Here is a 70,563-nt window from a genome sequence, read left to right on the forward strand (position 1 = left end):
TGTCAGCTTTTTCAACTATTGTTTAAACACCAATTTGTGAGTTTGAAATTTACAAATTGTCACTTGCTTTTGGGTTGATTTTTCTATTCAGTAAAAGGAACCAGTCATTCTATAGACCCAGATATTGTATGATATCACCTTGACCTTGTAGAGTGCACCATTCAGGCAATATAAATTTGGAATTCTCATAAAGTGTCCACATCAACATTACTCATTGTTAAGCAAAGTGATCATTCACTCTGGTTTCCCCCAATGACATTGCTTGTCAAAAGCAGACTGGGAAGGTCACAAATGGTGATCAGGTGACCCCAGAACCCTACAGCTGTTGAGTATACATATCAGCTATAAAGCACCTGAAGTTTGATCATGTGGGGGACATCTCAATGGTTATAAGTGTGAGGATCAGTCTTAAATCACTTTTTTCAGTACCATTATAACTTCAACAACTTGGTTGCTACCCAAATGGCTGTAGGTTGAGGACTACCTATACTTTGTAAATTTCAGAATCAACATATCTATCCCATCACATTTATTTATTAGACAATTATTATAGTTAATAATTGTCTTATTAGACAATTTGATATAGTTTTTCATATTTGCTACTGTAGAATGAATTAACTGGGAATGATAAAACCTTAGTTAAACTGGATAGAAACCATTTATTTATTCTGTTAGAATGATTGTTCTGGAATAGAATCAGCATGCTAGTGACAATTCCTTAAAAATCACCAAAAGACACCCAAATAGCATCCTAGAGCCGATGTGGCACAGTGGTTAGTGTTCAGTACTGCAGGCTACTTCAGCTAACTGCTAGCTGCAGTTCAGCCGTTCAAATCTCACTGGCTCAAGGTTGACTGAGCCTTCCATCCTTCTGGGGTGGGTAAATTGAGGACCAAGATTATTGGGGACAATAGGCTGACTCTGTAAACTGCTTAGAGAGGGCTATGAAAGCACTATGAAGTGGTATATAAGTCTAAGTGCTATTGCTATCATACAGCAGTTAAGTAGAATTTGGGACACAAAAGACACTTAGAGAACCATCCAGAATAAAACATAGAGAGCTTTGGTGTGGTTATCCATCCCACACTCTGAACATGGAACTGCAAGTAGAAGTAAAACTGGGATACAGTGAGTCAACCTTCATGGCTGGTTCAAACTAATATGTATACCATGTATCAACCTATCCTGATACTGCAGAAAGTTGAGGGAAGAAGGAATTTCACTTTACATGCACAAGGCCAATTAAAAAGAACACTGTGTGACAACTTTACACTTCTTAAAAGAAACAACTGTGCTTGTGATAATGTCTTTATCATCATGTCTAGTTTGGTCTTTAAGATGCCTTGAATTTGGGTTCATCTTTACACGTTTATACTATACCTTAGGTGGAACATGGCGGCTCAGTGGCTAAGACACTGAGCTTGTTGATCAGAATGGTGGACAGTTCGGCGATTCGGATCCCTAGCACTGCATAACGGGGTTGGTTCCCATTATTTGTCCCAGCTTCTGCCAACCTAGCAGTTTGAAAGCATGTAAAAATGCAAGTAGAAAAATAGTTACCTTCCCTTTGGTTAGAAGGTGAAAGCATTCCATGTGCCTTCGGTATTTAGTCATGCTGGCCACATGACCATGGAGACGTCTTTGGACACTGCTGGCTGTTCAGCTCTGAAACGGAAATGAGCACCGCCCCCTAGAGTTGGGAATGACTAGCACATATATGTGAGGGTAACCTTTACTTTTCACTATTCCTTGCTAAGCTTATGTTTCAATATTTTGTATTATTTAATTACATACATTTGAAAATATATGGGAATGTTTTTATGAAATTAAGATTAAGATTCAAAATTCATCCATATCTATATCCTTGTTTAAGCCATGAAACTACTTCTGTGTCAGGGACGTGTAGTCAGGGGAGGCAGGGGAGGCAGAGCCTCACCACTGTCATCATGAAAAGAAAAGAAAATGTAAAAGGAAAAAGGCAAGAGCTGAGGTCAGGCTGAGCTGGTTGCTGCCAGACACCGTGGATTTTTTAAGTAGATTTTATTAATATTTGTAGGCCGCCCTTTTCCCTGAGGGGACTCAGGGCGGCTCACATAAAATCGGGGAAGGGGAATACAGACATTAAGATAAGACATATAATAAATAGTAAACAACATACATTCATCATTCGGGAGGGGAACTATCCTTGTCCCCAGGCCTGACGGGCGAGCCAGTTCTTCAAGGCTGTGCGGAAGGCCTGGACGGTGGCGAGGGTGCGAATCTCTACGGGGAGCTCGTTCCAAAGGGTCGGGGCTACTACTGAGAAGGCCCTCCTCCTTGTAGTTGCCAGCCGACACTGGCTGGCCGATGGTATACGGAGGAGGCCTAATCTATGTGATCTTATTGGTCGCAGGGATGTAATTGGCAGAAGGCGGTCTCTCAAGTATCCAGATCCACTGCCATGTAGGGCTTTATGGGTGACTAATAGCACCTTGAAGCGCATCCGGAGATCGACAGGTAGCCAGCGCAGCTCGCGGAGGATAGGTGTTATGCGGGTGAACCGAGGTGCACCCACAATCACTCGCGCGGCCGCATTCTGTACTAGCTGAAGTCGCCGGATGCTCTTCAAGGGCAGCCCCATGTAGAGCACGTTGCAGTATTCCAGCCTAGAGGTCACAAGGGCCTGGGTGACTGTTGTGAGAGCCTCCCGATTCAGGTAGGGTCGCAACTGGCGCACCAGGCGAACCTGGGCGAATGCCCCCCTGGTCACAGCCATTAAATGGTGGTCAAACGATAGCTGTGAGTCCAGGAGGACTCCCAAGTTGCGAACCCTCTCTGAGGGGTGTAGAATTTGACCCCCCAGCCTGAGTGATGGAATATTGGTCGAATCTCTGGGAGGGAAACACAACAGCCACTCGGTCTTTTCTGGGTTGAGCACGAGCTTGTTAACCCTCATCCAGTCCATAACAGCTTCGAGGCCGCGGTTCATCACGTCTGCCGCTTCATTGAGTTGGCACGGGGCGGACAGATACAGTTGAGTATCGTCCGCATATTGATGGTATCTAATCCCGTGCCTGCGAATGATCTCACCCAGCGGTTTCATGTAGATGTTGAATAGTAGGGGGGATAAGACCGAGCCCTGAGGCACCCCATAAGTTAGGGGCCTAGGGGACGATCTCTGCCCCCCCACTAACACCGACTGCGACCTGTCCGAGAGGTAGGAGGAGAACCACCGCAACACGGCGCCTCCCACTCCCACCTCCCGCAGTCGTCGCAGAAGGATACCATGGTCGATGGTATCGAAAGCCGCTGAGAGGTCGAGGAGAACCAGGATGGAGGAATGTCCTCCATCTCTGGCCCTCCAGAGATCATCGGTCAATGCGACCAAAGCGGTTTCTGTGCTGTAACCGGGTCTGAAGCCTGACTGGAAGGGGTCTAGATAGTTTGCTTCCTCCAAGGACCGCTGGAGCTGGAAGGCCACCACCTTCTCAACAACCTTCCCCAGAAAGGGGAGGTTGGAGACTGGACGATAATTATTAAGGATAGCTGGATCCAAAGATGGCTTCTTCAGGAGGGGTCTCACCACCGCCGCTTTCAGTGCGGCGGGGAAGTTCCCCTCCCGAAGTGAGGCGGTGACAACCGCCTGGATCCAGCCTCGTGTCACCTCACTGCAGTTAGTAACTAACCATGAGGGACACGGATCCAGTACACAGGTGGAGGTACTTACAGCCCTCATGGCCTTGTCCACATCCCCGGGGGTAACGGGGATGACTCTGCTTAGTGCTTAACTGTTTAAAAAAGCCTCTAAAAAGCGCCCTCTACAGGAGGAGGCAGGAGAACAACATGCCTCATCTAGTCTGACTGTAGGCGTTTTATGATCACTCGAGCAGAGTTAAGCAAGGGTTAAAAGCCGAAAGATTCCTGACATAGGTGAGGCACGTCATTCTCCTGCCTCCTCCTGTAGAGGGCACTTTTTAGAGGCTTTTTTAAACAGTTAAGCAGAGTTATCCATGGTGACTCTGGCAGCAACTAGGTCAGCCTGACCTCAGCTCTTGCTTTTTTCCTTTTACATTTTTTTCTTTTCATGATGACAGGCAAGAGCAGAGTTGAAATCCTCTCTGAAACAGCTGGAAAAGGTACGTGTGGGTCAGAGGGAGGGGGAAGAATTCAAACTTCATCCTCAAGTGTAGATCCCTCCCCAAGTGTAGTTTGATTTCAGGCAGAGCCATGTTGCCTTTTCAAACACACACACAGACACACACACACACACCTGGATAAAACTAAATAAGCCCAGCTTCACTGATTACAAGTTTGAAAAGGCAACGTGACTCCGCCTGCAATCAAAGGCTCGGATCGGCTCCAATCCAACTTCTGTGTTTGTTTGAGAGAGAGTGAGTGAGAGAGGGAAGGGGGTAGGAGAGATAGTCCAACCCAACTTCTCTGTGTGCGTGTGTCTGTTTGAGAGAGGGGGAGGGAGGGAGGGAGGAAAGAAGGAGGGGAAGAAGAAAAAGAATGAAGGAAACTTTTTCGCAAAGGAGAAAAACAAATGCTGTCACTTTAAATCGGAACTGAGCATGCCTGGCTGTGGAATTCTGGGAGTTGAAGTCCACAAGTCTAAAAAAATTTGAAGCCCACCACTGTGTCAGTGCCTCACTAGCCATAAACCACATATCACTGTTCTGTGTGTTATATGTGCTGGTAACAATATCAGAAAGGTCAAAACCATTCCCTTATTTAATAGGTATCAAGATTAATTTCACGATTCTTTTTCAAATGTGAGGAGATGGGAAATAATTCCAGCTACATGGAAGTCAAAATACAGAGGCACCTTCTGGAGGACAGTGGGTTGGAGTGGTGCCTGAATGACAAATGAATAACAAGTTGAAAATGATGATGCCACTTATTCAGGGGAACTCTCTGGAAACCACAGAAGGGTTGCCTTTGTGAAACTGGACCAACTTTTGATAATGTTACCTAGTTTGGATAATGAAATGTCTACAAGAAAACAACCAAGCTCAGAGAGCACCAAGAACCTCTCATTTCAACCCCGACTTACAAATATTCTCCTTGATTGGTGAGACTTCTCTCCCTCAGAAAGGATTACATTCTTGGCAATCATGTCCAACTTCATTTAAATTGGAAAGGGATACAGTTATTTGTGGGTTTCTTAAACAGCATTAAATTTCACATTTCTGAATCTCATTTCAGATTCAGCCTCCAGGTTGAATGGGCAGTCTCTGAAGTGGATCTTCAGTTAAATAGTTTTCCAAACTAAATCTTGTGAAGCATACATAATCTGTGAAGTGTAAGCTACTGCCCAAAATCAGTGTGTATGGTGTTACGTTTTCAAATAAAACGGAAACAATATTATGGCTGTGGAATGGATGAACAATGGCATTTGTGTTTCTAATTTGCAACTCATAAAAAACGAACAGCTGACATTGGGAAATTGCAATATTCCATTCCAAAGCCCAATTATTCAAAAACCACACAATAAGGCCAACAATCCATTATGCCAGTAGCTTAGTGAAAACAAATACTTGCTTAACTGAAAGGAGGAAGAAGAAACTAATATATCACACTAAGGATTAGGTAAAGGTTCCCCTTGCACATACGTGCTAGTAGTTCCCGACTCTAGGGGGCAGTGCTCATCTCTGTTTCAAAGCTGAAGAGCCAGCACTGTCCAAAGGCATCTCCATAGTCATGTGGCCGGCATGACTAGATGCCGAAGGTACACAGAACATTGTTACCTTCCCACCAAAGGTGGTTCCTATTTTTCTATTTGCATTTTTACATACTTTTGAACTGCTAGGTTGGCAGAAGCTGGGATAAGTAACAGGAGCTCACTCTGTTACATGGTGCTAGGGATTTGAACCTAGCGAGCAGCCGACCTTTCTGACTGACAAGCTCAGCGTCTTAGCTACTGAGCCACTGCATCAATTAATGGAAGGAAATTATTTTGAAGATTGCTGCTCCTCCATGAGTAACAATGCTGGTAACAAGTAGTGCTAGTTGCACTGCTAACATCTTAAGTAGTAGTTGGTTGAGTGATTGTCCTGCTTTATAAATGATATTGAATTGATTTAATTGCAATACTAGATATCATCTTGTCAACTGTGTTGGTATCATCCATCCATTATAATCTGCTCAGGCAGTCTATCCTGATCGGCGATCTATCTGGGTAAAGCTAATAATATGACTTTTTCCTGTTCAAATGCCTCCTTCTGCTGATATTTTTTCATTACTAGATTAGCAAGGATTGCTAACATAAATAACTCCACTCTATTCCCATAGCTACATGTAGATTGGTTGTAATTCTACACAGCATTCTTGTATGAGTTATGGAACATACCAAGGGCATAGCAAGGAGAATCACGTGTGGACAGCATGGAGATGAATGTAGGCAGAGTCAAATCAGAAAATGGACTGATTATATATGAGGACTTCCATAACTAGACTAAAAATGCAGACAACCTGTAGACTGCACCATAGAGATGTAAATCATTTTGCTACCATCTAGTAGTTACTTATATTTGGAGACATTTGATTAAGAAATCTGCAAGTTTACCAAATGAATTTAAATATAGTAATTCAAATGTAACAAATGGTATGCTGGCTTTTATAGCCTCTGGATAATGAATTATGATCCCAGATTGTAGATGTGAATCAAATTGTTCTGAATATTTGGGTTACTATTGCCAGCTATAAAATTGTTGAATAAAAAAATTCCTTTGTCAGAACTTTTAAAAATCAAATTATTCCCGCATAAGAAATAATAACCACAAATAAACTTATATTCAATATCATTCCATGTGTTAGAGGAATTTTTAAAAGCTACAATAAATTAAAAAGTTACTGAACACAATGAAGGTGATTTATACTGGAGTGTTAATACAGGAGATTTCTTAGCAGATTGTGATTGTGGGAAGTGTTTGATTTTTTTTAAGCCAATTTCAGAAATTATAAATAAATGAGATGAGCATAATCTGTTTCCCAACAAATATGGAGAGGTAGTATGAAGAAAAAAATTAATATGAAACTTTTAAAACGAAAAGTTCGAAGCGGGATCATTAGAGCTGAATTTTTTAGAATGAAAATGGAACCATAAATTTTATTACAAGTATGAATATGCCTCTTCTCAGAAATGCGTTCCATTATGAACTAAATTTTACATATTTCTTTTTTAAAAAATGTTTAAGGTTCATTCTATTATAAAATACAATGAAAATTTAAAAAAATTAAAAGGGGAGGGGAAGTGCAGGATAAAAAAAGAAAAAAACCTGATTCTTTTCAACAGAGTAAACTACTACCTGAATACAATTATGACCTCAACTTTTTATATTATAATTATTAAGGGGTGCAATGGCTCAGCAATTAAAGATGCTTGGCACCTGGAAGGCTGATAGCTGGGGTTTGAAACCTGATTGCTCTGTGATGAGAGGAGTTCCTGTTAGTTGCCCCAGCTCCTGCCAACCTAGCAGTTCAAAAGCATGCAAATGCAAGTAGATAAATAGGCACCACTTTGGTGGGAAGGTGACAGGATTCCATGCGCCCTCAGTGTATAGTCATACTGGTCACATGACCACAGAAATGTCTTTGGACAACAATAGCTCTCTCAGCTACAAAACCAAAATGAGCACTTCCCCCTAGAATCACACAAGACTGGACAGGGGAAACTTTTACCTTTTTATAATTATTAAAAGCCAGGTCTATAAATAAACAATTATTACAATTTCAAACTAAATTCTAAATTTCATTTTTTTATATTGAACATAAAAAACAGAAGCAATGTCCCAATAGAAATAAGACCAATAAATCTCTACTTAAAGTGGTTTATATTGCCTACTCAACTGTTGTGGCCCAGCAGGAGCCGTTGGAGCTGCCAATGGACTCCTATAGCGAGGAACCCTTTGAGTCTGCTATGGAAGATGTAGAGGACCCTGGGTTCAGACTCAGAGCAGGGACCAGACAGGCTGGTTGGCCACCAGGAGGTGCCTGAAGCATGGAGCAGTGGGGAAGATCAAAGGGAGTTTGTCGCTGATGCCAGGCAACGAAGGGTGGAAAAACGGAGGCAGCAGTTACAGAGACAGACTCATAAGAGATAATCAAGCCCAGGTGATTGTGGCTTGGCCCCTCCCAAGAGAGTATATAAGAAGAGACTTTGGGAGGAGTCCTTTTGCAGGACACAACCATTCGTAGTAATCTGGAGAACTCCTTGTCTGGTCTGCCTTGTGTTTCCGTGTCTGTTGGAGTCTGGGTTGCTGGCAACGTCTTGCCAGTGAGTCGTGCCTGGGCTTTCAGCTAACAGGATTATAATTGCTGTGAATAAAGAGTGGCAAACAGTTAAGCCTGTGTCTGCATTCATTACTGGACGGGGGTGGGGGCAGAACACTCAACCAAATACTTTTTTTGTTTTCCCCCCCTGTGGTGGTAAATATTTCTATTTACAGTTATTAATCTTTCTAAATCACTATACTCTTACAAATTCTTTAACCTTACAGGGAAAACTCTTTTATATTCATTGTAAGGCTCCAAACATTTGTTTTTTAAAAATCCATCTTTATAATTAAGCTACAGCTAATTCTAAGGGATCATTCTTGACTTCCTTTTTACATAATATTTTCAAATCACTTTCAATTCTATTTTGAAGACTTTAGACATTACTTAAAAATTATATATAAAACAAGAAAGAAAAAATGAAAGATCAAAAACTTAGTTTTCCTTCCTCTTCTTCATCCCATTGAACTCTACATATATTAAATACTTAAAAAGGGAAATCAAACCCTAATCTCCCAAAAACAACCTAGTTAGATTGGACTACAGGGATCACAGTCCATTAGTGCTGAACGTGAGTGAAACTGACAAATCTATCAGTATTTTATATACTGTATTATATACTGTAATGAACACAGAGAGCACGTTTAATTTGGGCTACCTGCAAGGTGCATCCAAGTTGTCTTATCTTCTACATCATTTATTTTTATCCAAACTCTCTAGATCTTCACAGGAGAACTGAAATTCCTGATTCCTTACAAGAAATTGCAGGGAATAATTGCTACTGCAGCATTTTTCATTTTAAAATAAATCACATTCCGCCGGGCTCATTTTCTTCTTCTTCTTTCATCCACCTTCCGGTTTCCTTTGTTCTCTTCACCAACTTTTTCATTCTTGTTAAAGTTCTCATTGAAACCTCTCACTAACCGAGTGCAATTTAGAAATGCTGCTTTAGGCTGCAAGAGTGACAGCTTGGGTAAGCCCAGATCACAGCAGTCAGAGATGAATGCAGTACTGAGCTTATGCTATTATCCTGTGAAAAGCAGCCACTCTATATTTCCATTTTTGTGGTTTATATATGTCCGATCGCCTGAGGTTCCCAGCAACATCCTTATGATTGTAGTGATTATGTTTTGGAAGTGACAGCAGAGAGCAACATGCGCACAGGGGAATAAAACAAAGCAAAATAATAGCCATGGAGTTGCAATGCGTTCACATGTAAAAAAGGGTAAGGCCAAAGTCTTGACTTTCTTTTACATCCCACCCCCAGAAATTCTTAACAGAGAGACAACCTCAGTCATAGAAGCTCAGTGAGTGAATTGGGGCCAGCCTCTCTCTGTCAGTTTAACTTACCCACAGTTTTAACACCTATTTTTCTGAGGAAGATGGGAGGAAGAAGTGCTATGCACATCACCTCATCTCTAAAGAAAAAAAACATTTTCCTTAGAAAGATAAAATATAATGCCATGCCATCACAGGTAAGAATTTGCCTGAAGTACTTTCATATACAGGATTCTGATGAGGGTCCCTTTATGAAATAAATTGCAAACCCTCTATAAAATTTCTCCATAGGACTCCAAAAGAAAATTTCCATTTGTGGTATAACCACAGGTGGGCATTGTGCTTAGCACCTAGCAGTTTCAGATGAAATGTCAGTTGGACCCTTTCCCAGAAGGCAGAAGCATGCACCAAAAACTATTGTTGTTGTTAGTTGCAGGAAAATTAGACATGCAAAAAAACCCACCCCAACTTAGGTATTTGCTGTCACAGGATTGTGGTGGACATCTTTGAAAAGGGATCAGACAAACCATTGTATGGATGTTGTGTCTAGTAATGGCTGCCGATTACTATGCTTAAATGGATTGTTGTTAGTTGTGAAGTCGTGTCCGATCCATCATGACCCCATGTTCAATGTTCCTCCAGGCCTTCCTGTCCTCTACAAGCCTCTGGAGTCCATTTAAGCTCACACCTATTGCTTCGGTGACTCCATTCAGCCACTTCATCCTCTGTCATTCCCTTCTTCTTTTACTCTCCATTGTTCCCAGCATCAGGCTCTTCTCCAGTGAGTTCTTCTTCCTTCTCATTTGGTGGCCAAAGTACTTGAGTTTCATCTTCAGGATCTGTATCAATGCCCTATGTTTTAATTCACATTGGGGCTGCAAAGGCAAAGTGTTTGCTCAGAAAATTATTTCTTCTCATAATTATGTTGCTCTTTCATATTTTCCTTCATAAGTCTTTCCGATGTAGTGTCTCTGATGCACTTCCAGGAGAAGTAAAAAAAGATTGTGTGGATTGTAGGTAAAAGTCTGCCCTCCTCCCCCATCCAAAAAAAATATTTCCTTGGTACTTTTAGGTAGATCTGGCAATTCTCTGCCCTGTTTTGTTTGTGATGACTGGAATACTGCTCAAGCAGCATCTCTGTAACCTCACCCAAGCGTGCAATGTCGGCGAGCAATGTTCTTCCCTTGCTGTTCAAAATTCTGAGCCCAGGAATAATCAAGAGGCTGTGATTTTTCAATCATGAAAAATAAATTTTGAAATTACCCAGCTGTCAGAACAGTTCAGTTCCCAATATCCTCTCAGCCTGTTGTAATGCTGTAACCCGTGACTACTGCTTGGTTCAGAAATTGTTGTGCTGGTGATGTCTATTAACCAATAAGTATCTGTAATACCAATAATAAGAACCATCTCTGCTGTCTATCAACCTCCTTACAAGATCATTTCTTAAAATAAGGTTTCAGACCCCTGGAAGGAAAGGCTCTGGAAGCTTGATTGTTCTCAACAATTAAATAGCATGTTCTCTGCCACTGCCATAATTTATGACATTCTTTAAATTTTTGAGCTTGCTAAGCAGGCTTCTCACTCTTCTTTTTAAAAGACATTTTAACCCCACTTTTGTTCAAGATATTTTTTTTGTATGAGCTTATATACTATGAACTTTGGCTTAATTGATTTGCGAATCTAATTTGGCAGCATGCAATCATTTATTTTCTTCCCAATTATTATTTCTCTGCTTGTTTATTTATAAAGCCACACTCCTGGCTATTCCTTTCCAAAATGCTCTCATTTCCAAAAGCAGACACCACTGGAATGTTTCCAGAACTTCTAGTACTCATAATGGTGTGATCAGCCCCCAGCACTTGCCTTCTAAAGGAAATGATTCATTTATTAATGCTGTAATTATAGGCAATGAAACAGCTGACAATGGAGTCTTTAGCCAGACATATGCTACTTCCCAACATCTGTTCTTTTGAAGAAGTGCAGGACATTGACTCATAAAATGGAAAACAACGGTTTCTCAATAAGGAACAGAGCAATTAATTGCTAAAAACAAGGTCATTTTCCATCCTATTGTCCTTAAGATACCAAAGGGAAAAAAGGCATCTAAGTGAATGTTTCTTTTTCCAAGCTACTATGTATATGCTTGGTATGATCTTGTGGTTACAGTTGTTAAAATAAGGCTCTGAATAGAGATTCACCACTCTGCAATGAACTTCTCCAGTTGACCATGAGATGCTCTCAGCCCTAACCTGCCCTGAAGAATAATAAAGAGGATAAATAGCACTGGGAAAGAGCCACTTACACAGCCTTGAACTCCTTAGAGAAAAGGGGATAACAATGTAAAGTGAAATAAAAATAACATGTAGTCCAAAATAGATTTATTAGGAATTAAAATTCCTAATATATAATGTATTAATACAGATGGATTCGGAAACAGAATTAGTTAAAGATTGTATGATAAAATGGGCTCAAAATATTGAGGAACCAATAATGTTGGATACATGGGAAAGAATCTGGGTAAGAAATGTGAAATTTACACAAGCTCAAAATCTGAGAGAAAATTTTACAAGATGTTCTATAGATGGCATTTAGATCCTAAAAAGTTGGCTTCTATGTATCCGAATGTACAGCCTAAATGTTGGAGGTGTGGTTCTCTCGATGCTACATATTATCATATATGGTGGACCTGCCAAAAGGTTAAGGCATTTTGGATAAAAATATGGTGGGTCATGCAAAATGTTTTTAAAAGAAGGATAAAGTTTAGTCCTCAGTTATTTTTACTAGGTATATGTACTGATTTTACAGTGGTAGAGACCAACTTGACTCTGCACCTGATAACTGCAGCAAGACTGTTGGTGGCGCAATATTGGAAGAAGGAAGACTTGCCTACAATCCAAGAATGGACATTGAAAGTAACAAACTTAGCTGAAATGGCTAAAATATCGGCATATCTCAAAGATCATTCAAATGAGAGATATAAACGAGACTGGAAAAAATGGATTGACTATATACAAAATAAATACGGGACTAAGAAATTCCAGTTAGCCTATGCTTAAGATCAGAAATGATTTAAACTGTTAAAAGTCAGTTCAGTAAGAAGAAGCTAAGGTCAATCTAGAATGTCATTAATTTCTTTATTTCTTTTTTCTCAATAGATTTTAGACTGTGTTAGTTAAAAATCCATACCGTGTACGGGTTCTGGGAAGTCGGGGGGGGGGGAAGGAGGAGGGGGGGTGGGGGGGTGGAGGGAGGGAGGGATACACACAACAAAAAAAAATTGTACTTTAATGTCTTAATGATTGACAAATGATGACATATTTGTGTTTTGTTTTTTTTTAAAGAAAAATAAAAAAAAAAAAAATAAATAAAAAGAGGAATTAAAATTCAGGTAGCATCTCTGATATTAGTTCATTTTGTGGGGAAATGATACCAATACAAAAGATTTGCTCATTTTGGTGCCAGGTAGTAATGGCCATTATTTGCACTGTTGTTCTCCTCTTCCAATTACATATTTTCTATTATCATCAGCGGGGACACATTTCATAATCTCTTTGGTTATCATCAATGGAATACATAGAACAAATAAAGACTTGAAAGTAAATATATATGTATGGTTTTTATTCAGCTTTTTCCCGGGATTCATCAAAACAGACTTCATACATGAAAACATTATTGTGTTTATGCTTATAATCACCCTAATACTAGAGCACTCTAGCCATCATATAACAATACACAGAGTAAGACTACATAATCATAAAATTCAAACATGAAATGTAAAAAGGGACTACTGGATGCCAAAAGTTTGCTGAAACAATAGAGCCTTGGGTTGCTTATGGGAGTAGCCACAAAGTTTAGGTAGAAACTAAAAATATCACAAATAATAGAAAATGTTTTGCCTGCAAATAGACAAGCAGAATTCTGTCTGAAATATAGCATGCAAGCTCGTTAGCACTGGGGAGAAAAATTGGCTCAATGTTCAAATTCTGCCTGTCCCAGCAGACCAAGTCTCATTCTTTAAGTTTTTTATAGGAATCTATTCTGATACATTTGTTTATCTTTAAAAAGCAACTCCTGAAACAGCAATGAGTGAAAATAAGAATCATGAATCATTTTATCTACAAAAAGATGAGTTCAAAACGTTGGAGTTATCTCATTGAAAATGATAATGTTCTGCCTCATCTATGAAAACATAGTAAATGGTGTTTAAACTGTAGTTGAAAAATGTATGGCTCTCCAGGTGTTTGATGACAGAAACTGTCCTACCTGAATTTTGGCCATACCAACTGGAACTGATGTTAATTGGAGCTGACATCTTGAGGACAACCTAGCCTCTTCCCAGTACAGCTTAACTTGAAACAATATTTTATTAGGGCCGTGGACTCAGGTCTCTCTTTCACAAAGGTTCGCTCTTAACCACAAGCTTCAAAGGATTTTAGTAATAAAAGGAATAGCCACATACTTTTTTCCTTGTATGCATTCCGCTATGTATTGTAGAGTATATAGCAAGTACAGTATGCCTTTCCAACATTAGCATAGAAAAGCCAAGAAGAAAAAGAACTAGTTATTTTGTGAATGATCTTTTCTGTGTACAAGTAGAATTACAAAATAAACTATTCCCAAATCAGGCATTTCTTGTAAATTAAACTAATTGTCTCCTAGAATTAGGCTCCAGGATATGAATAGTAGGGAAACTTTGACAATAGGTGGATTGCTTTCTTCTAGTGATGTTATGCTGATGATTTCCTTGAACAGAAGTGTGCAAAATGAAGACTGAAACATTATGTAGTTGAAATGCCACATTTTTAGTTTGAAAAAGCAAAAATATGGGCTGTTTGGGCTGTAGAATTATTTCAATCTCAAAGCTAGGTGCTTTAAATTCAAAAGAGAGCTGTTTCAAACTCAAAGTGTTTCCAAAATGACTGAAACAGTTCAGATTCCAAATTATCTGCACATTATAGTCCCTGAATAGAAAAATATCAATCATTACATAAAATAAAGCTTGTATTTTAATTACTAAAGCTCATTTAGACTTTTTTTTTTGCTCTCCACTGTGCATGCTGAGTTCTGCAATTAGCTGATATCAAAACTCATTCCTGCAGTGGAGAAGAGGTTGGCATAAATGACCAACCTCTTGTTAAAATAATTTAACAATTCGCTCTTTAAGACACCAGTCTTTCAGCCCACTGGGTACTGTAAACCAGACCAGGGAATTGACTGCATAGCAAACTATATAAACTCAATAAAAATTGTTTTTATTGAGATTGGCTATAGTAATTATTTGTGTGTCCAGTCATACTTGGCCAATAGAGAATATTCTACACTACTCTTCCAAATCTTTGTCAAAGACCTAGGAGTACATATTTCGAAAGACCTAAGCCCCAGAGCTCACTATAACAACATTGCCAAAAAAAGCATTCAGAGTTATCAACCTTATTTTATGTAGTTTTCTCTCTGGTAACACTGTGCTGCTAACTAGGGCATACAAAACCTTTGCCAGACCTATCCTTGAATACTGCTCACCTGCTGAAACACACACTGCATTTTGGACATTAAAACATTAGAGAGGGTCCAGAGGTATTTTACAAGAAGAGTATAAAATAAAAAAGAGTATGCAATAAAATTCCGTATACCACCAGGCTTGAAATTTTAGGCCTGGATAATCTTGAACTATGCCGCCTACATTCCGACCTGCGCTTAGTGCACAAGATAATCTGCCATAATGCCCTACCTGTTAATGACTACTTTTACTTCAACTGCAATAACACAACGGCTATCAATAGATATAAGCTAAATGTAATCTGTTCCAATCTTAATTGCAGGAAAAACAATTTCAGCAATAGTGTAGTAAATGTGTGGAAAACCCTACCTGATCCTGTTATTAGTTCCTCTAAACCCCATAGCTTTTACCTTAAGTTGTCCACCGTGGACCTTATGCATTTCTGAAGAGGTACCTAAGGTCGCATGCCTACCGTCCCTGTCCTACTTTTCCATTTATATGTACTCTTTTTATTTGTTTATGGCTATGTTTTGCTTATTTCCTTATACTTGTTGACAAATAATAAACAAACAAACAAACATGGTTATTCTGTACCTTCTATTCCTTTAATACTCCAGTGAATTAGGAAAATATTTGCCTGAATCTCTTCCAAAAGTTATCTGGCTGTTTTGGAGTTTTGGAAAACCTTCTACCTATTTCTCCTTACACACACACACACACACACACACACACACACACACACACACACACACTTAGGCCCCTTACACACAAACACAATTAGGCTCCAAAATGCAAATTGTAGGGAAACATTGACAAAAGGTGGGTTGCTTCCTTCTAGTGGTGTTATGCTGATTTCCTTGAAATCTCTCCCCCCCCCCCTCTCTCTCACACACACACACACAAACACACTTTATTACATATTTCCATTACTTTCTTACTTAGTCTCTGCATCCTAAGATACATGCATCATCCAGTCAAATGGAAAGACCATTCCTTAAATACTGTAAAACAATGAAGGAATGGAAGAAAATGATGCCACAAGACAGAGTTTGCTTGGTAACTTGCCAGCTTCTCCTTTAATTTTTATTAAAGTTAAAATATTATTTAAAACTCCTCACTTAAGAAAGGATGCTGATGGAGATATCATGTTGGAGATCATAATTTTCATGTACATCTGGGTACTATGTGGATTGAATTAAGTTAAAAACTACCAAACATACTGTATAAATAGCAATTCATTTCTTGTACAAGAAATAATTGCTATTCGTATGGCAATCCCTAATGGTGCATGCTTTAATTTATTATGCTTTCTTCCAATGCTGAATTCTTCTTACTTATTTTTATATTGTGTTTACTTTTCTTTAAACATAAAGTAGACAGAAAACAGTTGTATTCTACCAGTAGAAAAATGTTCTCATTTGGGTAAATAAACTCAGAATAAATAGGCCACAGAGAACTCATAAAATGAAAACTTACAATTACACAGAGTTCATGTAATAAAGGAAACGATACCAATTATTTCTTATAACAGAATCTTCAGGTGTCTTTCTATTTTCCATATGCCTAGAATAATGCTTTAAATTCTGCAGTATTTTATGATTTTCTTCAAAGAGTAGTAACATATTTGAAGTGAGGCACAGTAAAGGCATATTCACTACAAGACTGGACATGGGGGGGATAGCAGATATATATATATATATATATATATGGGATTTTTACATTTTAGATGGACAGGGGAATGAGGGAAATGAAATGAAAATGGAGTAGCCTAAAATAATTTTTAAAAACTGCAGAGAAAGAGAGACAATATCTAATATAAGTCAGATAATTCAACTGTGAACTAAAGAACAATACAAATAAGATTTGTAGAAAGATAGATTATATCAAATGACAATACAATTCTTTTTTTAAAAAAGCAGATGAACCTGAATCTCTTCCCCACCCCTCTCTCTTTTCAAGTGAAGCTGCATAAACAGGTCAACCTATTTTCCAAAGCCTCAGAAGGCATGAAGCAATGGACAGAAGCTAATCAAGAAGAAAACCAACCTTGAACTAAGGATAAATTTTCTGACAGAACAATTAATCAGTAAAACAACTTGCCTTCAGAAGTTGCAGATGCTCCAACACTGGAAGTTTTTAAGAAGAGATTGGACAATCATTTTTCTGAAATGGTAGAGTTTCCTGTTTCAGCAGGGAATTGGACTAGAAGACCTTCAAGATCCCTTCCAACTTTGTTATTCTCTTAAATAAATTCTAACAGGAAGAATGAGATAAGCACATCATGACAACCCACCCATCATAACTCTCAGCTCATCCCCGATCCCCTGGAGTGGAGGTGGGGGTAAAGACGTATTTGAAAAATGAGAAAACCAAAAAATCCATCAAAATTATCTTTGGAATTTTCTGAAGACATTCCAGAGGTGGGTTCCTACCAGTTCGCACCTATTCAGTTCGTCAAATCTACCAAACCAGTTAGAAGAGGTTCCACCAGTGGAACCAGAAAGCAGGCCACACCTACAGAAGAGGTTCCAAAATTTTTTGAAACCTATCACTGGTCCTTGGATATGATTATTCTACACTATCATGCTCATATTTATAAAACTCAGTGCCTCTGTGAAAGGTAAGGATGACTACTGCGTTTGTGGTGCAATCAGAACATTGCGTGTGTTGAAGTTGTTTTAACGCAAACCAAAGATGCCTTTTAAAAAACAAGTTTACATCATATTCTTATGCATGCCAGTTCTGTGTGTGAGGTAATTTAAGGTGGTTCTGACAAGTGTCGTTGGCATCTTCATATCCGGTCACATGGGCGGCAAGCCACTCCCATCCGGTCACATGGGTGGCAAGCCACTCTCACAAAGGAGACCACACCCACAGAGTAGGTTCGAACAATTTTTGAAACCCACCACTGAGACATTCCAAGAGACTTGGTTCAATTGGATGAATCAAAGACATTCAGAATTTATTTCATTTGATTCTTCTTCCAAGTTTTAACCAATCATGGCATCATTCTTTTTCAAAAAGCAGCTAAAGAAATAAATTCATAATAAGAAGAGTTAATTGGGATTTTTACCCAGGTCACACATTCTAGTACATATATTCTACACATACCCTATAATTCTATATATAAATTCTAGGATTCTATAAATTCTAACATAAATTATTGTATCTGCTCCTGTAAAAGTGCAAGGTCAACTTTAAATCATTGTTAAAGGCGGTGTTGATAGGGGCCTTAGAAGTGAGTTTTGAAAAATTACTGGAAAAAGAATAGCCTAAACTGGGCACATAGAGAATATAAACTCAACCCACCTGATAGAGGATACATTATAACACTATGACAATTGCCTGGGTTATTTTCATATGATGCATGTTCCTAATTAAGGTTCATGCACAAATGATTTCATGTAATCTGTCTTCATTAGTATGTCATGCCCTTGTTGAAACAATGGTTCTGGTAATGCCAATATGGTTGGTTCAAAACATTCATAAACATTAGAGGAATCACTTCAGGATGAGTACGTGGAACAATGAATGAAAAGGGCAAGATATTGACCCAAAAGCTGATATAATGTAGAACCTAAAAGACAATCTAGGAAATATCAACTGAAATATTTAAAACAAACCTGTTTCTTTAACAAAGAGAGGGGGATATCAGATGCGAATGTAGAAACTGCAGTAAGGTTGCTTCAACTTAATGCTGTATAAGGTCAGTATTTTAAGCATTACTGAAATAGTACTGCATAAATGAGGAATCAATACCATAATAGCATAGTTTCATTATTTGGCAATACAAAAATAATTTATACAATGTGTAGAACCAAGGGAATGTTTCTGTCAAAATTGAAAATATATTGGGAAGAATGGTTTTAATAGTTTAAATCATTTCAGTAATAGGTCAAATATTCAAGCATATTACTAAGCATTAGCAAACAATTTGAGGCTGTGTTAAAAGCCTTGCTTAATTTCATCAGCATGAAATTAAGTACATGCGTACTTGCACCCAATTTATATTTTGTAATTGTAATTGATCTCACCTCAGAGAAGTTAATGGCAAAACAAGAATAACTACAGGAATGAAAATTTAATGTGACTAAAGTTTGGCTCTATATAATTCCTATTTATAATTCTATTCTATAAGCTTCCTTTAACTCTGCCCATACAGATGATGATAAAAATCAGACATAACAAAAAGTCCAGTATCATTTGCTTCTAGTACAGTTGATAATTATTTAAAGATAATGAAATCTTCCCAAAGTTAAGATGATGCACCATGCAAAACTTAGCATTTCAAGCAATTCCCCAGTAGGGAAAATCCAGGGAATTGTAAAAAAAGAAAAAAAAATGGAAACCATAAGTCTCTGAGTTAATTGGTTCCTTGGCTCCTTCTGTCCTTTAAATCAACACATAGATTTTTGTTACTGGAACAATTTATGAAATACAAGTATTCCTCGACTTTCAACAGTTCACTTAGTGACCGTTCAAACTTACAACAGCACTGAAAAAAGTGACTTAAGATAATTTTTCACATTTATGACGTTCGCAGCACCCCCATGGTCATATGATTTACATTCGGATGCTTGACAACTGACTCGTATTTATGACGGTTGCAGTGTCTCAGGGTCATGTGATCCCTTTTTGCAACCTTTTGACAAGCAAAGTCAATGGAGAAACCAGATTTACTTAACAACCATGTTATCAATTTAACAACTGCAGCAATTCACTTAACAAATGTGGCAAGAAAAGTCATAAATGGGACAAAACTCGTTTAACAAATTTCTCACTTAGCAACATAAATTTGGACTCAGTTGTGGTCATAAGTAGAGGACTAACTGTAATGCAAGGAACCAATAAGAGAATTATTGATCGATGGTGCAGCATCATGCTGTATCCTGCCTATCGGTCAGCATAGTAAGATTTTTCAGAATAATATTATCAGCAAAATGAACCTTCCCCAAATAGGATGCCTTGCCTGATTTGCTTCCCACTCACTCTTAAGGTTTTCTGTATCAAGTCACACATATGAAACAAAATAGAAAACCACAACACCATCTGGAAAAAAATAATTTAATATGGGTCCCAAAGTCATCAGAAGTTGAGTTCAGCTCAGAAAGGACTTTAAATGATGTCACAAATGCTCATGAGCAAGATGGTATGCTCCATTATTAAGAAAATATTAGAATGTGCAGAAATGAATAGACTAACACTTACCATTAAAGATAAAGAAGAAACTGAATATTTTTAATATGGGATTTATTTTATCAATGGCTAGACAACAAAACAGAAGTTAGAAAGGAAGAGACATAAAAAGAGGAAATATTAATGTGGAAAGTTGTTAAAGAAGATGTTAAGTATTATTGTGATTATATTATTATATTATCAATGTTATTGGGATGAATTCTACAACAAATATGTGGATTATGATTGTTTAAAAATAACTGTACCCAGATCACACATAGTTTGATGGAAATTGAATGTTATATAAATAAAATAAATAAAACGGGGGGAGCTCCATTATCATAAATTCTATGCATGGAGTTAACCTCCCTCGATAGCAACAAAGAAACAGGCACAGAATTGAAGGGGGGGGGGGAATACTGCTTAGTATTCAGAATTCCCCATTCCCCAAATAACATTCTTTAACTTTGGTTCCCACCTTCCCAACTACCACAATCAATAATCACTGTGCCTGGGAATAATAAACATTGTAGTTGAAAATGTTTGGAAGGTATCATATTGATGTTTGCAACATCATCAAATGATCCTCAATACCTATTTTTTTATCTTTCAAGTTTTAACAAAATTGTACTTTCTAATAGTTTCTAAAATCAAGAATTCAGGCTAGGGTCAACAGGTTAAATGTTGTTAAATCAATGATGTTTAACTATTTGTGTCAGCCTCTCTCATATCTGTTTTATAAATGAGTAAATATCTCACTGCTAGCCATTTTACAGGAATGACCAGAACATATTCCCATTCTAAATGTGACCCCAAAGCTAAGGAAACTCTCACAAGATGTGAAAGAATCTGGGTCCTTTCAGCTCCCTCTGCATTCTAACTGATTAATTAATATTTTACTGTTTCGATCAGGCCGAAGTACTGCAGGGTTTTTATAATTTCCCAAAGAGAGGAGAAAGTTGTAATATATAAGGCAACATCATTTCATGTTCTTACTGCTGGAAGGCACCAAAGTCAGAAAGCAGCTTTATGTTCAAGGGTCTGCTGGAAGTCAGAGAAATAGACCAAGCAGCACTTCAATATATAGATAAAGGTCTCACTGCTTGACCAGGAAATGCACTTCTTCAGAGATAACTGGTGTTGCCACCTGTAGCAGCTGCAAGTTCAGATACCAGGAGAATGGACAAGAGGCACTAGAATAAAAGCAGCCAACAAAACTTTATTAAATTGCTCTAGGTTCTTCAATAAGAGATATCCCTTCCTTCTCTGCAGTGCATGTGGAGAGCAGCAGGAGAGGCTTGCAATGGCCACCCATCCACAAGAGATTGTCTTAGTTGGTCACTTTTTTAAAGTTCACCAACTCTTCTCTCTCTCCCCCGCCCACTTTGCTTAAATGTCTTTGGGGAATATTTTTAGAATAAAATAGTTAAGTCTAAGCATCAGCAAAGGAATCAGTGGTTAAGGAATCAGACTAGAGACTGGGAGGCCATGAGTTCTAATCCTTCCTTAGGCCAGGCCAGTCACTCACTCTCAGCCCTAAGGAAGAGGCAATGACAAACCACTTCTAAAAAATGTTGCCAAGAAAACTTCAGGGACTTTGTCCAGGCAGTTGCCAGTTTGACTCAATGGCACGCACACAGACACACTGAAACAGGAAAGGTTACATATTACTGAAAACCAAGTGCATTGTTAAGTGTCCAGTAGGTATTAACAGAGCAAAAATGGAAAATAATTAGCTAATTGAGATAAGCAAATTGGAAGAAACTAGCTCATTCAGGCAAGTCTTTGGGTGCTAATTAAAAATATAGAAACAGTACAACTTCTGATAAGTATAATGAAATATGTTGAAATTATAGCCATATTATGTTTTGCAAAAATGGAAATACTTACAGAGAGAGGGGGGAGGGAGGGAGAGAGAAGTCTGCTACAAAGGCCTATAAATTTAGAAGAATCTGAAAAAAGGCAGATAGCTTATAAAAGCTGTATTACAATTACCTGATTTGCAAAATCATGTCTGTCCATGCAAAATGCAGTCTAATAAATATAGTGTTTCTTCACAAAACAGATTTTTGTTATTATCATAATATGGCATTAACATGTAATTAATTGTACTAAATTTCCATAAACCTGTATCATACAATTAGAATGACTGGGACTGAATATCATTTTTCTGGAGTAAGTTCAAAGGAAACAAATTCAAAAGCAAAGCAGTTTTTATTATTAAAAATGGATGGCTGTGGATGATTTTCAAAGAAACAGTTTGAATCCTTTGAAAATTAATTATGTTAACATTGCTATAAATTATGTTGGTATCCAGACACATGTTTCCAATATACAAATTAATTAAATCCTAATGATTTGTAATCTTTTATTGAAATGACTGTGATGACAGAGGAAGTAGCATCAACCCTTTTCTTTTTTAAAAAGAAAGTTTCCTGATTAAAATATCTAATAAAATTATAGAGGCTGTGGTTTTAATTTGTACTAGTTAAAGTCAATAATTTCCAAATAAATATCTATCATATGGTAATCTAAAGATTGGGGGGGCACATAAGTACAATCCACTTAAAATGCAGAACAGAAATGGTAGGTGGCTGAGGTCCTGAAAACTCAGAATAGGTGAGGCTTATATATTATTCACAGAAAGCCAGCAGGATTATAAAGACTTTTAAAGCATGAAGTAAGGACTGCTGGCAGTAGGTCTCAGTTCTCCTCTTAGTAAGCCAAGAAAAAAAAAACAATCTTTGAAATAGTAATATAAAAACCAAATGAATTCCAGTTGTAGCTCTGTGTAGTAGCAAGGCCAAGAATCATATTAAAAAGGAACAGGCAATCTGTTCAGCTGGTACTTTTCAAGCAAAGCCCTTGGGAAGATCAAGTTCCCCCAGAATGGGAAATAGAACATTTTGCATTTGCATTTTGTAGCTAACATAACTTATCTAGAATATCTATACTAGCCATATTGTGATAGGAATTTCATTTATAATATTGCTGTCTTGAGAAACCAAATTACTGATTTTCTATTCATGGGTAGCTAGGGATTTTGTCTTAGTTTATCCCTAGAAAGAATTATTCTGTTTTACATTAACATTTGCCAGCTCCAAGTAGTCTTGTAGAACAACTGATTATTTACAATTGTGCTCAGAATGAAATCTACACAGATTGACAGTACAATGGACACAGTCTATTCAATGGTTTTGATAGTATTGAACATGGGAGCCGTGACCAAATTGGTCTGTTTTCTCCCTCCTTCTTGTTTCTCCATTGAAGGATTTTCCCAAACATACGAACTATTAGAAACATATTCCACCTTTGGCTCAGCATTGAACGAAGTCAGTACTGAATGAATCCGGAACAAATCATGTTCTTTCTGGAATCTGTCCACTTTCCTAAAAGTCCACCAGTTAATAAAATGAAATTTTGCCCTCGAGCATCAGGTGAAAAATGAAAGCCTGATCATGCTATGATATCCTGGGATGGTCTATTAAGTGTCTTCAGACACACTTAGCAATTACACCTGTTTCATTTTATTTTCTTAATTCTTTAATAAATGTATCTAACTGGAGGCCGGATTTAGTCTTATACATAGCCCGGAGAGTGGTCTAAGCCACATGCTGGACTGCTGGTTATACATGATTACCTGGAAATTAGATGAAAGCGCTAAGTAGATATCCTTCTATAAGTGGAATCTAAAAGCCTGGACTCTTGCATTTCTGTAGTTTGCAAATTAAAATGCAACCTCTTTTGCAGCAACTCATCAAAAGGTTTAAAACCAATAAATCAATCTAGACTTTCTACTTTACTACTGTTATACTAATAGCATCCTCAATGTGATTGGTTGTCAAAATTATTATTCAAAGGGCATAGAAACCAAACTATGTCAGGAATACTAAAATATCTGGGTGTTTGGGGTTAAAAAGCGACAGTTGAAGGGAGACATTCAAATGCACAATTCAACAATCTGAAGGACAGTCATAGAAGAGACAGTAAACGTTTGCTTCTTGTGTGCTCCACAGGGTAGGAACAGAAACATTGGACTAAAATTACAAGGAATGAGATCCCGGCTAGACATCAGGTGGAACTTCCTGAGTCTATGAACTGATAGTTAATAAAACAGGCTATCTCATGAAGCATCTGCTTCACTGGAGGTCTTCAAACAGTCTGGATTGTTACTGTCAAAAATACTATCATGGTTTCTAAGTTGAGCAGGGAGTTAGACTAGGTAATCACTAAAGTCCCATTTAACTCTATGATTCTAGGTTCTGCTATGGACAACTGTGTTGCCAAGCCATTTTAATTTATCAGACCAGCTGAACCCACCTGTATCATGGAAATGCACATTTTCAATCAAAACATACTATAGAGAATTTCAATTCAGCCCTATAGATTAGAAGAGGGTACTTGGGCTACACTTCCCTTATCAGTATAATGAAATTCTGTATCATATGAAATGCAGTATAGATAGTTCTTGACTTTTGACCACAATAGGGTCAATCAAGTCCAGAAAATCAATCAAGTGGTGTGGTCATTAAGTGAAACGCTATATAACAGCTCTCAATTTATGACCTTTTTGCAGTCATTGTTAAGGGAACAACTGCAGTATTAAGCAAAATATATGACTGCTATTTGCAGCCTTCTTGCCAGTGTCAGCCCTCGGGCTGCCATTCAGGGGGGAGCCCGTCCATCGCCACATCTGCTCGGCCACCAATGCTGCCATGTTGAGGTTGACTCTCTGATGTTGGCAGCCTGTAGCTGCATGTGGCTCTGTAAGGTTTCCCTCACTGCTCTGTAGAGTAACTCTTCTACTTGGGTGCAACTGCCTACTCGAACATAACTCTTCTGCTTGGATGCGGCTAACCAGGAAGGAGGTTATGATGACACTGAGTGGGGGTGTGACTGAGGGTGTGGGTCATGGTGATTGGTGGTGGTGGTTGGGTGTCATTTGGGTGGAGTTGTGGGTGGAGCTGGGTGGGGTAATGGTATATATATGAGTGATGGCGTTAACTTGGTTAGAACTGACTTGGATTTACTTACCTTTGTATCATTGTCATTTAGTGCTGCTTATCATGTAATATTAGATAGAGATAAAGTTTTTCGCCCATCAAACTGACTCTCTGTTTGCATTCAATATGAACGCCGGAACGTGACAGCCAGTTTCTGCATTGACTTAGTCAAAAGCTGGCTGGGAAGGTTGCAAATAGCAATCATGTAATTGCAGAATGACTAACTGTCATACAATCATATGAGTGTGGGATAGTGGGCAGTAATAAGTGGGAGGACAGGTCGTAAGTCACATTTACGTGGTTTCCTGCCTGATCAGGGGGTATAAATTGTAAGCCATTATTGAACAGGTTTTAAAGAAATATTACAACAAATTATGATTTCAAAAATAAATTCAGTTTTGAAATGATTTTTATACATTTACCTCAGAAGAACTATAAAATAAACAGTAAAAGAAACACAAGCAGATTGACACAAATATATACTATACCTATATTAGTATCTTCTACTAATCTATAGAATTTGGTAGAAAATAAAGTAAATCTATAAGAAATATCGTATTCTAGGTCATTGTTTAATTTTAGCAAAGAAATGTTTTTAACATTTCAGTAAATCCAATAAGAAATAAATCCATTTAATACATTTTATTTATGTGCAAGCTATGTGCATATCTCCAATCATATTAGCTCAGGTCAGTGTACAATAAATGAAGAAATATCTTCATCTATTTATCATTACAAAACTACTACAAAATCACTACTATTTATTTATCACTACCAAAATAAAAATCACAAAAAATCTGATAGTTTCCTTAATCTTTCAAAGTTATAACATTTTGATTATTTTTTTTAAAAAAAATCTCCACATATTAATTAAAATTGATAAAATATTTTGAAGATTTTACTTGGACCTCACTTTAAGCAACTTGATTAGACTTGCTTTCAAGCATGATTTCAGAGAGAATATGTCAAAGAGAGCGACTATATTCCTCTGACACATTAGAACCATATGAAGAAATAGTTTGGATTTATATTACAATGCAAAACTTTAATTTCATAAAAAGACAATAGTAAAGGAATATGCTTTCTACAAAACAGCAATGGATTTGGAAGATTTTTTTATTATCTATAGCACTTATTTGTCCATATGCATAGCTATCTCCTATGATCTTGGCTCATTATTCAAGAAAGCAGTTAAGTTCATCTTTATATAAAACAGTTCTTCTACTGACACTAAAATACAAAATGGCCAGATTACTCAGCTTCTGAATGTCACTTAACAAAATCTTCCATCTACTTCATTTAATAAGAACGTGAGTAAAAGAATGAAGTGTGGGACAGGACTCTCAGACTAAACAGCAAAAAGCCTTTTATTGTGGGTATTCATTTCCCTTCCAAGTGACTACCTTTGTATCTTCCTACATATACATACATTGTATCTAACAAATATTAATACTGAATAATTCAGTGGCTGTTGTTAACTTAAAATACAGTTCTGAAAATTCTTGAAAAATTGAGAGATGGAATTATATATGAAAAGTGTGAGTGTCTGTGTGTGTATGAGTTCACTGAATGGATGTGTGCGTGTATGTTTATGTGTATGTGTGTATCTCTCTCATATTTATATATACACACATTATATATTATTATGTTCCATAAAGATGTATGGAAAGTAACCTTGGCTCTGGCAAGTTTCAAGGAAGCTGGGTCAATCACATTTCACAGATTTAACTTAATGCTTTTACATATCTTCAGAGATATGTGATGTTTAAGCACACTGCTATGTCTTTTGACGTTAATGTGAGAATTGAATTAACATATCAGATGTTTCCCACTTCCCAGTTTTACATAATCATTGAAGTGGCACTGAGAAGATGCTGGAAAGGCAACAACTGACTCCCACTCAATCATTTTTGTACCGCAGGGCTTCCTATACAAACAGTAACAAATGCAAAATGAACTAATCTTGCCATGCTGCCCTTTCAGTGGCCTTCATACTCTTGCTCCTATGAAGGGTCTTTCCCTTCTGCTGAATAACTGTATCATCAGAATTTCCCAGTCTCTGCTTGGGAAGCAAATTGGTAGCTTCTTTCTCTGCAAGAGAAGTTTGTTTTAGCAAAGGGTTAAGTCTGGTTGGAGGAAAATTAGATGGGAAATAAGGTTCAGACTTTTGGGAAACTACATTCAAGCAACTCGTGGTTGAAATTTCTTCATAATTAGGGAAATGCTGATTAGTTCCTGATTTTTTCATCTTTTGCTCCCTTAAATTCCGAAGCTTTTCTAAAGCCTGATCCAGTTCCATCTGTAAGATTCCCATTTCGTTGGCTGCTTTATCCCGTTGTTCTCCACAGACTTTGAGTGACTGTTCTAAAGATAGAAAGAATTCTTTTCCAAATTTTGACAGGGCTTCATCACCTTTAAAAAAGGAAGAGGATTATACTGTAGCATCATGGTTTGAATCAGCAGATACTCTCAGGCTGCTTTAAATAGCTTTAGTAATAACTATTTTTTTCAAGTTTATTGGTTTACACTCAATGAAAAAAATCCAGATACAATGCCACATAATTCTCTTATATTGTTAAAGCAAATAAATGTATAAATACATAAGTTGCCGAACAAGTGAATTTTGATTACAATTGTGGGAATGCTGCAATGTGTGAAAAACAGTCATAAGTCACTTTTTTCAGTGCCATTATAACTTCAAACGATCACTAAACAAATGGTTGTAAATTAGGGACTATTTGTAACAGATTATACATGCAATCTTTGGGAGTTTGCCATAGGCCCAATTTCTTGGCTCAATTCCTGCATGGTTATGAAGTTTATGCCTTTTAAAAAAAACTCTTTTACTTGCAAAAGTTAAAAGTCCTAAACTTAAAGGACTTTTAAATGAGAGAGTTAACTATGTTAGTTTCAACTTCTCTGCTGCATTATCTTGACTATATCTTCTCAAGTAAAAAAGAATACTTGGGCCAAGCAGATGGTATCATCATAATTCATCTAAATATGGTTTAGATAATGCTTAGTGTTACATGTGTCTAGGTCTCAGACTGAACCACTCTTTCACTTTGGCAGTTGTAATTCCTTTTCTAAACAAGCGGATATGGTCAAAATGTTATTTGTTCAGAGGCAGCTATTTTGCCAATATATTATAGACTTCATCTTTAACCATAGACATGCTTTATATTTCCATTATACTATTTATATGAGGAAATAAATTCCACTTAACACATGCATATGATTCATTCTCCAAAATGAAAGCATGCTTATGAACCAAATATTAGAAAATATTGGCCATGTTCCTATGTATCAAATAACTGTTAGGTTGGGGTCAAATTTACATTAAGGAATACTGTATATGTTCAACCTTACTAAAGATAGACTAATGCTAAATATTACATTGCATTTCTTGACTATCCTTGCAATTAATTGTGACACTAAGACTGATGCAAAGATCTTGGGTGAATTTTGTTTCCTTCAGGTTTTTTTCCATTAATAAAAGTATTGAGCACTTGAGAAGATGGATATTTTCTAGCCCATTGTGGAGAAGTGGCTTTTTTCTCTTTACTCCCTTATGAAGGGATGGGGTATTTTTTCCTCTCTTAGTTCTGTGAAACCCATTCAAGTTAATCAGTGGTGGGATCCTCCTAGTTTAACAACCAGTTCGGTGATTGTGTGATTTGAAGAAATCTTCACTTATGGGTATCTTTGGAGGAGTAACACAGCTGATTTGCGCAGCAATCGGCTCTGCCGCACAAATCAGCTGAGAAGATAAAGGTAGGAAAATAGTGCAGGCAGGCAGGCCCATCTGATCGTTGGGGCGAATCAGTTTCCAGTTGATCGTCGGGGCGAATCGGTTCGCTCCCAACTGATCGTCGGGGCTAATCGGTTCATTCTCAGCTGATCGTTGGGGCGAATCAGTTCACTCCCAGCTGATCATTGGAGTTACCAGAACCAGTCCAAACTGGTAGAATCCCATCCCTGAAGTCAACCCCATGTTGAAAATCCTGCCGTGAACATAAGTGTAAATCAGTGTAACAATTAGATCTTTAATCAAGAACAGTGATGTAGGATGTTTATAGTCTGCTTTCTTACTAATCATTTTTCAGTACAAGAAATACCAAGACAAAATGCCATCATACATTTACAAGTTCTCACCTTCCCGCTGCTGACTTACTGATGGAGTCAAAGTTTCAATAGCATATTGGATTTGTTCTGCATTGTTTTTAAAAGCAGTGAGAAAGTCTCTCAAAGCATCCTCTGAGGCTCCAGTTTTAAGTTTTGTGTAAGAAGAAAAAACATCTGTATGAAGAGATGGAAAGTGATAATTTTCTAGAGATTTTTCTCAAAAATATCATATAGAATGGACATATATGTTATTAAATTTGAATTGTTCTCAGGTGATTGATGTTTAAATGCATCCTCAGTATACATTAATACTTAAAATCTAGATGTGATTGATACTTTATTCCCAGAACTATATTCATTTACCTTGCAGTGGTGAACAAAGAACCATAGCAACATTATCTTGAAACGTGTGGTATGCTTGCTTTATCCCATCAAATACAGCTTCAATATATTGAACCTGAAGATTATATAAATTTCTGTGGAAATTTAGTTCAGCTTGCAAAGCAAGTATCTAAAAGAGAAAAAAGAGCAACAAATATGATTGGAATTAGAAATCACTCACAAAAAGGGCAAAAAGAATATAATTGCATAAATTAATAGCTATATGTAACAACTATTAATTCTATAAAATGTGCAATTCTTTCTATAAAATGCCTTATAGTGTAGAGTAAATGTGTGGTCATACAGCACATGAATAATAGGCTAACCTGCTACTTTTTCCTTTGTACATCATATTTTTATAATTAAATGTTATCACATAATGGAACACTTACAATTGTAACCAAAGATCTCATCCAAACATATTACTAGGATCCTAAATATAACCAAATCACCAATTTAAATGTCAAACATATCAACTTTCCCATATTCAGATTTGGGATACTTCAAAATAAGATGAACTTAAAAAGTACCCTTCCCCACCTCCCCGCAATCCCTTTCTAAGATCAGTTGTTTATTGTTATATTAGAGAGCCAATTCCTTAACTGACTAAAATGTTGCTATAATTGCTTCTTTTTAGAATTGTATATCTATATATGAAGAAAGCTACATTGTAGATTATGTATGGGTCAATTGTTTGTGCTTGCTCTGTCAATTGAAAAAATAAATTCTGGAAGGTATCGTTCTTCAGAAAGTGAAGATATAACCATGTCATTTTAAATTCCTTACCAAAGATCAGGAAAATCTAATTAAGAAAGTAGACAGCACAGTCCTATTAACATTGTTGAAGTAGTGGTGTAGGTGACTACTATATGAATTTGCAATTGTGACAAATATCTGTAGCTTGGGTGTAGGATGAGGTTGAAGGTTTGCTCTCTAAACTTGTGAATTGGTTTCCAAACATTTCATTACCAGGCTAGGTAACATCTTCATTGGAGTTTAGGGAATGTCGTCATTCTTATTTACAAGGGCTTCAGGTGTGGGTTTGTCAAGTGAGGTTCTTGTGATGGGAAAGCTGTGAGTCATCAGTGACTCTTGTGGTGGGTCGTGATAAGATTACCTGAGATCAGGGTCTTTGGCAGGCGAACTGCTGTGTGTGGGTTGCGTGGGTTGGTTGAGTGTCAGTGCTGTCTCCAGTTGGCTGTGCAGTTGATTTGGATTGTAGGCTGGTTGTAGTTCAATGTGTCTGTTGATGGAATTGCTTGTGGAGTACCAGACTTTGAAAAACGCACGAACGTGGCGAGTGGTAGTGTGGCCAATGATTTTTATGTTGTTACTCTGACCTGATGTAATCTCCTTATCACCAGACCCCTCACAAGACCCATTGCAAGATTCACTGATGACTCACACTGACTCATCATAAGACCCTCACTTGACACACACACGTCTGAAGCCCTTATAAACAGAAGAACACTGATACTGATATTCCCTAAATTCAGCTGAAGATGTCACCTACCCTGGTAACAAAATATTCAGGAACCAACCCACAAGCTCAGAGAACGAACCTTCACCTTCACTTTATGAATTAGCAGATAAGAGTTATTAACCAATCCTCTCAGGTGCTAGCTGATAGGATTTGCCTTTGCCCAATAATCCAAAAAACTTGATAATATTTCTCAGACAATATATAAAAAGTAATCTAGAAGCAAGTTTGAATATTTGTCAAGTTGCTTTAAAAAGCATTACAAGCAATGTTTCCCTAAAACTTTTTAAATTACACTTTTTAATAGATTGCTTTTTTACAAGGTCACAAAAAAAGACTTATATGGCAAGATTCATTTGTATTCTAAGGAGCAATCTTTCCCTTTCCTGTTTCAGTTTATATAACTGAAGAGAGAGTTGAGTGTTACCAACAAAATAAATTATACTTTCTAAAAATCTAATAACAATTTATTGGGTGATATTTTTTTTGGAAGACTGGTTTTTATTCCATTTGTGTTGCAAATATTTTTCACTACACAAGATTAATGAAATCCTTGAAATGGAATTAAATGCAGGCAGTGGAATAATATAAACACATTGGGCATTTAGGTTTGAATACAACTTGCTACTAATACACTGTACATCAAGGTATCACAAAACAGAAAAATGAAGACACGTTCTTTGCAGAAAATCATTAAATATTCTCTTCCTTGCCCGTAGGGAGAATCCAATAGTCTATGGAAAAATAAATATTATGAAATGGGTCTGAGACATTTTTGACTTCAGGGTTATTGGCCATTTTATTGAGCTAGCAGTCAGATTATTTTAGTGATCTAATGTACTTTCCCAGACAAAAGATAAAATGGTTCCAAAACAAAACAATTGAAAATGAAGAGCAGATTGGTTTTGCTATTAGAAAACTTCAGTGAACTAGATCCCAAAGATACCATCCTGACAGTATCTTTCTTGCTAGAAGTAGTCTGCACCTTGCATGCTGGATTTTCATATCAAAAATAAATAAATCAAAGTATGATGAGAATTCTGCAGTATTTTAATTTTTTAACTGTTTCTAATCTAACCTAAGAGAATGGTAGAGAGAAATTATGTAAAGTTGTCCTCCAAGTTATATATACAGAAACACACACACATAAAACATACACACATGATACAGGTAGCCCTCAATTTATGACCACAAGTGAGCCCAGAATGTATGTTGCTAAGTGAGAAATTTGTTAAGTGAGTTTTTATGACTTTTCTTGGCACAGTTGTTAAGTGAATCGCTGCTGTTGTTAAATTAGTAACACAGTTGTTAAGTGAATCTAGCTTTTCCATTGACTTTGCATGTCAGAATGTTGCAAAATATGATCACATGACCCCTGGAACACTGCAACTGTCATAAATATGATCCAGTTGTCAGGAATCTGAATGTAAATTATGTGACCATGGGAATGCTGCAGCAGTCATAAGTGTGAAAAATGGTCATAGGTTACTTTTTTCAGTATCACTGTAATTTTGGTCACTAAACAAACTGTTGTAAGTTGGAGAAGACCAATATCCAGTTACACAGACAAAAAGGATACCTATAACAACTGAAGATAAAAGCACTGTAAAAAACTGAAAAAAGTCCTGCTCTGCAATGCTTTCCCTAACTTATTAGTACTTTTTAACTTCTCACATAAATAGATTTAGAACAGTGCTAGCAGCTATCAACTTTTGTCCATTTTTAACCCAGTTAGCTCTAAATTAACTGGATTAAGACTCAATTTTTATTAATTAATGGATAATTAAAGACATCATTATTATTTTAAGGTACTCCAGAGGCTAGATAATGGTATTTTAATATATAAATCCAAACTTTATTTTTTGTGACTCAGCTTCAAATAAGCAGTTTAACATTAGAAGTTATTTAAGTTACAGCAATTGGTAATAACAAACAACTAGAAGAGCCGAGATAGATAGGCATTTGTGTAGCTAAAATTATAGCATGATTTCATGTAAACATATCCAACTGTGTATATTCAAAGCACTAGCATCACATTTCTGTTACTCCAAAGTTACCTTTTAAGGATACAAAAGAGTTGCTGAATCAGGAGACGAAGCCTTCAACTTTATTTTATCTATGTTATTACAAAACAGGCAATGGGTTTTCTAACATTACTGGAACATTTCAAGCTTTTGTCTAACATTTCTTCTCAGACCTCCTCAAGATTCCTTTCATTAAGGATATCAAGACCTGACTTTGGGACTTTAAGTTATTTCTAGCATGGGCTGCAGTGATGGATTTTGGTTCTCCTTCTAAAAGAAAAAAGGGGACTACAACCATAACTGAACTGAACGTCCTTGACCTAACTGTTGTGCAGTTGAAGATTTAATTTACTGAATGTTGTTAAATTGTTACTGTCTCTCACACAATATCTAGGTTCCATTCAAATTGTTTCTTGATCACTGAAGAAGCATCTCTCCCAATATACATTTACTGAAATTCTGTGGAGGTTGAGCTCTCCGCAGCACCCCTAGAATGAAGAAAGGTGTATTATGGGAGACCACAATGGACAATACCATTTAAATACTACTATCTTTTTAGTACGAGGGAAGACCTAACTTCATACTCATGAATTTGGATGTTAAAAATCAGAGCCTTATCATGATAACATTTGGTGATTGCCAATACTTGTGTTGTGGTCACTCTTGTTTCAATGTTTGAATTATTATACATTTTATTGTATGTTGTTTTATCTTACCTATATTATAGTCTGCAACTCATCAGACGATCCTTAGAATAGTGGGGAGACCATAGATATTTTATTAAAGAAATGGAATACTTTCAAGCATTAGTTTACAGGAAGTTCTCAACTTGAGTGTAAAATTATAGTTGCTAGTCATGCCAGTTGTTAAGTGGGTCTCCACTTTTACACTCAATTTTACAACTTTTAAAGCAACCATTAAGTGAATCAATTGTCTACCATGACTGTTTTTTGGGGTTTTTTTTGCTAGAAATCAAAAGAAAATGCCAGTTTTTGGCAAAAAATATATATAATTTGCAATCATGTGGCTGCAGGATGCTGCAAATGGCAGTCAATGCGGACCAGTTGTCAAATGACCAAATGCAATCACAAGACCACAGGGAGGCCATTGGAATTTCAAATTTAATAATAAGTAGGCCTGGGAAGGTTCATCATAAATTTGAATGATTACTAAATAACTGGTCTTAAGTTGAGAACTACCTGTAGTAAGAAAAATATGCTCAGTAATTGCGAAGTACAACAAAATTTCATTTTTTCTTCTCAGTATAAAAAGCTGGAGTGCATTAAATTCACATCCACTCACCTGCTGCATTGACATTTGCCTGGAATAATTCTGAGCCTTTACAAAGGCGTCTACTGCTCTCTTAGCCCGCTGCTGAGGGCCCCCCTTGGGGAATGCTGGAAGTGTTGCAAGCACATTCTCCACAGTGAACTCCTGGCTCAAAGAATTTTCTAAAACGTCCTGAAAAACATTTGAGAAACTACTAAAATGAGTGCTTTACCCAGTACATATATTTATATATATATATATATTAATGAGTATGGAGAAATAATGTTTCACTGCCCTTATCACCGTAATATAATACTGAATAGACATTCCTGGTCCAATTATTCTAGATTTACTCTTCAACTTCCTCCAAGGGCACACCAGGCATTTCTTCAATTGCTTCATCACCTGGAGCTCCTTGGAAAACCAAGGTGGCGCAGTGGTTAAATGCAGCACTGCAGGCTACTGCTAGATCAGCAGGTCAGCGGTTCAAATCTCACCGGCTCAGGGTTGACTCAGCCTTCCATCCTTCCGAGGTGGGTAAAATGAGGACCCAGATTGTTGGGGGCAATATGCTGACTCTCTGTAAACCGCTTAGAGAGGCCTGAAAGGCCTATGAAGCGGTATATAAGTCTACTGCTATTGCTATTGCTATATTGTTCCCCTAGATTGCGATGAGCACAGAGGAAACGGTCCAATAGTAGCCATTCAGTCTGAGGCTTTTACCATCTACTCATTCCAGATTATGATAAAGATTCTCAAGGATAACCTTAAGATCCTTCTGGAACTCAGCAGGGTCCATAAGTTGCGTGGGGTGGTCAATCTAATAGGCCCTATCTCCCTGCATTACAGAAGCCAAAAGACAATCAAAAAGTTATCAAACCATGGCAACAGACAGATGGTAAATTCTCTGCTACCAGATCATACTGCAATTGTTCTGAGACCAAAAGAACAACACCAGACCTAAAGTCCAACCACTAGTACAATCAGTCTTTCAGCTCCATGGTGGTTGTGAAGTCCTGACATCCCCAGGACTCAACTCTGGGTGGCAGCAAGTTGAAATTCTTGAAAACTAACAACTCTGGGGTCACCAAACTCCGGCAGGCAATAGTATCCAAGAGGAAGGGCAGAGATGATACTGGAGGAGAGCAGGGAGGGCAGTAAAACAGGACAAGTCCCAACTGTTTCCTAGAGCCCAAATTCAACTAAAATGTCTTACATTCAGTTATGTAGTGCAGAACTTTAAAATTCCTTAAAACCTCATAAATGACAATAGTCACCTAACTCCCTCAGCTCTGGGCTTAGACTAATGCCAACTCTGAAATCTGGGCAGACACTTTTGTGAGAGGGGTACTCCCAATTCTGGACCTATCTAGGTTTTAGTTTTAATGCCAAGACAGGTGTTGATGAACTGGTAACCTAGTAAAAAAGATGAATATCATTAGGGCTGGATGTCATGAGCACTCCCAAATAGTGAGAACCCAAGTATAATCCATCAGATCCCTATAATACTTGTGCCTGACTCAATATCGGCATCTATGCCTATTCTTTCTCCTCCTTTACTTCCCTCATGCCTCCCTTCCCTTCCAGGTTGACACACTCTACCCTTCACTTATTCGCCTCCCTCTCATACACTATAATTTAAAATAAAAATAAATTAAGTAGCTTCTACAATATATACATTGTTATATATAAATATAAACGTTTCTCTTTGATACAATAAATGACACATAAGAAAACATTTCTGTGAATCAACACTATGAATTCACCATACTCCAACATTGTTTAAGGAGTTAGGAGGCTCAGTTCTTCCATAAACCAAGCCTTCTCCCATAAACCAAGCTTCAACATTCAGAGCCCATTGAAATACTTTACTTTACAAAAGTCAGTATTAACATTATTTTTAAAAGATAAAGCTTGGGGGCTTGATAAATAACAGCCTGCTACTTGCTGCCAAAAATACAATATATTAACAAAAACCTAGGCTTCCTATATTCAAGTCAACCTACTGAATTATATTGAACTCTAATTACAATGGTTCTTACTAACACATTTTAATGTATATGTTTTATCAAGGCATTAAAATCACTGGTTAAATCTGAAAGCCTTAATGTACCATTATTGTAGCAAATTACTGCCATCTACAGACTAAAGAAAACAGCATTCACATTAGAAAAAGAAGCCATGTAATATCCTGTATTCTGATCTGTAAGTTTAGCAACTTTCTTTTATTTCCATATCTTAAGCCTTGGGTATTTGCTTCTTTTAACAATTCTGGATTTTATGTTTATAGTCATTCTAGTTTGATTTTTTTATCTTTATTTCCAATTCTCTATAACTACACAATCTAATCTTGTGCATCTTTACAATGAGGACTCTAGCTTAAATTAATAAAGCAGAAACCATAGGATTTTTTGTTACTCAAAGTGGTCTTCCATTTTCTTTGGCATTTTTAACTGGACTTTATGCCATAAAGAATACAATAGGGAATCAACTATTCCTGAACGGTTCCCAACAAATAGGAAAAGTGTTCATGTAATGATTGATTTTTTAAAAAAATAAGACAAATATAAAATACATACTGATTTAATTATAGCAGTTATATACAGGTCCAACTGAAACAAACTTTAACTGGCTTACATTCCCAATTTATGTAAATTAGGTTAAAAAATGACAAAGTTTGAAACATGAATAACTTCAAGAAACAAATTTTAATGCCCTTAGTGATGGCAAGTAGTACTTTATGGTAGAAAAAGCTGAGATAGGAAAAGCTCAAAAGGGTGAAATTTCCTAATAAAGAAGGAATTAAAAGCACAGTATAAAATAATCCCTGAGATGAAAAAAATGCAAAATCCAATATATCTGCACAAGGACCTTTGTAAAGATCTGTAAATCAGTATGTGTTTTTGTGTGTACTCCAATAAAGAGTAGAGATTAAGTAGAGTTATCATACAGTCAGGTAACACACATTTGTAGATATTATAGCACACTTTTGTAGACCAAATGAAGTTAAAGTTAATGAAGGGTAACAAAAAAAATATACAGCTACATTCAAGATAAGGAGAAAAAAGGAACCATATATAGCTACTGAATAAAAATAACAGAAAATTGCCTAAAGGCACAGAAAAGGCAGAGCAATTCAACTCTTAGCAAGCATGAATGCATTAACCTGGGCAATTGTGAAAAATAAATTGCACACAGCCGCATTTGGGTAAGATGGGAGGGGGGGAATCAGGATGATAGCAAGGCATCGCCATACAAGTCCCATTCCCTCTCTATATGTGTTGTGACCTTCCATGCTCACCCAAAGGGGCTGACCTTGTAGTGTGACTTTGCTTTCATCATTCTGATGAAACAGGCAAGTTCCTGCAGATGGTATTGGCTGAAAAAGGATGACAGTTTGAACTTGAAAGAGGCACCGTTAGAAACACCTATCCAGACTTTTGGTGACTACAAATTTTAGAACCAGATGAATTACAACCTAGGGTACTGAAGGAATTTCCTTGATAGCATAACTGAACCTCTCTTCATTATTTTTGAATACTCTTGGAAAATGATTTAGTACCAGGTGTCCAGAGGAGGGCAAATATCCCTGTTTTCAAAAAGGAGAAAAGAAGAATTCAGAAACAACAGAGAACTAATCTAAAAAAAAAAACCTTGAAAAAATGCAATGTTTGCTAGAAATCTAAAAGGATTTGTGCAGATTTGTGTTAGATTTGTCATGCTAATCTAATTTCAGTTTTGTTAGGATAACTTCCTCAGCAAATCATAGGAATGCGGAGCATACAATATACTTTGTTTTGGCAAAGCCCCTTATTATTCTGAATAGTAGATTAGTTAAATATGGGCTGGGAAACATATGTTATTAGGTGGGTCCATAGTAGTTTAAAAAGTATTTAAAGAATGCTGATTAATAGTTTCACTTAGTTTCTCCACTAAAGTGGAATGAGTTACTGAAAAGGAATGTCACAGGTTTTGGTCCTGGTAGTTTTCTATATTTTTATCAATGATTTAGATATGGTATAGATGATATAAATCTAGTGAGATTAGATTTATACAAACTTAAGTATATCCAATGAATTTAAGATTCATCCATTTTTAAACTGAAGTATTTACATTCAGGAATTGGCCAGATTTATATTCATTTATTAAGCAAAACCTTAATTTCAATCTTGTTTATGTTGGATTCCTTCTGATGTTGGTGCTTATGCCCTGTAATAATTGATTATATTATATTATTATATCTATCCTGTTTAAAAGTTTCAACATGACTTTTGATAATTGCCTTATATTTTGGTATATTTAGAATAAAATAGATACTTTCTGGCCTACTTATGAATAAAGCTGTTAGTAACAAAAGAACCTTATTATAGTCATTATTATTTGTAAATTTTATTAGCCGCCCATCTTACAACACAGTAACTCTGCTTGGCTTACAACATATCCACATAAGGGCCGAACACTTCCAAAGTGTATGGTTATTAATAAAAATATTTTATACAACATTTATATAATACTCTTGAAACTGAAATACTGTTTTAAAGATTGCATTTAATATATTACTTTCTGGGTCTTAAAAACAATTATCTCTATTATAGGAAGAAAAATTGCAACTGGAAGGATCTACTGGTATTTACTGCCATACTCAATTTCCAATCACTGTATTAAGGATGCAGTTCGTAAAAGCATCCACTGACAACATGTTAGAAATCCATGTCTTAGCAACAACAGTGGATTTGCCATTGTTGAAAGTTAGTGGTGTAAAAATTTTCTTTCATCTACAGTAGCTCTCTACACTATGTCTGACTCTGGGAAGTTACCATCTTTTTTGGTAAGCAAGGGAAAATAATGAAATAGGAGATGTGTCAATACATGTGTGAATATAGATGACTATGACTACAAAACTCAGTGAATAAAAATATTTTCAGCTAATGCAAAATGCCCACTGAATACAGCTGTTTTCTTACCACAACAATGTTTATATTACATATAGTCTGAATTGAATTCCAAAATAAGTCTTTTAAGTTTGAATTATCCTTGAAAACTCTTATTTCAATTATTTTCAGAAGCCTTTTAGAAACCAAAATGAATTAAATTAAAATCTAGAATAGTCAGAGTTCCTGAAACTTAAGCTAAGTCTTCATAACTATTATTATATTTCAGAGGAACATAAAGAGGATGGTGACATTTATACACCCTTTCCAAATATTTATGAAATTCTAGCACTTCTAAATGGCAGGTCTAGTGGCTCTGCTGAGATTGCACTACAAATACTCCTGTGGTTTTGGCTAGACACTATATTCCTATCACAGATTTCATGATCTAATTCCCAGCTACAGAAGAATTTCCTACCAATCTTATAATTAACCCTAGGAGTAATGAAAAAAAGATTAAAGCATCCAAAGCATACCAGAAAGTACACTAAAGAGAAATGACTTGGTCTGTACAACACAACAAGATGAAATAATTTGGGGTCCTATTTTTCTGTTCCAAAAGAATTGACAGTATTGAAAACTGCTCCTTACATGCAGATTATATTTCCTATTTCCATATTTCTGACTGTTCCTTGATTTGCATGTAAGAAATTTGTATATAAGAAACAAAATTTAACATCTGGTACATTCTAGTACCACAGCAATAACAAATTGTTTTATAAATACATGCTTGATTGTGTATCTGAGTAGATGCAAATCAAGTCATTTTATGATATAATTTAGCTAAAATAGTATATTTAATGGAGAATCCAATGAATCTTGTTATATTGCTACATCAACTCAGGACCAGAAAGCATCAAATGTCAAGTCCTGATTCCTTTGCCTTTGATTCTGATACTCTAGAGAATGTAGGTTTATTCATGAGACTTCATCAAGGCTTTTTCCCTCCCATCTCCATGGGAGGAAAACATAAAAGACTCTTACATAATTCATCACAGTCACCCACTTACCAATCTCTCACTAACCTGAGGCACTAAATGTCCTTGCTTACTAATACCATAAATAACTGTCCACAACCCTCTAGAGAATTTAGGTGCTTGTGTGCTCATATAGGGTTCTTGTTATATTCAAAAGCCAAATTAGAGATAATTAGATCTACATCTATTTTAATTATTAACATACATTTTTGCCAAATCAGCTAAATTCAAGCAAAACTGTTTTCAAAATCCTGGCTGAACAAAGCTTTTGTTAAAATAAGTTAGTATATTTAGTAGTGGTAAAAATAACACTAAAAATATAAGATTATAATACATTGCAGCATAACAATGTCTATACAAATTCAACTGCAACAAATGTTTATTCCTGAAAAACTAATGACAAGGTTGTGACCTTTTCCTTTTCTTAATTTGTATTATTCGATATATGTTAGAAACTTTATTACTGCAAAATCATTACAGTATACAAAAACCAGTTTTACAAATAACTATATACATACACATGCCTCTTTCTAATCATAAGGAGCTTTTAACTGAATTATATCATTAAGAATGGGAGAAAATGTAACCATATTAATAGGTACGTCTATATTGTGGCAAATGATGGAAGGAGATTTGTTGGATACTCTGCATGTGACTAGCCCATTAGCTATTTAGAACTCATGATAAAAAGGGGTTCCTTGATAGATCGCTTATTTATAAAGAAATTCTGTGCAGGCAGGTGCTATGCAGGTGGCTTATATTTATGAAAGCAATCCAGACACCACCAGAAATAGCATTTGAAGCAAAAATTATATTTATTATTATTTATTAAATGTATTGGTTGCCCATCTCATCACAGAGTAACTCTGGGTAGCTTACAATGTTAAAAGATAAAACTATACAAAACCCTTACACAGTACAAATAAAATATTATAAAAATACAAATACTCAACCCTAACTAAAAGAGGGAGAGTAGGATGAGCATGGGGGGAGTGGGAGTTGGGATCTGTTATTAATGTATAAACCACACCCAATGTGAAGCCCCTCACTTGGAGCCCCAAGCCAACTGAAAGAACCAGGTCTTTAAGCTCTTGTGGAAGGCCAGAGGTTGGAGCCGACCACACTCGGGGAGGGTTGGGTGGGGGGCAAGATGTTCCAAAAGGCAGGAGGGATAGTTGATAACACTAAGCACCAACAACAGCATTCCTCAACCTGAGCACCTTCTACAATAAGTGGAAAATAATGGGTGTTGGTTCATATTAAGGTATGTCTGCCATGAGAAGAGAATGGAAAGAACCAACCTTTCTCATTCATACAAATAGATTATATACAGTTGGTGGTTTCCCAGACAATTTGGGGGAAGGACTTGCACAATATAATCTTATTGTAAGATATATGATTAGGGTTTATTTTTCATTCTAAGCTTTCCTTTCTCATCTGTTTGTATAGGAGTTATAAATCATGGGCAGCAGTAACTTTTCAGAATAGAAAAGAATTAGGAGCTGTGGTGATGCAATGGTTAAAATGCAGTATTCATGCTAACTCTGCCCATAACCAGGATTTCAATCTTGACCAGCTCAAGATTGACTCAGCCTTCCATTATTCCGAGGTCTGTAAAATGAGGATTGTTGGGAGCAATATGCTGATATTTTAAAATGCTCAGAGAGTGCTATAAAGTACTATAAAGCAGTATATAAGTGTATATGCTATTGCTATGGCTCTTTAGCAGTACATTGCTTAGAAATTTAGATGAGTGGAATTCAAGACTGAAAAGTAATCAATAAATGACCCCTTTATCTCAACTTTGGCATTATTGTTTATAAGAAAGGCTTTTACTTAATCATTCCCCAAAACCTGATTTTACTATTTAGAATTTTAACATGAAACATATTAATTTCTTGAATTTACAGCAATATTTTGAAGTGTCCAAGACATTAATTTATAAAACAAGTAACTGCATGCAGTCTGGATTCCTGTTCTTCTTTTTCATACATATAGACAACATCAAACTGTATATTAATCTCTTCATTTCTGGATTCATCTGATTTGTTCTCAGCTCACACCTTCATCATATTACTCCCAGAACTGATACTATTATTGATTTTTTTTAAAAAATTCTGAACATTGAAATGGTCCTTTCAGCATTATATTAGCCTGAGCCCCAGGATAAACAAGTTCTTACTCATTCATGTCTAAAGGGCATTTTTTTTGTCTGAAGGCATTTGCATCTTCCCCAAATAGCTATGACATATTTCAAATACTTCCTTCTCTCCTTATAGCTACTTTTCTACGGTATTCTAGATACATGTTATTGTCTGTTTAGTATTCAGCTTGGGAAAATATATAACATGGATTGTGATTTAAAACAGAAGAGATGTTCAATGTTTCTTCCAGGAAAATAGCATTTTAGAATCCAAATAAAGCTATGGTACCAAAAACTGATCTCATCATAGGGATGGAGAAGAATTACTTTGTAACTTTTGTTACAAGAGGAGGGATGGAACCAATATGTTTATTTGCACTTCTTTTCAAAATCATTTAATCATAAGAATTTATATTCAATTTCTTATGTAAGAAAAAGAGCAAAAATCACTTTCGACTCTGACATTAAAAATTTACCCTGAATTTGATCTTTCCCTTACAGAAATAGACCAGAAATAAGATATTCAATGAAATAAATTGACAATATATTAAAACTCTTTCAGACTAGAACAAGAAGCATATTCATAGCTATCTTCCCCCCAAATTGAGGAAAATTAATTTTTTAATGTGCTATGTATCTGAAAATCTTGGAATTTTACTGAGCTTATTGACATTCTTGTTTTGCAGATAATTTATTTTAGCTATACATATTGGTGTCACTCTTGGACTTGTGGGAAAAAACCCAATAACATAAGTGAGTCAGTAATAAATGAAAGAAATATATATAGTTAGTCTTGCAAAAGTTAATTTAGTATCATTTCTTAATATAATAACCTTTTCAATATTGCAATTCTTATCTGTTTATATCTGTAATTATTTTTATAACAAAGATTTTATTTCTTAAAGAAAATAGTGCAATACAATCTTAACTAATACTATTTGAGAATTAAACCTCTTTATATTCAATAGAGCTGAGCCCCAAAATTAACAACAGTTGGCTTGCATCCCTAATTATCTAATAAAAACAGATGAAATAAAAAAGTGAGCCATTTTAATTGTACTTTAGCAGCATTTTTCAATTAAAGTTTAGCTCTAAAATTTTCACAAATCTACTAAAAACTCAAAGGATAAATGAAAATAATTAGGAATATTTCAAAGTAGATTACCAAACGCTATTCATTTCAGAGACATCTAAGTTGCCTATGTTTAATTGAAGCTTTTAATTTGCATAAAGAGTTAAATTCTACTGTCTTGAAAGAAAAGCAAATTATTTCATAACACACTAATTTATATCAATTCCGTAAGAATCTAAGGGAACCTTGCCACACATTTTGAAAGTTTCTAATCTTTTTTGGGAGACTCTACACAATGAGGTATTTATTTATATTTTTTGTACATTAAGATAAAACATTAAAATTACATCTTGCAGAAAGACTCAACTTACTCCTTTTTTACAACTTACAACTTAGTCCTTTTTTTCCCAAGAGGAGCAGATGTCGCACATGCTTTAACAGTTTATAAGTGTACTGGTGTCTGAAAATGTCAAGACCATTGCAAAACTTGCACTATGTTAGAAAATCTGTTTCTAAAAATGTTGCCAGAACAGTGGGGTTTTATTTATTCAAATTAATTCATTTTCTTTAAAATACTGCTTAATAACAGCAGAAAATATGTTTTATAGCATAGCACTACTCAGGAAATAATGCTTATTTCTATTCCATCAAGCTTCCAATGTACTGAAAATCTGAAGATATTGACACATATTCAGTTAAAAATTATTTATTGAGGGCATAAAACCAGTATGTCCTCAGATTTCAAAACAAAAACCAGAGAACAAGATCTAGAAGAAATTAATGAGGTGGATGATACTTCAGTGGCACAAAGTGAAATAAATGAATACCCATATATGTTTTGATATAAAAAATAAAGAGAGGAGCACATTGATCTCAAATGAAAAAAGAAAATAAATCATTTTCAAAGTGCTTTATCACCATATTATCTATAGTTCAAAGCATTGCAAATGTAATGTTTTTTTTCAAGATATAATCTAATTGTCTTTCAAAGTCCTTACAAAAGGACTACAACTCTAAAAGGTGAGCCCATTTTTAAAGTTCTTTTAAAGTCTACTTTTATCCTTGATATCAAATCACTCCATTTCATGGAGTCAGAATCTAACCCACTGGAGAAGTTACACCAGAGGTCCTCCATGCTCCAGTGCTACCCAATCTTTTACCTCTAATATGGAAATTTAATATTGTGCCATTGCTTATAGCTTGCTCATATAACATAAGAAAAGAGCCTGAGTAGCACACACTGAAATTCTATTTCATGCTTAAAAAGAAATTTGGTATGGAATGCTACATTTGAGAGAAGGGAAGGAAGACAAAAAAGACTATGAAGGTGGGCAGGGAATCCCAAGAGTGGCAAATGACATTTCATGCATCATAATTTGTAATGATGTCATGTTACACAAACATTACTAAATCATGAATATTAAATCATACTAAGTATCTATGACACATAGCATTTTAGCTAATGACAACACGAATAAGTAATTTATGTTACATTTTCTCTCTGTCTCTGACAAAATGACATCTTTTGCCTCAGGTCAAATAACACTGGACAATATAATAAGACTAAAGTCTGATTCCAAAAGATTTTTGAGCATTTTAGCAGTATTTGGAGTAGTACTTAAAGTGCCACTTTACAATATACCACATCTTGCACTCACCCAAGGAGCTGAAGGTACCAGAAGTGTCAAAGTGAGCAAGTCACTGCAACATTCCTCAACAGCCTGATGACACTGAACTACTTGATTTATCAGCCGAGCATAAACAACAGTTGGTAGAATCTCATGAGCCGTTTCAGAAGACATTTGTCCCGGGGCAAGCAAGAAACTCAGATTTTGCCTCATGGCAACCAGGTGTCTCCACAACTTGCTCAGTTTTCCTTCAAGAGCACTCTAGGAAAACAAAACAAAAAAGACAAATATGATAAACATCTGAGGAAATAAAAACAAATTAATTATGCTGGGTGAAAGGCCACTTGCCTCACTGAGCACCTGCCAGCACAACAGCAAACACACTGACATTTATATATTTTTTAAAAATGTATCCTGGGGACTTGGTGAAATGTGAAACTTCAGGCCTTTTGCTGTGCCCCCCCTTTCCTCCCCCAAGCCATCTGTGGAGAACATGTGTTGAGGGGGCATGATCTGACAAAGTCAAAAACACAACAAATTCCCAGACTTCTAGCTTCTTAAAATAAATAAGAAAACAGAGATCAAAGCCACCCTCCAAACAAGGCTGATTGTTTTTCCAAAAGAACGACTTAGAGCAAGGGTAGTAAAAGGGAGGGAGAGATTAAAAATTGCAAACTTCTAAACAGAGTATTAGAAAAGTATAAACATGAGAATGTTTATCTTTTACCTACCACAGAATCTTATGTTCTTTTTCTGTTTAAACTTTTAGCCAGCTGTTACTTGCAATGTACTGAACAGCATGTTTTCATCAAGTGAAAATGAAAAAGACACTGTAAGAGCTCATTTGAAGTAATCAACATAAAAGGATTAGGTTTTTATCGAAGTTCGAGACAAAGGCACAGAAGTGTAAGGAAAGTGCTGCTAAACCAAAAACAAAGATGTAGAAAAGATGTGGAGACTCTAGAAAGAATGCAGAGAAGAGCAACAAAGATGATTAGGGGACTGGAGGCTAAAACATATGAAGAACTGTTGCAGGAACTGAGTATGTTTAGTTTAATGAAAAGAAGGACTAGGGGAGACATTCTAGCAGTGTTCCAATATCTCAGGGGTGCTACAAAGAAGAGGGAGTCAAACTATTCTCCAAAGCACCAGAAGGCAGGACAAGCAATGGATGGTAACTAATCAAGGAGAGAAGCAACTTAGAACTGAAGAGAAATTTCCTAACAGTTAGAACAATTAATCAGTGGAACAACTTGCCTCCAGAAGTTGTGAATGCTCCAACACTGGAAGTTTTTAAGAAGATGCTGAGTAACCATTTGTCTGAAGTGGTGTGGGGTTTCCTGCCTAGGCAGGGGGTTGGACTAGAAGACCTCCAAGGTCCCTTCCAACTCTGTTATTATATTCTAAAGAAATTGACTAGCATCCATTCTGAAGATATAGACAACAAATATCTATTTAAAATAAGAAACAATGGGAAAAAAGTGCTGCCTGTTCTGACCTCCTCCTCTGTCCAGTAACGAATGCCGAGACAAGCTTAACTGGAATGTCACAGCACTTTATTAGCAAGAAACCAAAACCTTGGTGGCTGAAAGCCAAGCATAACAAACAGATAAGTACCTTGGCAGCAACTCAGACTTCGACAGATAACAGCTTCTCCAGCGTTAGGAATGACGTTGACTCCTGCAAAAGTGGCGTGTGCACAAGTCTTGAGAGGAGCCTAATTACCACCAGCTGAGTGCAATTACCTCCTGTAACTGCGCAACTGTTCCTTACGCCTATTGGCTCTCCGGTGCCAGGCATCCAGGATCAACTCCCTTGTCTCCTCCCCACTGGTCCAAGGCTCAGGCACCTCTTGCGGGCCAACCAGCCTCTCTGCGCCCTGCTCGGAATCGGAACCCTGTCCAGGGTCTTCCACATCCTCCAAAGGTGACTCATAGGGCCCCTCGCTGTCGGAGTCTGGTGGCAGCTCCAAAGGCTCCTGCTGGGCCACAACAGCTGCCTATGCATTTTTCTTGCTTGTACACCACAAGGTGAATGAGCTTTCTAATTTTTATGCAGTTTTGAAATTTTCATTTTAATCACTGATGTTTCCCTCTGTTACTCATAATTATGCTGCCTACAATTGATATTTTTCATTGTATATCGAAAACTGCCAATGGAAAACATATGCACTTCAATATAGAGAAAACAAAAATCATCAATATATGTGCATATTGTATATAGACATAGAAAAGACAGTAGAAGGTACATGCTACCAAAAGGAAACTAAATCACACACACAAACACAAACATATACCTCAGTCCATGCACATTTTAAAATGAGGCAATTGATCAATTCTAATATCCAATATGGGAAATAATTTAACTATATATAATAGGGAAGGCAAACTGAATTCAGATTTGATCCAGACAATGTTATTCTGGAGCTTTAGTTAAAGATACCTGTCATTCATTTTTTTGTGCAGAAGACAGGAAATAGCAATAGAGACTATCTGGAGAAAGACTATTCCATTGACACAAATAGAGAGAAGGCTATTTCTGTCCATTTCTTCTTCTGTCCTCTAATCCAAAAGATATTTTCATTTTGTTCTATCCTCAGCCTTTCATGAAAATAGTAAAGTACAATGAACTGCAAGGCAAGTGGGAAATAAGCAAATATAACTTTCTCTTCTAATGGAAATTCTTTATCAGGTTTGAAATGTTGGTATTTTGGAGATATTCGATAGATAGAATATAAATATTGAGTAAAAAATGGATAAATATTAAAATGCTCTCTGGAATTTATTTCTGTAACTACAGAAAGACTCCTTTTTTGCACTATATTTTAAATCATTCACATTGCCTGATTCTTAAAAGAATCTTTTCAAATAATTTCAAAATAGTTCATTTTATTATTGGGGTTTTTGGTCTGAGCAAACAACAGATGAAGAACAATGGACAACAAACATGATCCCCTCAGTTTATAGCATAAAAAGATGATTTCCCACCAAGAACCCTTCCTATTTGCCCAATACCTTGTTGCTGAAAGTTTCTCACTACTTCATTTCAAAAATAGATCTAACACATTTAACATTATCCAACTAATTTTCTTTATGCCCTTCATTATAGAAGTTTAACAAGCTTTTATACTCAGAAAGGTGCCACATAAATTTGCTAATATGTTACACCAAGCCAGGGAACTGTATGCTAACATAAAATAAATAATATTCAATAATGTTGAATATAAGAGTAATAGTTGAGCTTGAAAACAAGTTCCCTTTCCTAAAATACCTGTATTATGCTTTCTGAACAGGCATAAAAATGATATACAGATATTTAAAAAAAATTCACCTTAGTGATCAATAGAAGCACTTTTATTAGTAATCAGCAAAACAGGAACTCAGCCAAAATAACTGTCACCATGCTTTCAAAAACACTATATCACAACATGCAGTATACAAAACACCTCTTTCCAAATTATTAAAGCAGCAACATTTTTGCAAAGCTCAAACAACTGCCTAGATCAGTGATGGCGAACCTTTTAGACAGTGAGTGCCCAAACTGCATGCGCATGAAAGAAACGCCTCAGAGATCTGACCTGGGGGGACGGCGTGCATGCCAGCAGAGAAGGCTCTGCGTGCCATCACAGGCCTAGATATTGCCATAGACAGTCTTTGGATGCATCGGCTCATTTAGTTGCTTCAGTTCACTTTTCTCTCATAGCCCTCAATTTTTAAAAAAGGAACATCATAATTAATGTAAAAGGCCAGGACTTACAGAATATGTATTTGAGAAAGTACAAATATTATTAATTCTGTGCAATTCGGTTCAATCAGTATCATCTGGTGTGAGCAGAGAAAGTCCTTTGCTGATCAGTGATTTCATTTGAAAGAAGTAAGGCAGGGTATTAAATATACCATATTTACCATATGCCATATTTAATTCTATGGTATGGTATATTTATCTAGAAGAATTAAATATACCATATTTATGTATAAATTTAAATATGGTATATTTAATTCTACTTTTCAAACAGTCAAAGGTTTTGCTATGTAAAGAAAAAGAACAATAGCCTTCAGATATACAGCCCACACTACTTAATTACATAGAACATTTAAAATCACATAAGATTCCCCATATATTGGAAGGCAGGCTGAATTACTTGTTAATAACAAAAGCAACTATACATTATAGCTATGTATTCTAATAACAAAATTAAAAAGTGGAAGATAAAGGAATAATTCCCTCATTTTGGATACATTTTAATAAAAAATAATCATGTAAATTAATTGATTGTAATGCTAAATAAATGCATTATTATATAAGTTGCTTTAGTTAGTATTAAAGCTCCATAAATTTTAAGAGTAGACTATGAGATGAAAAACAAAATTTAGAATTACAAACATGTACTAAAAGAATGAATGTCACTCTGTTCATATTTCTACAAGGTGACCTTTTCCCAAAGCTAATTAAAAATGTGAAATGTTCGCCAAGGTAAGCCTTCTATTTGTCATTGCCCCTAACATGGAGTATTATGACTGTCACAGCAAATGGGACTGTGGAAGTAGGGCTTAACAAGAAAGCTTGATGCACGTATGTTAATATGCAATGCAAGCTCTTCTCAGCAGGTGCTCCATATGATGAAGTTCGTTTCATGAATAATTCAATAAGGAAGCTTCTTTGCAGAGACACCTTTCTCAATGTTTTTCAAGTGAGATCAGTAGAAATCAGGAGCTGTCATTGCCAATTTGCTTCAGTCCAGGTTCTTAAAGTGACACCTTCGATACATTACTGAGCTTGAAATGCACTTTTCTTCTTTTTACATGTCAGCTATGAAGGACTGCTTTTGTTTTCCACACTTACCACTCCAAAATCAAGACCTGGCATTTTGTGGATAATTAACAAAAACTGAGGGTTTGGAAAGCAATGCATCATTGCTTGTCTTAGTCACAAATGACTATCCTTGGCACCAGGACTCAAAATACATTTAAATTTGATCCCTAAACTACTGCTACAGAGTTGTAATTCAGATCAAACCTGCATTAGCATTTTCTCTATACTAAGCCAGAGCACAAATTAATTCTTCATGATACTTGTGGATTCTTGAGCTAGGTGAAAGAAATAAGCTATGAATAAAATACCTACCCTACAATGCATATGCTCGAATATTCAGGCACCATATGCAGAACAAATGTGTTGGCATCAATGCATAATCAAGAGTCTTTTAAAGAAAGTGCTCTTTCATTTTGAGGGTTTTAATTACATGTGGTTTATATGACTGCTTATGAAAAAAAATGCTTGCATAAGTCATTTCTTGGGAGATCTAATCCAACTAATTCTATCAGGTACATAATTTTGCCATTATACTATAATGCTTTGATGTAAAAAGCCCCTTTTGGTTCAATTTTAATGAATCAAGGTTCCGGGCTTCTACAACTCAAAAGTAAAAAGAAAAAAAATGTTTGTTATTAATACTAATTGGCATAAATATTTGAATATTCAATAAATAATAAATGAGTAAGGAAATATACAAGTATGGCTTCTGGACTTCATTCCAGCCTCTTTACCATTGGTGGCCATTTGTAAGCATGTACTGTATTTCTTTAAAATGTAACAAAGAATTGTCTGCTGAACAGAATAGAATAGAATAGAATAGAATAGAACAGAACAGAACAGAACAGAATTCTTTATTGGCCAAGTGTGATTGGACACACAAGGAATTTGTCTTTGGTGCATATGCTCTCAGTGTACATAAGGAGAATAAAATACATTCATCAAGAATAAAAAGATACAACACTTAGTGATAGTCAAGGTTACTACTAAGCTATCAAGGAAACATACAAGCAACATAGTAATAAGTGAGGAGAGATAGATACTAGGAAGGAAGAGAAGAAGAATAGTGATACAGTCTTAGTAAATTATTGACAGTGTTGTGGGAATTAGTTGTTAAGCAGAGTGATGGCATTCGGGGGAAAACTGTCCTTGTGTCTAGTTGTTCTGGTGTGCAGTGCCCTACAGCATCGTTTTGAAGGTAGAAGTTGAAACAATTTATGTCCAGGATGTATATGTTGTTGTCTCTGTATGACTATAGGTTCTAATAAGGCCAAATGTATGTTCATATCTGTGCGCTTGTTTGTGTGTATACACACATGAAGTTCTCATGTAGAAAGATACAAAAAGGTTCCCTCGGTTTATGTGTAACTAAATCTAATCAGGTTGCTGCATATACATTGCATCTGTGTGTCTGTGGGTGCTTCTCTATCTTCATGTTGCATCTGTATGTGTTGGTGCAGAGAACCACATATGCTCCACTCAAGTGACTAGGAGGGAAAGTGAATGGAGTAGAGAGTAGCATTCCACTAATATTGTTTAGATTTATTTTATGCTACCCAGAATGATATGTTTGTGAGAAGGGCAACTCTAATAGGTAGTTAGGTAGGAAGGATAGGTAGGATAGGTAGGACAGAAGAGACTGACTGACTCACTCACTCACTCACTCAACTTTTTCTTTGATATGTGACACTGGTTAAAAAAAATCTAAAATCTTTTTCTACACAGCTTCCTGGATGATCCAACTTATTTCAACAGTGGTCCTTTTTTTGTCAACTTCTGCTTTACCAAATCCATGTTATTTCCAGGGTCATTCTGGTGATAGACAGATGTATAAAGACCTGAGCCTCTTCACACTGTTTCTATCCAACATTTTATTGGGTTGAAAAGAATAAAATGACATTTAATGCAAAAACTAGGAAGCAACTAAAAATGACTTTCATATTATTAAAGCCTTACCACATATCTAAGATTTAAATTTTCTATTTTGCCATAACAAACATCCAAAAGGGTTATTGGCTGGACAACAAGATTCCCTCCAGGTGTCCAAGGTAATGCAAGTTTGGACAGATCAGAAATCTGAAAGAAACACATACCATAGTAGGGTATTTTAAAACAAGTATATATGCTGAATTAAGTAAATAAACTACGATGATTTAGACTTGCTGAATTAAATTAAATTAACTTAACTTTAAAGCTTAAATTTTAAGTTTATAAATATGTATAGGCTCTAAGAAAATTTCCCTCTTTTAATAATCAAAATGCTTTACTTCATTAATGTAAAAAAATGAAGTTAAATTTGCATCTAGATTCTTTAAACAAAACAGCAAAAGCAATTATTCTAACAGAGGTTTACCAATTAACCACTTCCACTTATCTAATTTCTTATTAACTTCTAATTACGCCCATTTCAAAGTAATCAATCTGAAGCAGACCTAAATTGTTCCCTAGAATTTTCTGCTTCATTATTAGCTTTTTAATAAAGAGAATGTTAGCACTAGTTCAGGAAATCATATTTTCCTTTTACCCAAACTGTTTTCCCACTTTTATGTGCAAAAATTAGTTTTCTCAGAAACTAAATAAAAGTCCTTGGATACACTTGCAAATATAAAGAAAGATACAAACTCAACTGGAAAAGATGATGTAATATATTTGCCCTTTATAGTGGGTGGCATACAAATCTATTAAAACTAAACTAAACTAAACTATAGAATGTTATCTAGGGTCATTGCTTTCTATTGTTTGATTTTCATGTCTAATTAAGGAATTTTATTGTTTGATTGCTTTCTGGGGCATCACATATACTGAATTTAGTATTTTTAAAATCTTATATAAAGACTTGACACACGCACACCATCTTAATAAATGTTTTTCAATTTGCCTGAAGTATTCATGATTTGTGTTGTTGGGAAAGGCAATCATTATTTTATTTTACACTTTGCAACATTAAATCTCCCTCCCAAATTCAGCGATCAAAGTTTTGTTATCAGCTCCATGCCAGTTTCAAGTGCATGACTTTTAAGAGCAATCACATGAAATTTTGAAAGCCATCATGTTTTTTTTCTTTTATTACTATTTATATTTTATACACAGCTTTATTCTTTAGATGCTCAAAACATTAAATGAACATAAAAGGTAAAGACTCCCTTGGTCACATTCAATTATAAACAAACAAACAAACAAACATTCTTTTTAAGTACTTGGACAGAAACAAAGTGGGGAGGGGAGGCAAAAACATATATTCAGATTATTCCTGTACATCAGAGCATGGTTCCATAGCCTGCGGGTTCATTTTGTACTGCAGTTGGTCACTGATTTTCCATTCTTATAGTAGGACAAGTATTAAGAATTTTAAAATGTGTCAAATCATCAAAAATACTGCAATTTGTTTATTTTAAGAACAAATATTACAATAATTCCAAAACTGCCAAGTATTTGAATACATGGGGAGATAGAAAAAGTAACAAACTATAGAAAGGTTGAATGCTAGATCTTTTATAGTAACAATGGCTGCCAAAAAGTAAAGCCTTACTAATGATGATGGCACCAAGGCAATCTGAACATCTAATTCTTACACCTGAACCCCTTCTTTAATATACCATTCACTGTTTGAATAAGATAGCAATAGCAATAGCAGTTAGACTTATATACCGTTTCATAGGGCTTACACATCTTCATCACCAAAGGTTCAACAAATACACAAGTTTACGGCATGAGAGCTATGTAAGACTTTAATGGAACATAAACAGTTCTCTATACTGTATATGAGAGACTAAATGCCCTGACATGGCAAGCTAGGTGCACATAAGTCCAGTTTATAATGTTGATTTCCAAGCACAAGCCCAAAGTCATAGTCTGATTAATTTTGAGCACTGCTGCACATAACTTGACAATGCTGTAGGTTGTAGCAAGATTAATATCCAATATTAATCTCTCGGATTTGTTGCTTGTTTATTGGATTGCAGGTCTCAGTGTGTATTAAACCCATGGTTATGTTTATTGGTGCCATCTTAAGACTCTTTTCTTCCAATAATTCTCCCTGAGTTCACATATTATTGACCTATGGGAGATATCCCTCTTTGCACCTTGCTGGCCTGCAACCAGCAGTGCCACTCCAGAAAAATGTCTCTTGATATTTTACACTGTCACTAGTACATTACATTGAAAATATTACACTACATTGGCATTTACATCTTCTATAGCTTAGCTAGGGCTTTAACTTTAGACAGAAGTGTCCGTATAGAGTTCATGAAAATGTGCTTCTCATATCCCTGAGGAGATATGACAATGAACCACAGACAAACCATTACTATGACAGCTTGATATCACATTTTGTCAAAGGTTTATGAACTGATCAAGTTTTACAATACAGTAATAGGAAATTTCTCCCAGCGTGAATAAAATCTGCATTTTTACACAGTATGAACATTTTTAAACTTCTAAAAAACCTAGTTATTTGCAGTAAAAATATATAACTTTTCAATGTATTCTTCTAGTAGTCTTATTCGTAATTTTAATCAGCGGAGTAAGGTCAAATGACAGCCTTGAATGCATGGATGAAGACCTGACTTTTTTTTATATCAAACCAATGTGTTGCACATATATAAAAAAGGATGAGGATTTTGATCACACAAACTCAACCACCATTTTGATTTTTTGACAAACCTAACAGATGCCCCTGGTTCATTAACTGAAAAGAATTCTTCATATAAATAGATCCCTCATGCTATCAAAACTCACCTGCTGATGTCTCTGCAATTTGTACCTCATTGTCTGGCACATCTCAACTATTTGACGAAGTTCTGGATGTGGAATGATTACTTTTGATGGAGTTCCTTCTGTGCTAAGGAAAGAGCTATAAATAATTGTAAAGCATTAGAACTCTTAAAGACAATTTAATTCATTTTCATTTAATATTTTTCAGTTAGATAGCATAAATCTGCACTTCACTTCTAAAACTTCAGAGATCAAATACAATAACGTATTTATTATAAAGCTGATTTTGCAATAATGAAGTAATTCATTAAAAACAGTTGAAAGTTCCAGGTATATGTTGCCAGAGTAAAACCAATACAAATACAGATTATGAAAACGTATTTGAAAACACACAATTTAAACTTCTCTTTGATTCACTGTAATAATTAGGAATCAGTATATTCCTTTTAAATAATAGCCATGTTTTCCAACCATACAGTGCAGTGATGGCAAACCTTTTTTGGCTCACGTGCCAAAAGCGGGGAGAGCACAGGGGGGTCATGCACGGGCGTGCCATACCCACAATGCTGTCATGACCCAGAAGTGACTTCCAGTTTGCTCGTAGGGTCGGTTTTTGACCTCCCGAGCCTTCAGGGAAGCCTCCTCAGGGCTCCTGAACACTCCAGAGGGCTAAAACCAGCTCTACGAGAAAACCGGAAGTCCATTCCCACACTTCCGGTTTGCCCATAGGGCCGTTTTTTCACGCTCCAGAGGCTTCAAGGAAGTTCCCGAAGCCTCCGGAGGGCAAAAAATGGCTTCAAAAGAAGGCCGAAGTCAGCTGGCCAGCACGTGCATGCGTGCTGGTCAGCTGACAGGGCAAGTCTCACGTTCCCTGACAAATGGCTCCGTGTGCCACCTGTGGCACGCGTGCCATAGGTTCACCATCACAGTTATAGTGCAAAATATACTAACCAGCTAGAGAAGGACTTGGACAAGAGATTACACATTAATTGAAGAAAGTGTGAGAAGGGAACTCAAAATAACCCCATCTTGATTTTGTTTAACATTGAGATGAAACAGAGAGAAATTTGAACAATCTGTTATTATATCCTAAAACAATAAAGTAGCATTCTTCGAATTCTGCAATGTCTCCTTCTTGACCTGATGATGCTGACAGAGCTTACAATAGCAACAATAGACTTCAATATCTGAAGAATTTAACCATGGAACCCAAGAGCTTTGGAAAGACTGTCTACACATTATATTGGCATTAGTAATTTTCATTAATACAGCTGAATGCAAATTATTCTGGTCTTGTGGTAAAGGCATTTCAGAAAACAAGAACTTATCAAATGTCATTCCACAAACACATTTCCATAAACAGTGATCTATAACTATCAACCCAGAAATAAATTACTACATCCCAGAAAGATCACTATTTTTCTGAAAACTCATACCAAACCAAAATGAGTTTGAAAATAAATGAAATTTACTAAACAACAAGCAGGGCTGTGAATATATATTTTTTATTTTATAAAGCAATTCACTGTATCCCATCACAGACTAAAACTGAATTCTTCTTTCTCTTTTCCTTTCTCTTTTCCATTAACTTTCTTGAAACAGTTTCTGATGTAGCCAGGTCAACATTGGCACTTATCTTATGAACTATCTTCTCTCACATAAGCTTACTCATTTCTTTTTATTAGCAGGTAATGCCCTTTTTACCATTCCAATTCCCTTCTGGAGTGTTAGTATATATTCTGCACCCACAGCCAATCAGATAAACTATTATATATTATTCTTATTAATAATAAACATACATTTCATCTAATAGTTGCATATATATATTCAAAACAGAACAGAGGCAAGAAGGTTTTTTTTAGCTCTATAATATGCTTCTACAAACCAAATATGTAAAACTCCATAAATATTTCCTGAATCAAAATTAATGGTTCATATAGTGCCTGAGCCATAGCTATTGTTTATTATGACCAAAGTTAACTAATTTTTTATGAATCTAACCAGTGAATTTACTTTTTTTTTTCACAAGATGGTAAATGTTAGATAAACACTTTTGATGGAACATTCTAAGGGCCAGATTCCATTTCTTCTTAGATAAAAGGATAAATATAACAACCTACTAAAAGGATAATAATGAACAAAGGGTTAAACAGATGATCATGAACTACAAACTGTAAAAAAGCTATCTCAGGTTTCAGCAGCAGCAATACAGTGTCAAGGTCAAGAAAAATCCTTCCTTTATCCTGTATTCATCAAATCACACTTTGTATCCATTTCTGAGCATTTTATTTTAGGAAGGACATATACGGTAACAGGTTAGGAGAGCAATTAAGATGAGAAGAATATTAGAAGAAAAACTTTGTTCCCCACACAAAACACAAATCTTACACATGGAACCAGAGTCTAAAACCAGCCTGCATGGAACTAATTGCATGATCATTAGCATTCTATTTTGTTTCTTGCAAATCTGTGCTTAATTTAATAACTACTATCAGTAATAGTTGAAAAATTATTTAGGAAGGTCTTTATATAACTTTATATTAGCAGTGGATAATCACTTCTTATGCATGGCTTCATTCTTGTTTGCACTAAAAATTCCAATCTCACAGAGCCATGTCTGAAAGTGTTTAGCCAAGTCAAGCTAGGGGTCAAGTTGAATTGTGTAATGTTAGTGAATCTTTGATTTATTGGTAGGCCCTAATCTGGTAACCTGACACCTGGGAGAAGGAAGAACACATATCAGCAAACTACTAAATAAATGATGAATGGATTCCATTAGTCCTTTCTGTTTTAGGACACAATATAAAATGTATGAACCTCTATAATAATATGCTACCTACTGTATTTGTTTTCTACCTACTAAGATAAACATTCATGTCTACTTCTTTAAGAGAGGCCTGTCTCCTTTTTTAATGTTCAATATACATGTGTGTAACAAGCACTTTCATATCTACTTCATTTCAAATAGTGATGATATATAGTGTCTTTCCACTGCTTACCTAACCTTGTCAATGAGAGCTTCTAAAGATGTGTTTAACTCCAACATAAGAACAGTTCGGGAATTTAATCCTTCTGTAAGCAGCACCACCTGAAAGGGAAATAAAAAACATACAGAGAATCAGCCCTAAAAGCATTTCTGCTTTCTTGTCTCTGAGCAAACATTTTTTTTTAAGAAACTGAAAAGAACATTCCCTTGTGACATCTGTGAACAGAAGAAAAACATGAGGTTTAAATGGGCACAGTGCTGCATCGGTCATATAATCTCAAGAATAAAAACTATCTGTGGTGACGCAGTGGTTAGAATGCAGCGCAGCAGGCTAATTCATCGCTGCTTACTCCACCCGTTCGATTCTGACCGCTCAAGGTTGACTCAGCCTTCCATCCTTCCAAGATTGGTAAAATGAGGACCTAGATCAACCATTAGGGGCAATATGTTGATACTGTAAAACACTTACAGAGGGGTATAAAGCACTATGAAGTGGTATATATGTTTAAGTGCTATTGCTATCTTTGGCTCTAAATCCTTCCACGTGTCCAGACTTTACTTCCCCCAATTTCCCACTAGGGTGGCTGTTGCTGGCATTGTGGGCATTTTTCAATACATGCTGAAACTTGGCATAGTCACAGGGCGCTGGTGCATACAGAGCACACATACACCAAAGATCAAGCCTGAGCTGCTGTAATAGTTTTTGCATTTATACAATCTCAATAGCTTTAACAAGGCATTTTGTATGCTTCATAGATTACAGATAATCTTTGACATGATTATAATTGAGCTGGGCATTTTGGTTGTAAGTCATTGAAATCATTAAGTGAGATGCCCACAACTGCTTTGCTCAATGACTGCAATTCTAGCTCTCCCCATCGCAATAGTTAAGCAACTGTGGAAGTCTTTAAATGAATATGCGGAGGTACCTCAAGGGGTGGGACAGCCTGGCACTAGTAGCACTTGTAGTATATGCAAACACCCCTCTGTATAAAGCACAGCTTAACACATTTATTTGCTTATTTATATTTCCTATCTTATCCATCCATGCTATCCATTCATAGATCATATGAACGTTAATTTCTCCATAAGAGTTGTTTTTTAAAAAAATAGCAGCTTGTTTACAGCTTTCCATATAGTTGCTTTATCATGTGCTTAATTGCTTTGCTCCCCTCAACACCAGAATCTCACTCCATTCAATGTAAAATTATAGCAGCAATAACCCAACACAGCCCTGCTGTTGTACTGGTTAGGTTGAAGAAATGCTGAGGATGAGGTATTAAAAAGCTCAGCAGCAGCATTTAGAAGATCTGGAATACAAAATTAAGTTTTTTCCAAGATCAGAATACTCTTAAAATGTGCCTTTTGTTCCAAGTTTAAAATTCTCCAAACACTCATTCCATGATAAGAATATGCTGAGATTATAATATTTTATCTACCTCTATTTAGATAATTCAAAACACAATTTCAGAAAAGTGCTTTTTATATTCCTAAACATTGGCAGCTTTCAAATCTTTTATCTAAAATTAAATGCAGGTGTTTCACAAAGGTATATAGTATTACCTGCCTTTCCAGCTGTAGTGCTTGAGCCTTTAAAAAACTGACCCGTCTTTCATCAAAACATTTGTTCTTTCCTTCTTCTATAAGCTGTTCATATTGGCTTCTAAAATATAAAATATCTTTCTTAAAATAAATTCAAAGCTCACATAAGGCTGTACTGACCTTTAGTACTTTAGTACTATAATTACATTTTTTTGGATCAATTTTGATGTGTTAAAAGTAATGTAAAAAGCATAACTTTTAACACATACATTAAAAATGATCCAAAAATTGTACTTATAGTACATGTTTATTATTGGATCTCCTTTGAACTGATAATTCAAAAATCCTACTGCTTTTTTTTCTGAAAATTGTCTACCTTTTATTGTACTAAAAATAAGTTATTGTCTTATGGAACTTAGACTTTTTTAAAAAGCCTGCTAGTATCTTATCTTATAGGATATACACCGAGTGGTAAACATTCTCCAAGCAGAAATGACAATTACATCAACAATTAATTGCAATTTAATTATCAGTTTTGAGAATTGCTAGACATGTGTTTAGCTTCGGACGTGATGGCAAACTTATGGCATACATGCCCAAAGTGGCATGTGAAGCCATGTCGCCCGGCACGCGCGGTCTTGCCTGTTTGTCTTCCGGGTTTCTGGTGCACATACACACACAACAACCAGATGTCCTTCACACATGCAGCAGTGCCGAAAACCAGCCTGCGTATGCATGCAGGCAGTCGGTGCTAAAAAGGTTCTGTCACTGAACTAGGGGAAAGATAAGAAAAAAACTGCACCAGACTGAATTGCAATAATTGTTAAGAATGAACTTTATCCCCATGTTGATAGAGAACATCCCTATAGTCTTTAAACTGCTTCATTCTAATGTGTAATAAAGATTCCTATCAAAGTCTTTTTAAGTATCTTGCATAAACAATGCCTAGTTCAAACTAGGCAATCTGACAATTGCATTCTGTTGATCTCTCAGAATCTTCTACCTAATTTCAACATCTAGAGTTTCAAATATATATCAAATCAGTGTTGATTTATATATAGCCAATATGTAGCAGTACCTTAAGTCTTCCAATTCATTCTTTATTTTTATATTTTCTTCTTGCAGTTTCTAAAAAAACAAACCCCAAAGAAGTATAAATTAAAACTGATGAAAACAAATTTCTATTTATAAAACTTTTAATTTTTCTACTCAGACTCCAATGTTTCATATATCTAGGCATACTGAATTATAACATCATCTTGAAGTACAATCATAAGCAAGCATATTTCATCAAAAAGAAATATTCAAACTATGAATACACATATGAAGTCATTTGTCTTCTTTGCAATTCCTAGAAAGATGATTAGAGAAACCTTAGTTAATATCATAAATTATTCTCTCAGAAATTATAGGGTTCCTCCTTTTTGACAGGCAATTCTTAGACCTCAGGCAAGTAGACAAATGTCTAACTTCCCATAGTTGGATAAAATGATTGAAAAGTGCTCACTATCTCAAATGACATAGATTATAATGACCAATTTAAAATTAACTTCAAAGTGAGCTACAGAGTTAATACTGGTTAGTTATAAACAATCTGTTTTTCCTTGACCTTTCAGCATCTTTTGCTAACATCATTTCTAGACTCTTTTTTTTTTGCTGTGTTCAATTCCAGCTGTTCAGATAGATTCAGAAAGTGATTGCTTAGATAATACAACTGCATGAGAAAACAGCTATTTCATGGTCTCCAATTCTGTATTCAGTACTTTTTCATATTTGCAGAAAATCAGAGGGAGATCATCAGGCTATACTGATTACATGCAAATCTATTTCGCCATAAAATCATCAAGCCATAGATACTCCAATGCTCCTCGGACTGATAGAAATTTAAGTGAAAGATAAGACAGACAAGTTAATTTAGGAGGTCACAAATACAAGGAGCAGCTCATCCATCATTCTTTGCAGAGTTACACATGACAGGAATAAATATGCTGTTTGGGTGTTTTTGAATCCAAAACTCTGTCAAATCTGCTAAATTAAGGAAATGATTCTTATTTAAAAAGCCTTGTTCTTTTCCTTTTAAAAAAGTCTTACAATACATGTTTATCAGCATTTTAAATATAATTTTTACTGTTTTCCTCCTGTTCTCCTTTTGTTTAATTGTATCAAGGCTTTTCAGAAATTGTTTGCCATTGCCTCCTTTGCAGGGTTGAGAAAAAGTAATTGGCACAAGGTCATCCAGCTGGCTTTGTGCTTAAGTGGAACTAGAACTCACAGTCTCCAGGTTGCTAGCCTGATGCCTTTATCACTATGCCAAACTGGCTCTACCATTTTTAAAATTTATAACCCATCAACTGATGTTTCAAAGTATTAAAAAGATAAAAAGAAATAAAGGAATAGCTTTTTATTGTTAAAGAAAGTTTTATAAATTCAGATTCTTCAGACACACATATATTTTCTTGTTTTAAAAAATAACAACTCTATTACTTGTGCAATCAGGTGTTCTGAATAATTGCAATGGTCTGACTATTTTATGTTTATCTCAAATTCTATAGTGCTAAAATAATGTATTTAGAAGTAGAAAGTTCCAAGCATGAAAAATAAAGATGTCAGTTCCTATGTTCAATATAAAATAGCATAGTAACTTGCTTGAATAGCAAGTCTTATTGTAATCTCTTTTAAACTCTGTACACAATTAAATACAACTTTTTGTTAACCTTGTAGTCATTCAGGTTCTTATAGAGGATGTAATGTTCATTGTTATGCTCATCTTCTCTAAGCAGCCAATTATCATGATATACCGAATACAGAGGCAGGTGATTGCTCGCAGGGTCCTTCGGTTTGGGCTTTCCAACCTATAGTACAAGACCAAAAAAAAAAAAAAATGAATATGAAACAAGACACTAAGAAAAAAAAGGCAATTTAAAAAGCAGGCAACATGGAATAACACAATCATTAATGGTTTTTATAATTTTTTAATTCTTCAGACTTCAAATTAATCTCATAAGTATAAGTATAATCTTTATTGTCATTGTACTTAAATACAACAAAATTGCTTTTAACCTCACTGGTGCAAAATTATAGCAGAAATGAAAAAAGAAAGAAAAAGGGGGGAAAAAACCTAGCATGGAGTGATTGTAGTTGTATTTAAAAGTCTGACAGCCCAAGGATAGAAACTATCTTTAAACCTCTTTGTTCAGCTGGCTATACTTTGGTGTCTTCTGCCCGATGGTAGAACTGCAAAGAGACAGTGACCAGAGTGTGAATCATCTCTGAGTATCTTCCTTACTCTGCTAAAGCAGCAAGATCTGGCGATGTCATCCAGCAGTGTCAGAGGGCAACTAATGGCTTTCTTGTGCCGAATTGATCACTCTCTGTAGGGCCTTCCTGTCCGCAGCAGTTAAACCAGCATACCATACTGTAATGCAATATGTGAGGACACTTTCTATGGTGGACTGATAGAAAGAGGTCATCAGCCGTTGTTCCACCTGATTTTTTCACAGGACTCTAAGGAAATGAAGTCTCTGTTGGGCCTTTCTAATCACCAGAGACGTGTTGTTTTTCCACGTGAGATCTTGACTAATAAGCACTCCCAAGAATTTAAAAGAGGAAACCCTCTCCACACATCCCCCCTCGATATACAATGGGGCAGGCTCCTCTCTGTGCTTCTGGAAATCTAGCACCATCTCCTTTGTCTTACTAGTATTTAGATGTAAGTTGTTTCTTGAGCACAATGCAGATACCTTCTGGACTTCTTCCCTATATGCTGATTCGTCCCCTCCAGTTATGAGAACCAGCACCGTTGTGTCGTCTGCAAACTTTATTATGGTATTTGATGGATCAGAGGATATGTGAGTACAGGTAGGGGCTGAGCACACAGCCCTGAGGGCAGCCTGCGCTGAGCTTCAGCATGGAAGATGTAAAGGACCCAACCCTTACTGTTTGTGGATGATCCGTCAGGAAGTCTTTGATCCATTCACAAGTGAGGGGAGGGAAATTCAGGTCAGTCAACTTTTCAATGAGAATGCCTGGTAAGATGGTGTTAAAGGCCAAGCTATAGTCTATAAAAAGCATTCTGACATAATTCCCAGATTTCTCAAGGTGGCTCAGTGCAATATGTAGAGCAGTGGTGATTGCGTCCCCTGTCGACCTGTTGCTTCTATAAGCAAACTGATGTTGATCAAAATTTGGTGGAAGACAGGACCTGAGTTGTTGTAGGACCAGTTTCTCAAAGCACTTCATCACTATAGACGTCAGTGCAATGGGTCTATAGTCATTCAGGCTATTTATGGCTGCTTTCTTCAGAACTGGAATAATTGTGGCTGCTTTCAAGCATTATGGGACTCTAGCCTGTTGCAGGGAGATGTTAAAAATCCTTGTCAAGACCCCTATTAATTGGTCAGCACAGGTTTTTACCACTTTCCCCAACACCCCATCTGGACCTGCAGCTTTGTTGGGATTTACAGCCTTCAGCTCAGCTCTCACTTGATGTTCATCCAGGATGAGTGGCTGGAGGTTAGAGGGCCTTTGGGCTAAAGCCACAGAGACTGATCTTTTGACCTCAAAGAGGGCAAACAAGCTATTTAGCTTCTCTACTAGCAGGGCATTAGCATTGACTATTTTCTTCATATTGTCCTTATAGTTGGTTAGGTGTTATAGCCCCTGCCACGCCTGTTTTGAGTTTTTATTTTCCAGATACTTCTCTGCCTTTTGTTTGTATTTCTGTTCAGCTGCCTTACCTCTTCTCAAGTTTGCCCTGGCTTCATTGTATTTGTCTTCATTTCCTGCCTTGAAGGTGGAGTTTTGGGCTCTCAGAAATGATTGTACCTCTGCTGACATCCAGGGTTTATGATTACTGTAAACTCTGATGCGCTTATTCACTGTTACATTGTCTGTGCATGTTTTAATGTATGAGAGTACAGTGTCAGTGAATTCTTGCAGCTACAAATGTTCAAATATACTCCACTCGGTAATCTGAAAGCAGTCCTGCAACTGGCAGAGTGCTCCCTCCGGCCAGATTTTGACAGTTTTCAAGACTGGCCATATACTTTTCCTAAGGGGGATATACTTTGGGCACAGTAGCAGAGAGATATGGTCAGTTGTACTCAGATTGGAGAGGGGGATTGCTCTATATGCCTGTCTTAAGTTTGAGTACATATGGTCTAGAGTATTCTTACCTCTAGTGGTACACTGCACATACTGCACAAACTTAGGGACAACAGACTTTCGACTGGTTTGATTAAAATCCCCAGCCACAACAAAAGCACCCTCAGGGTAAATTTGCTGCTGCCTCTCAATGGCATCATGTAACCTAGAGAGCACTGTGCTAACATTTGCATCAGGTGGAATATAGACAGCAGTGATAACTATAACAGAAATCTCTCTAGGTAAATAAAATGTCTGACAAATGACAGTTAAGCACTCCACATCTGCAGAACAGTGTATATAAGCAACTCTACTGTTAGTACACCAGTTATTATGTGTGTAAATACAAAGTCCTCCACCTTTGCTTTTACCAGAGTTGTGGTTTCTGTCAAAGTGGTGTGTGATGCGGTTAGTTAGCTCCACTGACATATCCAGTACAAGTGGATGAAGCCAGGTCTCTGTGATGATCATCACACAGCAGTTGCGAATGAGCTTATTCGCTGCCATCCATAGCTCTAGTTCATCAGTTTTGTTGGCAAAGGATCTAGAGTTGGTTAGAAAATTGCTTGGTAATGCTGGTCTGTGAGGCTGCTTCCGTAACCGAACTAGCAAACCAGCTCTGCATCACCGCTTCTGCTTTTGTTCTCTTCGCTGCCTCCTAGGTCCAACAACGATCCATGGAGAGCCTGGCAGTCTTACTATGACACTTGGTATATTATGAGACTGCTGGAAGTCGCTGGTAATATCTAGTCGACTAGAAGATCCAATCTTTAGTAACTCCCTGCGGGTGTAGACTAGTTTTTGCCTAACTCCACTGTGACACCAGAAGCTCAAAGCCGCAGCATATAAGCACACTGCCATCTTGTGGGGCGAAATGCCTCAAATTAAAAGGAACTGTTTATAACCAGAGGTGGATTCCTAGCAGTTTGGACCGGTTCAGCCGAGTAGGTAGTAACTCGGCCTGCCACACCCCTGAACCGGTTCTATCCGTCATCTTGTTTTTTGCTTCTGCACATGCACAGAAACATTTTTTTAACTAATGCGCATGTGTGCATCAAATGTGCACCAAGCGCATCCCTGAGCAAACCGGCCACCAATTTTAGCAAGTCTCACAGATACGTCATATGCATTGCAAATAAATTGATAACAAGGCCTTAGCTTTCTGCACAGAATAGCTCAAGCAATATCCATGGCATCCATGTAATCTGAGAACAAAAATGCACTGCTTTAATATATGCTGAAATAATCAAAACAAGGGCCCAAAGAGTAAACTATATATAACTTGACAAAGAGCAAGAAAAAAACTGTTAAATTGAAGAATATTCAAATCTTCTTATTTTTTCCTGCTATTGCAAGTGTTATTTTTTATACTTGCTTCTTTATTATTTATTTTTTTATAAACCTTTCATCTTTTACAGTTCCAATAGTAAGGAGAACCTGTAAAAATAGATATATTAAACCTGAAATGTTTCATCACGAATGGAGAGGATTCCCAACTGTACAAGCCTTCATCAGGATGTAAATGCTCAAGCTTCAAATCCACTATCCAAAGCCCATCAAAAAGTGAAGGCAGGGCAGGAGTGCTCCAATAATCATAGGAAGAAACTCACAATAATTTTATGTCAATATACACAAATTGTTTTACAAAGCAAAATACACTTTAGTGTACATTTAATTAGTCAATTTAAAGCATTTTTCCCAGTAATAACCTTATTTGATATTTTTAAAGCATTTTATTTGAACTTGCAGTATTTTTAAAAATTATTTCTTGTAACAAAATCCCAGAGCAATTTTGTCTGTTAGCATCATGTTTTATAGAAAGTAATGTGCTGCCCTCTAGAGGCATAAAAAACTTTTATTGATGAAAATTGTAAAATGACCAATTCTTCTTTTCTAAAAAATGAAGATAACACAAAGTACTTGAATGTAATATTTTTTCCAAACACCAGTTTCTTTCAATAGGAAATAGGTCAATTGAATTTTTTTTAAAAATCAAATATAATTATAAGTATACTGCATTAGTTTTTTTCTACAAAATATAAGAAAAGCAAACCTATGACAAAATATTTTAGATAGAACATTTTGCATTTATATGGAATTCTGACTTTTGGAAGCACATTTAGAAAGACCCATCAGTACAATAAATGCCACAAATCTTGCTTACTCATATAAGGGCAAAGATTGCTTTCAGGAATGAATAACACTGTTAAGTTGCTAAGCAGGGTTGTTGTTTTTTTACTGCCAACATAAATAAAGCAACATAAATGTAAATTCTACACATGGACTCACTGAATGGATAATATTGGAACAAAACATGTTGTCTAATCCAATACAGAAAAGTTCAGTCAGTTAGGATATTCTAAAGTACAAATTTTGGAAGTCTGTGAATTATTTCTGTCAAATAATCTAATTAAGGTTACAATCTGTAACCATCCAAATTTGCCTTATAGGAAAGATAGATGGATGGATGGATGGATGGATGGATGGATGGATGGATGGATGGATGGATGGATGGATGGATGGATAAGTAAGTAAATAAGCAAGCAAGCAAGCTAGGACCTGGACAGGATATGGTCAGAAAATAAACTATATTTAAAAAAAGATTTAGTTTGTTCATCAGAATTTTATATAATAGATGGATTACAACCAGTACCAGGCAAGATTGTTTTTTTCTACTATAAATTTAGATGCAGATTAAATGGACCTAAGATTCAGGCATGTAGATTTCATTTGATCATTAGTTAATATGGTGGTTTAGAAACTAGGAGACTAAGTATTGGACCTCTCCTAAGCTTGAAAACTGGGTAGGTGACTGAACCAATCATTCTCTGTCTCAGCCCAACCTACTTCACAGAATTTATGGGGAAAATAGGAACCAGGCGTGTTAGGTATGCTTGCCACCTGACTATTATATGTGTACAGTATGTGTATGTGTGGATATGTGTATGTTATATATGTGTGTGTCAGTATGCATGTATATAGTTAATAATTAACTATATACATTATACAAGTAATATAAGTACACGTACACAACGTGCATGCACACACACACACACCGTATTTTTCGGAGTATAAGACGCACCACGGTTTTGAAGAGGCTAATTTTTTTTAAAGTAGGTAGGTAAATAGAGGGATAGAGAGGGAGAGAAAGAGAGAGAAATACAGTAGGAAGATAGGGAGAGGGAGAGAGTAGTTAGGTAGGTAGGTAGATAAAGGGATAGAGAGAGAGAGAGAGAGAGAGAGAGTAGGTAGGTAGGTAGAGGGATAGAGAGAGTAATAGAGAGAGAAATGTAGGTAGGTAGGCAGAGGGTAGGTAGGTAGGTAGGTAAAGGGAGAGAGAGAGAAATACAGTAGGTGGGTAGGGAGAGAGAGAGTGTGTGTGTGTAGGTAGGTAGATAGAGGGATAGAGAGAGAGAAAGAGAGACAGACAGACAGAAATACAGGAAATAGGTAGGGAGAGAGAGAGAGAGAGTAGGTAGGTAGGTAGGTAGATAAAGGGATCGAGAGAGAAATAGAGAGTGATAGATAGATAAATACAGTAGGTAGGGAGAGAGATAGTGTCTGTAGGTAGGTAGGTAGGTAGGTAGGTAGGTAGAGGGATAGAGAGAAATACAGTAGATAGGTAGGTGTTTCTGCTAGCACAGTGCTTGATAAATGTAATTCTCATCAATCAGTTAAAGAGCTTTCCAAAAGGAAAAAAAAAGTTTTTGCACTCTGCAAACCTCCCCAAAACAGCCCATTTTTCACAAAAACAGGTCCATTTTTTTTTTCAAAAAAAGGCATGAATAGCCTTGGGGGGGGGGGCTTGCAGAGTGCTCCTGGGGGACTGGAGGACCAAAAACAAGCACAAAATGGCCCGTTTTTTGTGAAAATGGACCCGTTTTTTTGTCAAAAAAATTGCATGCATAGCCTTATGGAGACTTAAAGAGTGCTGCTGGGGAGGGGGGGGGCAAAAACACAGCCTAGTTTTTGCTCATTTCTGCCCTTCCCAGTCCCCATGAGCTCTCTGAAAGCCTCCATAAGGGTGTGCATGGCCATTTTGGTGAAGGGGCGGGACTTTGGGAGTAAAAAAAATGCTGTATTCGGTGTATAAGACGCACCCAGATTTTCAGCCTCTTTTTTGAGGAAAAAGGTGCATCTTATACTCCAAAAAATACGTTAATAAACCTGAAAATCTTCAAGCACAGGCAATATAGTTAATATTTTAATATGTGTATCCCTTGTACCACATAGAATGTTTATTCATCTTAAAACATCTGTAACCCATGCGGAAAAAAAATCTGCTGGAGTACAAGAAAGGTGGACTCTAAGCCTGTCTTTGAAGATACATAGGCACTATTGTACATTCCTGCTAAAAACACCAGTAACTGCAGCAAACCACAATGTTGTAAAAAAGAAAGCATGCTTGGAATCATAACCTAAGTGCCATTCTTATGTCCTTGGGTACCAATGTAAATAGTTACAAACATGTCTATGACATTTGCTTCTCGTACACCCCGGTAGGGAAAACCCATACCTGAAAGGCATTTTAATTGATCCAGATTATAGAACATCTTTTCACCTTAATATGCACCATTTAACCTGATGGGCTTTAAATACCCCAAGAACTGTCATAAATTCCCTCCCAGATTGGGAAATTTATTGCCATGTGGCAGCTGTGGAACGAATACTAACAATACAAGGTCATGATCTTCAACTTGGCTGGCATGCATTTATTTGGGTGGGGAAAAACAAAACACACTCATATTTCCTGACACTTAGTAAGAGATACTCTATTATATCTCTGGGAGAAAATTAAGAAAAATCATTATATGAAAATCCCACTTTGGCTTTCAACTATGGAGGCAATGGTATACCCTAATGTATTAGATGTAACTAAGGCAGTGAGATACAAAGATTTATTGGATGAACAAGGGATATTAAAATCTGACCAAGAATTAAAGAGCCAATTTTTTTACAAATTAGGACAAGATATTAAAAAAACATTTAGAATAATTTGGCTTCTACAAAGAACAACAGGAATTAGAAAAAATACTACAGGGAACCGGGGGGGGGGGGATGTTTACCAAAGCATACAATTATTTCTTAAGATTTAAAATGGAGAACAACCAGTGAAAGAGACAATGAAAATTTGGACCCAAAAATTTGGTTATAGTATCGAATTTGAACATTAGGAAAATTATGAGAGAAAAACTACAAGTTGACCATGTCAGCAGCCTATTAAGAAAATTTGTTTTATCGTTGGCATTTACCCCCGGCCAGATTGGCCAAAATGTTTCCAAAGCATTTGCCTAAATGTTGGAGATGCAGTTATAAACAAGGAACTTTCTAACATATGTGGTGGGAGTAGTGCCTCAAAGTAAAGAAGTTATTAGAAGAGATTACAGGGCAAAAGATAGAGCTGAAACTGGAAGTATTCTTATTGGGCATATTAAGGGGAAACATGTGTAAAAAAAATTCAGTACATACTGCATATATTAACCACAGCTAGAATCATCTTTGCTCAAAATTGGAAACAGAACAACACCCCCTCTGATCAAATGATAATAAGAAAGGTATTTGAATGTGCAGAGATAGATAGGTTAACCATGGAGTTACAGGATAGAGAAGAATCAGAATATTATAAGATCTGGGATATATGGTACATTTGGCTGGAAGATAGACATAAAGCTACTGTGTAAGGAATATGTAAGATGTATATCAAAAAAAAGAGAGAAATGTATATATTTGTAAATATTGGTATAATTTAAATGAATATATAATACATAGTACAGTAATCTATATAATTAGTAACTCTGTTAATATAAGTGACATCGATACGGAAATAATGTAATGAGTGGAACTCTATGTTTTTGTTGTTTTTAATGTTGAAATATGTTTAATAAAAAAAAATTTAAAAAAAAAAAGAACTGTCATAAATCCCCCAAAAGCATAGCTGAAATCTGCAGATGGAAATCATAGGAACTGAAGCACCATCCAATATCTGGAGGGAACCAAATGGGAGGGGGGGGACCCTATTCTTAGTAGTGGTAAAAATCTCTGCACCCGGGCAGAACTTTTCTTCTTATATTCTTATTTCGATTTTTCAGAAAGGCTCCAATGGAACCAGCCCCTATCCCTTGGCCCAGA

General features: G+C 36.2%; 1 protein-coding gene across 1 annotated transcript; it reads right to left on the bottom strand.

The window, feature by feature from the left end:
* Positions 1-26,116: 26,116 nt before the first annotated feature.
* On the bottom strand, positions 26,117-60,406 carry LOC116506398. Its single transcript, XM_032214129.1, has 10 exons — positions 60,371-60,406; positions 59,314-59,413; positions 57,764-57,852; positions 54,789-54,903; positions 52,008-52,127; positions 45,270-45,500; positions 34,522-34,680; positions 29,698-29,845; positions 29,365-29,508; positions 26,117-27,621 (listed from the first exon to the last, which is right to left on the bottom strand). Exons 3-10 carry the CDS (start codon positions 57,808-57,810, stop codon positions 27,167-27,169), a joined length of 1,419 nt encoding a protein of 472 aa, XP_032070020.1. The 5' UTR covers positions 57,811-57,852; positions 59,314-59,413; positions 60,371-60,406; the 3' UTR covers positions 26,117-27,166.
* Positions 60,407-70,563: the final 10,157 nt, after the last annotated feature.

This window comes from Thamnophis elegans, chromosome 3, assembly GCF_009769535.1.
Source record: "Thamnophis elegans isolate rThaEle1 chromosome 3, rThaEle1.pri, whole genome shotgun sequence".
Classification (NCBI taxonomy): domain Eukaryota; kingdom Metazoa; phylum Chordata; class Lepidosauria; order Squamata; family Colubridae; genus Thamnophis; species Thamnophis elegans.

Excerpts from the sequence above, each read along its gene's own strand:
- LOC116506398 (XM_032214129.1), bottom strand. The coding sequence starts at position 57,810 with ATGTTGGAGTTAAACACATCTTTAGAAGCTCTCATTGACAAGGTTAG. Across the intron at positions 54,904-57,763 it reads GCTCTCATTGACAAGGTTAG|CTCTTTCCTTAGCACAGAAG; the intron begins GTAAGCAGTGGA and ends AATTATTTATAG. Across the intron at positions 29,509-29,697 it reads TCTTTGTTCACCACTGCAAG|ATGTTTTTTCTTCTTACACA; the intron begins GTAAATGAATAT and ends CTCTTCATACAG.